This window comes from Anomaloglossus baeobatrachus, chromosome 2, assembly GCF_048569485.1.
Source record: "Anomaloglossus baeobatrachus isolate aAnoBae1 chromosome 2, aAnoBae1.hap1, whole genome shotgun sequence".
Lineage (NCBI taxonomy): Eukaryota > Metazoa > Chordata > Amphibia > Anura > Aromobatidae > Anomaloglossus > Anomaloglossus baeobatrachus.
The window spans coordinates 424,036,755-424,108,351 of NC_134354.1; the positions used below are offsets into that span (position 1 = coordinate 424,036,755).

Here is a 71,597-nt window from a genome sequence, read left to right on the forward strand (position 1 = left end):
CCGCCATACGGCTCGCAGAGTCCAGGACAGCATTAATAGCGTAAGACGCAAATGCCGACGTCTGTGTGGCTGCGTCAATTTGCGCTTGACCTGCTGAGATAGCTTGTAGCACCCATACGGCTGCAAATGCTGGTGTAAAAGAAGCGCTGATAGCTTCATAGATGGATTTCAACCAGAGCTCCATCTGCCTGTGAGTGGCATCTTTGATTGATAGACGCTATAAGATCGTTCACTATGGCGTCCCCGTCAGGCGTATCAAGATTGAGAGCGGCCTCAGGATCAGAATCCTGATCAGCTGTCTCCGCTTCATCATCCAGGGATTCCCCCCGCTGAGACCCTGACCAATATGAAGATGTCGAGGGAATTTCCCAGCGAGCTCGCTTAGACGGTCAGGGGCTGGGGTCTGTATCAGAGACCTCACTCTGGGATCTATGAGACACCCCGGGGAGACCTCTGGTCCAACTGAGGTGGGCCAGGGAGCAATGATTCAACAGTGCCCCTGTGCTGAGATACCGGTCTGGATTGCTCAGTGGATCCTGCCGGCAGAGGGGTCGTACATGCGGCGCAGGCAGCATAGTAAGCCTGTGGTTTGGCGCTCCTGCCTTTTATGGGCGCCATGCTGTTGACTTCCCTGAGCAACACAATATATATACAGAATCAACTGTGCACCATACAGTGTAAAGCATATCTTATAAACATATGATTTAAAATTACACTCCTGCACAAATGTGGCTAGCACCACAGATGCTGCATACCCCCCGCATAAAGCGGTTGTGAGGCCACCAGGGTCCCTGCCTGGGTCTGTCAGAATTTGTCCCCCTCTGCAGCATTCAAGGAGCTGACAGGAATGGCTGCCGGCTTCTGAGGAGAGGACAGTGAGGGGGGTGGAGTATGCAAAGCATGCTCCAGCCCTCAGTGCTGCTCATCCTGTGCAGCGTCCCGCCCTTCCCCTGCTTGTCAGGGCTGTGGGCGGGAGGAAGAAAGACTAGGCCGCAAAAGCCGGGGACTCGAGTAATAAACGCGGCCGCCGTAAAAGCGCGGCCGCGCGGAAGTCCCCGGCGCACTACAAGTCCCAGCCGCGCCTCAGTGTCAAAACATGGCGGCGGCGGTCAGCGCGGTAGTCTCCCTACATAAACACACTCAGCGATGCTGAGTGTGTAATGGCACGGCTGCCGGCGTCCTGAGAGAGGAGGAAGCCGTGGGCGTGACCCTTAGAAAGTGCGGGAACTGGTGCCTCACAGTGCAGTGAGGGGAGTGGAGTATGCAAAGCATGCTCCAGCCCTCAGTGCAGCTCATCTGTAAAGCGTCCCGCCCTTCCCCTGCCTGTCAGGGCTGTGGGCGGGAGGAGGAAACACTAGGCCGTACAAGCCGGGGACTCAAGTAATGAGCGCGGCTGCCATAAAAGCGCGGCCGCGCGGAAGTCCCCGGCGCACCTCAGTGTTAAAAACATGGCGGCGGCGGTAGTACGGTAGTCCCCCTACATAAACACACTCAGCGACGCTGAGTGTGTAATGGCACATTAACCCGGTCAGCGCCGCGGTCCCCGGTGCACTAGCACACCCAGCAAAGCTGGAGTGTTGCTGTGCGCGGTCCCCACAGGGACACAGAGTACCTTCAAGTAGCAGGGCCATGTCCCTGAACGATACCCGGCTCCTATCCAGCAGAGTCTTAGGAGCTGTGGATGGAGCACGGTCTCAGTGCCTGGAGACCGGTAAGATCCCACTTCACCCAGAGCCCTGAGGGGGATGGGGAAGGAAAACAGCATGTGGGCTCCAGCCTCCGTACCCGCAATGGATACCTCAACCTTAACAACACCGCCGACAAGAGTGGGGTGAGAAGGGAGCATGCTGGGGGCCCTATATGGGCCCACTTTTCTTCCATCCGACATGGTCAGCAGCTGCTGCTGACCCATCTATGGAGCTGTGCGTGCGTGTCTGACCTCCTTCGCACAAAGCAAAAAACTGAGGAGCCCGTGGGAGCACGGGGGGTGTATAGGCAGAAGGGGAGGGGCTTAACACTTTTAAGTGTAATACTTTGTGCGGCCTCCGGAGGCATAGCCTATACACCCAATTGTCTGGGTCTCCCAATAGAGCGACAAAGAAAGAAGGCTTTGAACCTCTCGCCAGAAGGCTTTGAACCTCTCGCCGTCCGGAACAGGTACCATCACCCCCACCGTTTGGAGGGAGTGGATTGCTGAGGAGAAGGCCTCGTGGTGTTTTGGAGCCTTTGGGGGGGTTTTGAGAGAAAAGACTGACCAGGGGATCGGGTCCAGAATTCAATGTAGTAACCGGAAGACACAAGGTATCACACCCATTTGTGGTCTGAGGCGGCAGCCCAGATCGAGGACGACGAGACTCCTCTGTCTTTGTCTAGACTGCCAGGACGAGGTGGACTCGGGGAGGGCTGAGAAGGTCGGGCCCTGCGTGTCTAGTAAAAAACATCCTGGGCTAGAGTTGGGGAAGGGAGGTACTCTCTTTTCCTCCTGTGGCGTCAGACAAAAAAAAGAGCCTGTCCAGGCGATCGGCAAACCATCGGTCTGGAAAAAAGAGTACTGTGAGAGGCTTCTAAGAGACAGAGTCCGCTCTCCATTATCGGAACCAGAGGGCCTTACGGATGGCTATGGTATTTGAGGCGGCAATAACTGCGCAGGTAGCAGCGCCGAGTGAGGCCTGCATGAGGTACTCTTGCCGCCGCAGCAATTTGAACTGTTACATCTGTGAGGGTCTGAGGGAAACTGGTAGTCCTGGTGCCTGTGCGACGCACACGGAAGGGGAGAGGGACCCACGGCCTCGAAGCAGAGCGATCGAGCTGCTCCCCTTGTCTGTCGGGTCCTTGAAGGAGGATTCATCAAGTAAAAGACAGGAGTGGTCCTTCAGGCAGGCGGAAGCCGGGTGAGGGTCCACCGAGGCCGGATCAGCCCAGCCCTTAGAGACAGCTAAGCGAAAGGGGTACCGGGACTCCATGAGTTTACGGATACCGAAGCGGCGTCAAAAAAATTTTTTTTTTTTTTGAGGTTTCTCCACCCTTTTAAAGGAGACCGCAGGGTCAGCAGTAGTGGATGGGAGATATTCCACATGCAGAGTTTTGGTAGATTGCTGCAATAAGGGAGTCCATCGTAGCTTGATCGCTCGGGGAGGTTGAAACCAAGGAATCATCCCGGTACAAACATCATTCCCCTTCCTCCTGATCCTCAGAGACCACGGAACATGTGGGAGAACCCCATCTGTGTACCCCAGAGGGGTACCGCAGCTGCGGGTGCACTGAGTCCTGGGGGCTCTCCCCCTCCCCCCGCCACAGGTGGAATGCTATGCAGGAGTCTGCAATCAGCCACGTGCATCCAGTCAGTGTGACCTTTGCTCCAATTCAGTGTGGAGAGTGACGCCTGCTGGCAGAACTTGTATCAACTCAGAGCCTGCCAGAGGGACCGAGGAAGTTTTCATCTGCTCTGGAAAAAATTGATCTCACCTCAACTCCTGTAGAGATGGCAGTCTGATGCCTGCTGCCTGGTCACACTGGTGCGGTGTATCAACTCAGAGCCTGCAAGAGGGACTGAGGAAGTTTTCATCTACTCTGAGCGCTGGAGAAATCGGAATGATCTCACCTCAGCTCCTGTGGAGATGGAGTCTGCTGCCTGGTCACAATTGGTGCAGAACGTGTATCAACTCAGAGCCTGCAAGAGGGGCTGAGGAAGTTTTCATCTGCTCTGGAAAATCAGTGCCATGAGACCTGTCATCCAGTGAGTAACAGCCCAGGATCCAGCGTTGCAGGAGGGGTACGGGGAGGCGACACTCCACGTTCCCGCCTGTTGATGGTTTTGGGAAAATCGGTCCCCAAAGGAAACAGTCACCCTCTAAAAACAAAATTCTTGCTGCAGTAGTCTGCAGAGATGTGCTTCCTATAGACACTAAGCTAAAACTAAAGTAGCCTGGCTGGGCCAGGGGGTGTATACTGCAGGGGAGGAGCTAACATCTTTGCATCTACTTAGTGTCCTCCTATGGATAAGCAGCATAACACCCATGGTCCTGTGTCTCCCAATGAGGAGTCAGAGAAAACAACGTACTTTTTTGTTGGGGTGATGTGGTCTTTCCATAGAAAATTATCTAATATATAAAGCTGAGTATGTGTGTATGTATGTACACTAAAGGAATCAGCACTGTCACATTTATAATCACGAAATTTTGCACAGACGCCCCATGTGACTCACGGAACGTCAGACTATGTTTTGACAGGAAAATTTAACCCCACGCTTTACAGTTACTCTCCAAAAAACATGTCTTCATTAAACTGAATGGAGGTGGGAGCTAGAGGCTATTAATGCAACTGTCAGTGATTGCTATAGGAACAAAAATGGTTAAGGCTGCTTTACACCAATCTATCGTGCGATAGATCGTCGGGGTCACGGTTTTTGTGACGCACATCCGGCATCGCTGGCGATGCCGGCCTGTGTGACACCTCCTAGCGACGCAGTATCGCTCACAAATAGTGAGTCGTGTACTGCTCGCTAGGTTCCATAATATCGTTTAATTTAGTTGTTCATCGTTTCCGTGGTAGCACACTTCGCTCCGTGACACCCCGGGAACGATGAACAGCAGCTCACCTGCGTCACGCGGCCGCCGCCGGCTATGTGAAGGAAGGAGGTGGGCGGGATGTTTACGTCGCGCTCATCTCCGCCCCTCCGCTTCCATTGGCCGGCGGCCGTGTGACGTCGCTGTGACGCCGAACGTCCCTCCCACTCCAGGAAGTGGACGTTCGCCGCCCACAGCGAGGTCGCACGAGAGGTAAGTATGTGTGACGGGGGTTACTGACTTTGTGCGAAACGGGCAGCGATTTGCCCATGACGCAAAAAGGACGGGGGCGGTTACGATCGATTGTCAAATCGCACAATCGGTCGTACCATGTAAAGCAGCCTTAAGTATAAGAAGCTTATGTGAGGTAATAAGATGTCAGTGGGGAGATGGATAGCGGCAGGCCGGCAAAGAGAGCGCGACAGGCCGGCAAAGAGAGCGCGACAGGCCGGCAAAGAGAGCGCGACAGGCCGGCAAAGAGAGCGCGACAGGCCGGCAAAGAGAGCGCGACAGGCCGGCAAAGAGAGCGCGACAGGCCGGCAAAGAGAGCGCGACAGGCCGGCAAAGAGACTGACATATAGAGAGAGACAGAGAGAAAGAAAGACAGTTACTATCCTGGGCAACGCCCCGGTACTTCAGCTAGTACATTATATAACTGACTGAATTGGGACTGAGATTGCGCCCGCCCTCCTTTTCCAAGGTCTTGGAACTCAAACTCCATACAATCTTTACACAAGATCAATGGGACAGAGGTTTCTTTGTGTCCCATAAATCCATTATTACAACGAAATCTCAAGAGACTAGTTTAAAGATTGTCTCTAGATGGTACCACGTTCCCGAAGTGGTCTAATCTTTGCTGGCGTTGTGACTCGGAGGGCACTATGTCCCATATTTGGTGGCTTTGCCTTATCCTGAGAGCCTTCTGGGAGGTGGTGCTCAAAGTGGTGAATACCTTCACTGATGTCTCAGTGCATGCCGGACCGGAAGCAGTGCTCCTGTTCATGTTTACCATGCCACGTTTATATAAAAAAAAAAAAAAAATAAAAAAAAATCTTTGCTGCGACATTTGCTTCAAGCAGCCAAGACAATAATTCCTCGTCACTGGAATTCTACCGACTCTCTCTCTCTCTCTAGAGTGGGTCACTGAGTCTTCCTTATCTCATCCTATGGAGACCTTGGGTCACAGAGTCCCATCAAGAGCAGGCTAATGTTGCCACCAAATGGTTCCATCAAGAGCCCTTCCTTTCCGCCTCCCTCTACCAGACTAGTCTGTAATGTGGCCTATGGCGTTATTTTCTCTTTGCCCACTATCTTCGATGCTTATCTCCTCTACTTCAGTAGTTCCCCATGTTAAAGATTCCTAACCACCCTGGCTCTCTACTCCTAGGGAGGGTTCCCTTTTCGCTCTTCATTTACTCTTTCTTGTTCCTTTGCTAATAACTGCTTCTTGTTTTACTTTGAAAAATTATTCAACTAGAAAATTATACATCATATAACAGATTTTCCATTGCTTTTCCAGCCCTCCAAGTCAAATTGCGAAAAAAGAAAAAAAAACAAAAAAAAAACCTACCCAAGAACCCTACAACTGCAGTCTGTAAAGTCATAATGTCTAGACACAGCACTACAATGCTACTTTATCATGGTGTTCCTCTATCATTGCCAAGTTTAGCCAAGACCAGGAGATTAGCAGGTATTCGGCAAATTTAAAAATTTGGGAGGAAAGTGAGGGGTGTGTCTTATAATCCGAATGTAGCTTACCAGGGAGTGGAGGAGAGGGGTAGCAGGAGCCAGAGGTAATGCTGCTGCGGCGGCTGTGCAGGGGCTGCGGGCAGTGAGGGCTTCAATTAATGGCGCCCGGAGTCGGCACGTGCACAGATGGAGCTCTCGGCTCAAGATCTCATCTGCGCATGAGTCGCCTTCGGCCCACTGATCTCCCAGCAGCAGGCTTAAGAAAAATGGCGCCCAGAGGCAGAGCGTGCGCAGATGAGATCTCGGCTTGTCATTGAGGCGAGAGCTCAATCTACGCACGCGCCGACTCCAAGCACCATTATTTGAAGCCCTCACTGCCCACAGCCCCAGAACAGCCACCACCAGTTTCTGGGACACCCACCGTAGCATTTCCCTGCTCCACCATCGCCCCCGTCTCCTGTGAACCCGCTCCACCACCGCTGCCACCCCCCTTCTGTAAGACACCACTGATTTCTAAGACTTGCCTCATTTTTTTCACCCTTCTTTTCTCTAAATTTGGGGTGTGTCTTATAGTCCGGTGAGTCTTATGAACCAAAAAATACGATAATCGTCTATGAATTAAAAGTTATCCAAGTGTAAAATGAGCAGACCAAAAAGGGTAGAAGGCTTTTATTGTGAATAAAAAAACAAATATGACAGAAATGCTGCTGACTTAGGTACACTGCTCTCTTCCCAGTGCATGCTGAGCCTTACACGGACACAATCTGAGCTCAGAGAATATGGATGCAAGGCCAGAAGCATAGCATCTGTCTGGAGTCGGGACAGACGACTGTGAAAATACCTACATAGGGGCACAGTACCAGCTGTAATGGGCCTGAGCTCTGCTCCTGAAAGGACGGAGTGTTTAAGGTACATTCACATCTCAATACTCAGCTGCTCCTCTGAGGTATATGGTGGCTTCCCGCTGCTACTAGATACGGACCTGTAACAGCAGAATATGAAATGTAACACTACAAGGATCGGAAAAAGCAGCAGCAATGATGGCAGAACCTGCCTTTCTTATTTTGCAGGGATTGTGGAATGAGTGTAGGAGCAGCAACCCCCACCCTGTACCTTAAACAGCTCCAATCACATCTGGCAGGACAGATAATACTTTTATCATAAACCAGCGCAGAGTGGGGGTGGGTGGGTAAGAGGACACGGGCTCAGGGAAGAAACACTGGAGGTCAGGCCGAGAGGCATTTCTCCTGCAGTGGAACCATTTGTGAGTTACACTTTTGGGATCACTTTCTCCAAGAAATCTTTCACTGCCATCATTTCCTAAAAGAAAAAAAAAATAGACAAAATTATAGGCTTACAAGACTCAAAGGCCTGAAAGAAGTTGTCCAATACCTGGATAACCTCTTTTTAAATGAATTTGGCCCCCTGGTACAATAAAAATTTAGATATGTCCTGTACAAGCGCCGCTCCAGTGATGTTATTGCTTTGTCGGTAGGAGGGTTCACGTAACATGGTTATGCCACGTGAGGCTCCCTCAGACATATATTGGACAAGCGGAAAACATGAGGGCACAGCAGCCCAATATCAGCCCCTTAGTGCTCAGCCACGTGAGCTCTACAGCCAATATCAAGCAAATCCACACAGACATGGAGCTGATATAATCACTGGAACCCCGAGAGTGAAGGTTGTTGTTTTGTTTTGTTTTTTTACTAGGGGGACTATATTAAAATTTGGATTGTCCTGGCAGAGGACAACGCCTTTAACAGAGAACCTGTCAGGTCCAATATGCCCCCAGAACCACGAGCAGTACAGGGGTGTACCAACATGCTATTCAATGCACCATCACCAGCGGTGCCGCCACCTGTGTTCTCTATGGCCGCACTTCTGAATGCCGGGCACTTCCGGTCATGCGCAGTATGAAGCCAGGTGTACGCGTTCCAGTCATGCCCAGTAGACCTCTCTGAAGCTGAAAGTGCCGGGGCATTCAGAAGATCGCTCACAGTGAACACTGGTGACTTTGCATTGAATAGCATGTTAGTACACCCCTGTGGGTGTACTATCATGCTAAGAAGGCGGCTAGTCGAGGGATATAACACCCTTGAGACTAGTGCCCTCGCTCATTAGCATAAGATAAAAGATCTTTAGAAATACTTTTTCTAAGGGGTGCTTCACACACAGCGAGCTCGCTGCCGAGATCGCTGCTGAGTCACGCTTTTTGTGACGCAGCAGTGACCTCATTAGCGATCTCGCTGTGTGTGACACTGAGCAGCGATCTGGCCCCTGCTGCGAGATCGCTGCTCGTTACACACAGCCCTGGTTCGTTTTCTTCAAAGCCGCTCTCCCGCTGTGACACACAGATCGCTGTGTGTGACAGCGAGAGAGCGACAAATGAAGCGAGCAGGGAGCAGGAGCCGGCGTCTGACAGCTGAGGTAAGCTTGTAACCAAGATAAACATCGGGTAACCAAGGTGGTTACCCGATATTTACCTTAGTTACCAGCCTCTGCAGCTCTCACGCTGCCTGTGCTGCCGGCTCCGGCTCTCTGCACATGTAGCTGCTGTACACATCGGGTTAATTAACCCGATGTGTACAGCAGCTAGGAGAGCAAGGAGCCAGCGCTAAGCAGTGTGCGCGGCTCCCTGCTCTCTGCACATGTAGCTGCATTACACATCGGGTTAATTAACCCGATGTGTACAGCAGCTAGGAGAGCAAGGAGCCAGCGCTAAGCAGTGTGCGCGGCTCCCTGCTCTCTGCACATGTAGCTGCATTACACATCGGGTTAATTAACCCGATGTGTACAGCAGCTAGGAGAGCAAGGAGCCAGCGCTAAGCAGTGTGCGCGGCTCCCTGCTCTCTGCACATGTAGCTGCATTACACATCGGGTTAATTAACCCGATGTGTACAGCAGCTAGGAGAGCAAGGAGCCAGCGCTCAGTGTGCGCGGCTCCCTGCTCTCTGCACACAGCGCTGGTAACTAATGTAAACATCGGGTAACCAAACCCGATGTTTACCTTAGTTACCAGTCTCTGCAGCTTCCAGTCGGCGGCTCCGTGCAAGCGCAGCGTCGCTTGCACGTCGCTGCTGGCTGGGGGCTGTTCAGTGGTCGCTGGTGAGATCTGCCTGTTTGACAGCTCACCAGCGACCATGTAGCGATGCAGCAGCGATCCTGACCAGGTCAGATCGCTGGTCGGATCGCTGCTGCATCGCTAAGTGTGAAGGTACCCTAAAGATCCCTTTATCTATGCTAGTGTATACAGAGACAATTAGGCAGGGATTAGCAATATACACCCAGAACTGCTCTTGGTTCTGGGTGCATATTGGACCTGACAGGTTCCCTTTAATCCATACAGACAATTTGCATACATGATGTACATTGAATTGATGTGTGTATTAGATCTCACGGAGAACTATTTTTATGGATTATATGTGGCTCCAGGTAAAAATCAGTGAGCAACAGTGGTACAATCTGTGTCCACAGCAGGGTATGGCTATTCAGGGTCTGTTTCATATGTCTATTATACAGTGTGTGGGAGGCTGTAGTGTGTGACATCATTAATTTGTGTCCATTACATAGATAGCCAAGAACTATGGAAGGTCTTGTTATACAGTTATGCAAAAAAGCTTTTTTTTTTAACAAAGTTAGAAAATGAGAAATATAAAGAAGGATTTTAGTTTCTCATATATATATATATATATATATATATATATATATATATATATATATATATATATATATATATATATATATATATATATATATATATATATATATATATATATATATATATATATATACAAAAAAAAATTGTGTGAACCATCACAACACGTACGATGCTCTTCCAACAACTATGAGATTGATGTCCTATCCTGAGGATAAGTCATCAATATCAGATTAATAGGGGTCAGACACCCAGCAACTCCATGGATCAGCTATGGCGGCTGGATATAATCAATATATTAATGGGGAACAACAGCAGACCTAGATGAACAGGAGCTGTGTGGCAGATCTTAGCATAGCCACTAAACAATTATAATGATGCCATTATGCTCAGTGCAGCTTACATCCAGTCATCGCTGAAAACAGCTGATCGATCAGATGTAAGACCCCCACCAATCTAATATTGATGATCTATCCTATTGAAGTTTTATCAGTATCATAGTGAGGAGCCCCTTTAATTTATGTAGCAGTGGTGCAAACTTGCTTGAACACAATAGATTACAACTGATTGCTGGCACAGCTAGTTAGCAACTCATTGCTGGTGGACCAACCTAACAAAAAAGAGAATTTTGTTACTTACCGTAAATTCTTTTTCTTATAGTTCCGTATTGGGAGACCCAGACCATGGGTGTTTAGCTTCTGCCTCCGGAGGACACACAAAGTACTACACTTAAAGTGTAGCTCCTCCCTCTGAGCTTATACACCCCCTGGTAGCCAGTCCTAGCCAGTTTAGTGCAAAAGCTGAAGGAGAATAGCCACCCACAAGTAGAACCGAGTAAGAACCGCAACAACCGGAGACTCTGTCCACGACAACAGCCGGTGATAACACACGGAACAAGAAAATTGCCAACAGGCAACAGGGAGGGAGCTGGGTCTCCCAATACGGAACTATAAGAAAAAGAATTTACGGTAAGTTACAAAATTCTCTTTTTCTTTATCGTTCCTTTGGGAGACCCAGACCATGGGACGTTCCAAAGCTGTCCCTGGGTGGGAATAAACAGAAAAAACTAAGAAGTAGGCGGAGCCTAACTTCACAAGTGGGCGACAGCCGCCTGAAGGATGCGTCTGCCCAAACTCGCATCTGCCGAAGCATGAGCATGCACTTGGTAGTGCTTCGAAAAGGTATGCAGGCTAGTCCAAGTGGCAGCCTGACAGACTTGTTGAGCCGTAGCCTGGTACCTAAAAGCCCAAGAGGCACCGACAGCTCTGGTCGAGTGTGCTTTGATCCCCGGCGAGGGAGGCACCCGAGTACTCTGGTAGGCGTTCGAAATGGTCGATCTAATCCAACGGGCCAAGGTCCGCTTAGAAGCAGAGAGACCCTTGCGCCGCCCTGTGGTTAGCACAAAAAGAGAGGTGCACCGCCTAAGCGCAGCGGTGCGAGACACATAAATCCGGAGAGCACGCACCAGATCTAGAGTATGCAGCGCTTTCTCAAAGCGATGAACAGGGGCCGGACAGAAGGAAGGCAAGGAAATATCCTGGTTAAGGTGGAAGGGAGAGACCACCTTAGGAAGAAAGTCCGGGGTCGGACGGAGAACTACCTTGTCTTGGTGAAAAACCAAAAAAGGTGACTCCGAGGAGAGCGCAGCCAAATTAGAGACTCTCCTGAGAGAAGTTATGGCAACTAGAAAGGCCACCTTTTGAGAAAGACGATACAAAGAAACCTCCCTAAGGGGCTCGAAAGGGGGTTTCTGCAATACCGTGAGGACCAAGTTAAGGTCCCAGGGATCCAAGGGCCGCCGATAAGGCGGAATGATGTGAGACGCACCTTGCATGAAGGTGCGGACCTGAGCCAGCCGGGCGAGACGCCGCTGGAACAGCACTGATAGAGCGGAGACTTGTCCCTTGAGAGAGTTGAGGGACAGTCCTAGCTGCAGACCGGACTGTAAAAAAGACAGAAGGGTCGGCAACGAGAATGGCCAAGGAGAATGGCCGGAAGAGCGACACCAGGACAGGAAAATTTTCCAAGTCCTGTGATAGATCTTGACGGAGGAAGACTTACGGGCCCGAGTCATAGTGGAGATGACTTCAGGAGGAATACCAGAAGCCGTCAAAATCCAGGACTCAAGAGCCACACCGTCAATTTGAGTGCCGCAGAATTCGGGCGGAAAAACGGACCTTGCGAGAGCAGGTCTGGACGGTCCGGAAGATGCCACGGCATCTCCACGGACAGTTGGAGCAGGTCCGGATACCAAGCTCGCCTGGGCCAGTCCGGTGCAATGAGGATGACTCGACGACCCTCCATTCTGATCTTGCGCAGGACTCTGGGCAAGAGAGCTAGAGGGGGAAACACGTAGGACAGACGAAACTGGGACCAGTCTTGAACCAGAGCGTTCGCGGTGAAGGCCTGAGGATCGTGGGAGCGAGCCACGTAAACCGGAACCTTGTTGTTGTGACGGGATGCCATTAGGTCCACGTCCGGAGTGCCCCACTTGCGGCAGATTGACTGAAACACTGCCGGGTGCAGGGACCACTCGCCACCGTCCACGGATTGACGGCTGAGATAATCTGCCTCCCAATTTTCTACGCCAGGGATGTGGACTGCGGATATGGTGGACTTGGAGTCCTCCGCCCATTGAAGAATGCGTTGGACCTCCAACATTGCCAGGCGGCTGCGTGTCCCGCCTTGGTGATTGATGTAGGCAACCGCTGTCGCGTTGTCTGACTGGACTCGAATGTGACTGCCCGCCAACAGGTGGTGAAAGGCTAGGAGAGCTAGAAGCACATATCTGGTTTCCAGCACATTGATTGAAAGGGCTGACTCGGACGAGTCCAAGTGCCCTGTGCTCTGTGGTGGAGATGTACCGCTCCCCAGCCGCATAGGCTGGCATCCGTGGTGAGAATCACCCAGGACGGAGTCAGGAAGGAGCGCCCTTGGGACAGGGAGAGGAGTCGAAGCCACCACTGAAGAGAGCTCCTGGTCCGTGGCGACAGAGCCACTAACTTCTGTAAGGAGGAAGGCCGCTTGTCCCAACAGCTGAGAATGTCCAGCTGCAGAGGACGCAGATAGAACTGGGCAAAGGGAACCGCCTCCATGGAGGCCACCATTTGACCCAGCACCTGCATCAGGCGCCTGAGGGAATAACGGCGGGGCCTCAGGAGAGAGCGCACCGCTAGCCGGAGAGACTGCTGTTTGATTAAGGGCAACTTCACAAGTGCCGGCAAAGTCTCGAACTGCATCCCTAGATACGTGAGGCTCTGGGTCGGAGTCAGAGTGGATTTGGGAAGATTGACAATCCACCCGAATTTGGCTAGGGTGGCGAGAGTGAGCGAAACACTCCGCTGACAGTCTGCGCTGGATGGACCCTTGACCAGAAGGTCGTCCAGATAAGGAAGCACTGCTAACCCCTGGAGGTGCAGGACCGCAATCACTGCCGCCATGACCTTGGTGAATACCCCGAGGGGCCGTGGCTAACCCGAAGGGGAGAGCCACGAATTGGAAATGATCCTCTCCTATCGCAAAACGTAACCAACGCTGATGTGACACTGCGATTGGCACATGTAGATAGGCATCTCTGATGTCGATGGACGCCAGGAAATGCCCTTGGGTCATAGAGGCAATGACTGATCGCAGAGACTCCATGCGAAAATGCCGCACCCGGACATGCTTGTTGAGAAGCTTGAGATCCAGGATGGGCCGGAAGGCACCGTCCTTTTTTGGAACTAGGAAGAGATTTGAGTAAAAATCTCTGAACCGTTCTTGAGCGGGAACTGGGACAATCACTCCGTTTGCCTGCAAGGACGCCACGGCCTGCGAGAAGGCGGCGGCCTTGGAGCAGGGGGGAGTTGAGAGAAAAAATCTGTTTGGCGGGCTGGAAGAGAATTCTATCCTGTAGCTGTGAGATATGATGTCTCTCACCCACTGATCGGAGACTTGAGACCAAGCGTCGCCAAAGTGGGAGAGCCTGCCACCGACTAAGGACGTGGCTGGAGCGGGCCGAGAGTCATGAGGAAGCTGCCTTAGTGGCAGAACCTCCTGCGGTCTTCTGCGGACGCGCTTTTGGGTGCCAGTTGGATTTCTGATCCTTGGCTGAGTTAGCGGACGAGGCGGAAGGCTTAGAGGATGACCAGTTGGAGGAACGAAAGGAACGAAACCTCGATTGATTCCTACCCTGGGCGGGTTTCCTGGTCTTGGTTTGTGGCATGGAAGTACTCTTCCCGCCAGTAGCTTCTTTAATGATTTCATCCAGCTGTTCACCAAACAGCCGTGAACCAGCAAAAGGGAGCCCAGCAAGAAACTTCTTGGAAGAAGCATCTGCCTTCCACTCTCGAAGCCACAAAATCCTGCGGATAACAAGAGAATTAGCTGAAGCCACCGCAGTGCGGTGAGCAGCCTCTAGCATGGCAGACATGGCATAAGATGAAAAAGCTGAAGCCTGAGAAGTTAAGGTAACCATCTCAGGCATAGATTCCTTGGTGAGGGAATGCATCTCCTCTAGAGAAGCAGAGATGGCTTTGAGAGCCCACACTGCTGCAAAAGTCGGGGAAAACGCGGCCCCCGCAGCTTCATTCACAGATTTGGCCAGAAGGTCAATCTGACGGTCAGTGGAATCCTTAAGTGAGGTGCCGTAAGCCACCGACAACGGTCCGGGCTGAGAGCCTAGACACCGGGGGGTCTACTTTTGGGGAGTGAGACCACTCCTTGACCACCTCAGGTGGAAAGGGAAAACGGTCATCAGAACCACGCTTTGAAAAGCGTTTGTCAGGACAGGCCCTGGGTTTGGTCACAGCAGTCTGAAAACTGGAGTGGTTAAAGAACACACTCTTCACTCTCTTAGGCGAGGTAAACTGGTGCTTTTCTGCCAGATAGGGTTGCTCCTCTGACACTGGCGGATTGAGATCCAGCACAGAATTAATAGAAGCAATCAAATCACTAAGATCTGAGTCACCCTCAGAGAAATCGAAGGGATACATAGCCTCCGAGCCCCCAGTGAGGGCATCCTCCTCATCTTGAGACAGAGCCGTGGGATGGGGAGGGGGAGGAAACCCTGCGCCTTCTCTTAGAAGGACGGGGTCTGGGTTCAGATGATGAATCCTTCGTGAGCTCCGATGGAGGGAGGTCAGAGAATAGGAATCCTCTGTCAAGAGTATTAGAGGCACCCTGTGAGGGGGGCTGATGCATATTCATCAAAGTCCTGGACAAAAGTCCCATGGACTCAGCAAATGACTGGGATATGGACCTAGAAAAGGACTCTACCCAGGCCCGGGGTTCAGTCACAGGTGCAGCAGCAGCCTGAGAGACCACTGGGTGTGAGACTCCAGGCTGTGGCACCGCCAAGTTGGAGCAACCATCACAGTGTGGATAAATGCTCGGCTCAGGCAGCAGGCGCTTACATGCAGTGCATGCAGAATAAAGCTTTGGAGCCTTGCTCCTTGTGTGAGACATGCTGCTGGAGTGGGGGCTTTGCAGAGAATGAACCCCAGGGAGAATATACAGAGGTTCACAACCGGAGACCGGCTGTGGCTTACCAGACCGCTGAGCGCGGTGTTGTGTGCCCTCCAGATCCCGAAGCCCGGTCCCCCAGTCGCAGCACCTCAGCAGAGATGCAGAATGCAGGATGTCCCAGAGCAGAGTGAACTCTGCCTGAGAAGAGGGCGTTCCTATAAAAGAGCGGGAACTGGAGGGCTATAGAGACCTGCAGGGAAGGAGGGACGCCCCAGCAGTGGGGAGTGTCCCTCTTCAGTGTAGAACGGCCGCCGGGAGGAGCCGAACCTGTCCCTCTGCATGAGTGACATGCGAGGGCAGGAAAATGAAACTAGGCCTCCGGCGAAGCCGGGGCCTAAATTTAAGCGGCGAGGCCGACAAGCAGGCACCATCGGCGCGGTTCTCAGGCAAAAGCTAGAGAACCCGCCGGAAAAGTTAAAACAATCACATACAGCATACTCTCCCCTTACAATAAAGAATCGGGACCCCCAACATAAACGTCTCAGGTACTTAGCTGCTGAGACGCAGGGCCATGTCCCTGGGGATGAGTGCTCCGGTCCAACAGAATCCTCAAGGGGCTGTGGATGGAGACCGGACTCCTGCCAGGCATGGAGACCGTGCTGGCTCCCACTTCAAGCCAGAGCCCAGAAGGGATGGTGAAGGAGCGCGGCATGTAAGGCTGCAGCCTTGTAAATCAACCTTAACAACACCGCCGACACAGTGGGGTGAGAAGGGACATGCCGGGAGTCCAGACATGGACCCGCTTTTCTTCAAACTCTTTCCAAAAGTCAAACAAATCAGATGAGAATGCATGTGTGGATGTATGCCTCCTGACACAAAGCAATAAACTGGCTAGGACTGGCTACCAGGGGGTGTATAAGCTCAGAGGGAGGAGCTACACTTTTAAGTGTAGTACTTTGTGTGTCCTCCGGAGGCAGAAGCTAAACACCCATGGTCTGGGTCTCCCAAAGGAACGATAAAGAAAATAATGATGTATAATTAACTTAATTCTATGAGCACAGGAATCCTCCAATAAGGCAGAATGGAACAGAATTGGTGATCACAGTGTAAGTAACCTTACGGCGGAACACACCCTTACCTCCTGATTGGTGCTGTGCATGACTCCAGGGTATGACTTGAACTGGACCTTTGTTGGGGTCACCACAGTTTTCAGCTTCTCTGAGGTGAGAGTGCCAAAGCGAACTGGAATCATAGGATCCGATTCCCCATGACACTGCAGGATGGAGATGTCCTTATTTACGCCACATGAAGCCTGCCATTAAGGGAAAAAAAACCAAAACAATATTTCTAAAGTAAGAGAAAACCATAACACAGTACCATTCCGGCTTTCTGGAGAATTCAGTCTCCCTCTTCCGCCCATTTTCTATTATGGAGTGATTTTCTGCTTATAAATCACTAGAAGATGAAACGCATTAATTCTGATCCTAATGTCAGTCTTTATAGTCTTAATATTTGATCAGAAAGAAGGGAATTTTGTTTACTTACCGTAAATTCCTTTTCTTCTAGCTCTAATTGGGAGACCCAGACAATTGGGTGTATAGGCTATGCCTCCGGAGGCCGCACAAAGTATTACACTTAAAAGTGTTAAGCCCCTCCCCTTCTGCCTATACACCCCCCGTGCTCCCACGGGCTCCTCAGTTTTGGTGCAAAAGCAAGAAGGAGGAAAAGATTATAAACTGGTGTAAAGTAGATTCAATCCGAAGGAATATCGGAGAACTGAAACCAAACAACATGAACAACATGTGTACACAAAAAAACAGGGGCGGGTGCTGGGTCTCCCAATTAGAGCTAGAAGAAAAGGAATTTACGGTAAGTAAACAAAATTCCCTTCTTCTTTGTCGCTCTATTGGGAGACCCAGACAATTGGGATGTCCAAAAGCAATCCCTGGGTGGGTAAAATAATACCTCGTAAGAGAGCCGTAAAACGGCCTCTTCCTACAGGTGGGCAACCGCCGCCTGAAGGACTCGTCTACCTAGGCTGGCATCCGCCGAAGCATAGGTATGCACCTGATAGTGTTTCGTGAAAGTGTGCAGGCTCCACCAGGTAGCCGCCTGACACACCTGCTGACCCGTAGCCTGGTGCCTCAAAGCCCAGGACGCGCCCCCGGCTCTGGTAGAATGGGCCTAGAGCCCTGAGGGAACCGGCAGCCCGGTAAGCTTCGAGAATTGGTTCCTTGATCCACCGGGCCAGGGTTGATTTGGAAGCCTGTGACCCTTTACGCTGGCCAGCGACAAGGACAAAGAGTGCATCCGAGCGGCGCAGGGGCGCCGTACGAGAAATGTAGAGCCTGAGTGCTCTCACCAGATCTAACCAGTGCAAATCCTTTTCACATTGGTGAACTGGATGATGACAAAAAGAGGGTAAGGAGATATCCTGATTGAGATGAAAGGGGGGTACCACCCTTGGGAGAAATTCCAGAACCGGACGCAGAACCACCTTGTCCTGGTGAACACCAGGAAAGGGGCTTTGCACGACAACATTGCTAGCTCAGACACTCTCCGAAGTGAAGTGACTGCTACTAGGAAAATCACTTTCTGCGAAAGGCGTGAGAAAGAAATATCCCTTATTGGATCGAATGGTGGTTTCTGAAGAACCATCAGCACCCCGTTCAGATCCCAGGGTTCTAACGGCCGCTTGTAAGGATGAACGATGTGACAACCCCCTGCAGGAACGTGCATACCTGTGGAAGTCTGGCTAGGCGCTACTGGAAAAAACACAGAGAGCGCTGAGACTTGTCCCTTAAGGGAGCAGAGCGACAAACCCTTTTCCAGTCCAGATTGAAGGAAGGACAGAAAAATGGGCAAGGCAAAAGGCCAGGGAGAAAAACCCCGAGCAGAGCACCACGACAGGAAATTTTTCCACGTCCTGTGGTAGATCTTGGCGGACGTTGGTTTCCTAACCTGTCTCATAGTGGCAATGACCTCTTGAGATAATCCTGAAGACGCTAGATCTAGGACTCAATGGCCACAGTGTCAGGTTGAGGGCCGCAGAATTCAAATGGAAAAACGGCCCTTGAGACAGCAAGTCTTGCCGACTGCGTGTTCCGCCTTGGTGGTTGATGTAAGCCACCACTGTGGAGTTGTCCGACTGAATTCGGATCTGCTTGCCTTCCAGCCACTGCTGGAACACTTTTAGGGCAAGATACACTGCCCTGATCTTCAGAACATTGATCTGAAGCGAGGACTCTTGCTGAGTCCACGTACCCTGAGCCCTGTGGTGGAGAAAGACTGCTCCCCACCCTGACAGACTCGCGGCCGTCGTGACCACCTCCCAGGATGGGGGTAGGAAGGATTTCCCATGCGATAATGAAGTGGGAAGAAAGCCACCCCCTAAGGGAAGCTTTGGTTGCCTGAGAGAGGGAGACGTTCCTGTCGAGGGACGTCGGTTTCCTGTCCTATTTGCGTAGGATGTCCCAATGAAGAGGACGCAGGTGAAACTGCGCGAAAGGAACTGCCTCCATTGCTGCCACCATCTTCCCCAGGAAGTGCATGAGGCCCTTCAAGGGGTGTGCTTGACCTTGAAGGAGAGATTGCACCCCTTTCTGTAGTGAACGCTTGTTGATCAGCGGAAGCTTCACTATCGCCGATAGGGTATGAAACTCCATGCCAAGATATGTCAGCGATTGGGCTGGTGTCAGATTTGACTTTGGAAAATTGATGATCCACCCGAAACTCTGGAGAGCCCCCAGAGAAGCGTCGGGGCTGTGTTGGCATGCCTCTTGAGAGGGTGCCTTGATCAGCAGATCGTCCAAGTAAGGGATCACCGAGTGACCCTGAGAGTGGAGGACCGCAACTACTGTAGCCCTGACCTTGGTGAAAACCCGTGGGGCTGTAGCCAGGCCGAACTGCAGTGCCACGAACTGCAGGTGTTCGTCTCCTATGGTGAAGCGCAAGAAGCGTTGGTGCTCTGGAGCCACCGGTACGTGGAGAAAAGCATCTTTGATATCGATCGATGCAAGGAAATCTTCTGGGGACATTGAGTCGATGACGGAGCGGAGGGTTTCCATCCGGAACCGTCTGGTCTATACGTGTTTGTTGAGCAGTTACGGGTCCAGGACAGGACGGAAAGACCCGTCCTTCTTTGTAACCACAAACAGGTTGGAGAAAAACCCGTGACCCTGTTGCTGAAGAGGAACAGGGACCACCACTCCTTCTGCCCTCAGGGTGCCCAGCGCCTGCAGAAGAGCCTCGGCTCGCTCGGGAGGCGGGGATAACCTGAAGAATCGAGTCGGGGGACGAGAGGCGAACTCTAACTTGTAACCGTGAGACAGAATGTCTCTCGCCCAACGGTCTTTTACCCTTGGCAGCCAGGAGTCGCAAAGGCGGGAAAGCCTGCCACCAACCGAGGATGCGGATTGAGGAGACCGAAAGCCATCAAGAAGCCGCTTTGGTAGCGGCACCTCCGGTGGTCTTTTTGACTTAGACCGCCATGAATCGGAGAGCCCTTGATCTATTCAGAGGCCTTTTGGACGAGGAGAATTGGGACCTGCCCGCGCCCCGAAAGAACCGAAACCTCGACTGCCCCATCCTCTGTTGGGGTATGTTCGGTTTGGGCTGGGGTAAAGATGTATCCTTTCCCTTGTATTGTTTGATGATTTCATCCAAACGTTCGCCAAACAGTCGGTCGCCAGAAATTGGAAAACTGGTTAAACGCTTTTTTGGAAGCAGAATCTGCCTTCCAGTTCCGTAGCTACAAGGCCCTGCAGAGTACCACCGAATTGGCGGAAGCAACCGCCATACGGCTCGCAGAGTCCAGGACAGCATTAATAGCGTAAGAGGCAAATGCCGACGTCTGTGTGGCTGCGTCAATTTGCGCTTGACCTGCTGAGATAGCTTGTAGCACCCATACAGCTGCAAATGCTGGTGTAAAAGAAGCGCTGATAGCTTCATAGATGGATTTCAACCAGAGCTCCATCTGCCTGTGAGTGGCATCTTTGATTGATAGACGCTATAAGATCGTTCACTATGGCGTCCCCGTCAGGCGTATCAAGATTGAGAGCGGCCTCAGGATCAGAATCCTGATCAGCTGTCTCCGCTTCATCATCCAGGGATTCCCCCCGCTGAGACCCTGACCAATATGAAGATGTCGAGGGAATTTCCCAGCGAGCTCGCTTAGACGGTCAGGGGCTGGGGTCTGTATCAGAGACCTCACTCTGGGATCTATGAGACACCCCGGGGAGACCTCTGGTCCAACTGAGGTGGGCCAGGGAGCAATGATTCAACAGTGCCCCTGTGCTGAGATACCGGTCTGGATTGCTCAGTGGATCCTGCCGGCAGAGGGGTCGTACATGCGGCGCAGGCAGCATAGTAAGCCTGTGGTTTGGCGCTCCTGCCTTTTATGGGCGCCATGCTGTTGACTTCCCTGAGCAACACAATATATATACAGAATCAACTGTGCACCATACAGTGTAAAGCATATCTTATAAACATATGATTTAAAATTACACTCCTGCACAAATGTGGCTAGCACCACAGATGCTGCATACCCCCCGCATAAAGCGGTTGTGAGACCACCAGGGTCCCTGCCTGGGTCTGTCAGAATTTGTCCCCCTCTGCAGCATTCAAGGAGCTGACAAGAATGGCTGCAGGCTTCTGAGGAGAGGACAGTGAGGGGGGTGGAGTATGCAAAGCATGCTCCAGCCCTCACTGCAGCTCGTCTGTAAAGCGTCCCGCCCTTCCCCTGCCTGTCAGGGCTGTGGGCGGGAGGAGGAAACACTAGGCCGTACAAGCCGGGGACTCAAGTAATGAGCGCGGCTGCCATAAAAGCGCGGCCGCGCGGAAGTCCCCGGCGCACTACAAGTCCCAGCCGCGCCTCAGTGTTAAAAACATGGCGGCGGCGGTAGTACGGTAGTCCCCCTACATAAACACACTCAGCGACGCTGAGTGTGTAATGGCACATTAACCCGGTCAGCGCCGCGGTCCCCGGTGCACTAGCACACCCAGCAATGCTGGAGTGTTGCTGTGCGCGGTCCCCACAGGGACACAGAGTACCTTCAAGTAGCAGGGCCATGTCCCTGAACGATACCCGGCTCCTATCCAACAGGCTCCCAGGAGTTGTGGATGAAGCACGGTCTCAGTGCCTGGAGACCGGTAAGATCCCACTTCACCCAGAGCCCTGAGGGGGATGGGGAAGGAAAACAGCATGTGGGCTCCAGCCTCCGTACCCGCAATGGATACCTCAACCTTAACTACACCGCCGACAAGAGTGGGGTGAGAAGGGAGCATGCTGGGGGCCCTATATGGGCCCACTTTTCTTCCATCCGACATGGTCAGCAGCTGCTGCTGACCCATCTATGGAGCTGTGCGTGCGTGTCTGACCTCCTTCGCACAAAGCAAAAAACTGAGGAGCCCGTGGGAGCACGGGGGGTGTATAGGCAGAAGGGGAGGGGCTTAACACTTTTAAGTGTAATACTTTGTGCGGCCTCCGGAGGCATAGCCTATACACCCAATTGTCTGGGTCTCCCAATAGAGCGACAAAGAAAATCTTCATTAGAGTTGAGCGAGTACCTAACTAATTGTACTCGCGATACTCATAACAAGTACTGTCTAATACTCGCGTATTCATTCCGAATAGCATGTGCAATGCAAGTCAATGGGGAAAACTCGCAATGTAACGAGTAACCAATATGCCATACTATTCATGCGAGTAGCAAATAGTGCGGAATTCGGGTTACTCATTACTTTGCGAGTTTTCCCCCATTGACTTGCATTGCACACACTATTCAGACTGAATACGCGAGCATTAGACAGTACTCCTTACGAGTATAGCGAGTACAAACAGTTAGGTACTCGCTCAACTCTAGTCTCCATAATAGGAAATCCATTTGTAACCTTACTTTTGATATTGCTATATAGAGATTACCAGGACTAACATCAGATTGGTGGGGTGTGATGCCAGCACCCCCACTGATCAGGGGTTATCAGCTCCGATGGGCAGATGTAAACAGTGTATGGAGCTGGAACAGCACAGTCGTGGGCCATTTCACAGGTGCATGGTGCTATGCTGTTCCATTTCTGTACACTTTTTACATCCAGCCTCCTCACAAGCAGCAGATAGGACCACTGATCTTTGGTCATGAATAAACGTCAAAAGGACTAGCCAAAATAATTTGAAGGGGAAGGCGCCATCAGTTCTAACTTACTAGATTCCCCTCCTGAAGCACTACACACATTGCATTAGTAGCCAACCACCACAACGAAGATTTATCCAGGAAATATAAGCAAGACAGATTTTTTTTTTTCCTTTTCTTAAACTGCTTGAATAAAACTTTTTTTTTTTTTTTAAATATTTGGGGCATAAATGCTTAAAGGGCAGTTGCCAGCAGAAAAATCAAACACTTCTCCCCAATTCTCCCATAGACAGGATTGCGGTGTCAAGTACTCCTGTGTTATTATGGGACTGACGCTGCCAAATTAAGCTGCTTTCACACTACGTCTTTTTAACATGCGTCCTGAACGTTTTTTTAACGCAGAAACGGATCCAGTGCAAATGCGTTTTCATTTCAATGCATTTGCAATGGACTCGCGTTAACATGCGTTCACCTGCGTTTGCGTGCGTTATAGTGAGGATCCAGCGACTTGCAGTTTTTTAACATCTTTCAAAAACGCTACTTGTAGCGTTTTTGAGCTGCGTCCAACTTCTGTAAATTGCTGGATCCTGACTAAACAGCACGCAAACGCATGTGAACGCTGGCGTGCTGATAGGCAGTATCCTGCTTGCTTTAATGAGCATGCCCAGAAACCAGCCTCCGTGATCAGTCTCTCTCCTCCCTCTGTCTCTCCCCCTCCCTCTCCTGTCTCACTCTCCCACCTGAGAGCTGCGGACACTCGTAACAAAGGTAAATATCGGGTAACCACTTCTCTTAGTTACCCGATGTTTACGTTGGTAACGTGTGCAGGGAGCCCGGCTCCTAGCAGCTGCAGACGCTTGTAACCAAAGTAAATATCGGGTATCCAAGCAAGTATACCCGATGTTTACCTTGGTTACGAGCCTCGCAGCTGTCAGATGCCGGCTCCCAGTCTGGCACGTTTAGTTCCCATCACTCCCGATCACATGACTCCAATGCCCGCCCCTAAACATCCAGTGACAGGATCCTGCAAAGTAACATGCGTTTGCATGCATTTTTTGCTGTAAAAGCAGGATCCGCTTTTGCAGCAAAAAAACGTTCAGGACGCATGTTAAAAAGACGTAGTGTGAAAGCAGCCTTACCCTGATAACCCATCTCCAGGGAAAATAAAGTGAAATTCAGCAGAACAGAGCCTTCTTTCCCACAACATAATCTGTTGGAGAACATTGAGAGTCAGAGGGACCCCCATAACACAAACAATAGGCCAATCTCATAAGCATTAGTTTGTTTATGGGACCTTTAAAAAGAAATACTGGCACACATAGTATACAGGATGCCTAGTCTATCACATAAGATGGGGATTCGGACAGATGATCTCTGCCCCAGGTGTGGGCGGGAGAATGTTATCTTACTGCATATGATGTGGTCCTGCAAAATCACCAAGGTATATTGGAGGGCAGTACTGGCCTTAAATCGAACAGGTATTTAGTATACGGCTGCAGCCAAATCCAGCTACATGTGTCCTGGGGCCTTCTGGATGAGGGTTTAGACTTGAGTTCGCTGGTGGTGCTGGGTATTTCGCGTCCCTTATATCAGGCCAGAAATCTGTTGGCCTACCACTGGCTGGATCAAGCTCCTCCAGTCATTGGGGAATATAGGAATAGATTTAATGCTATACTTCGGCTGGAGAGGGGTGTACATCTTAAACAAAATGCCTTAAAGAAATTATACAAGAGCTGGGGGACATTGTTGGATACCCAAGGCCTCCCCTCCTCGGTGCAGCTTCAGGACAGTGTTGGGAGACAAGGTCCTTGGTCTTATAACTGGTTAATATTTATCGGAGTGGGTTAGGAATGTGTATATAATGTAAAATATATGGGATGGATTGGTAAACTGTGTATAAGAATTAATGACACGGGTAAAATAATGCAACAGATTTAAAATCTGTATCTTGGAATTGTACTCTAGGTGTAGACCACAGGGGCACTGTTCATTGTTGGGTTCAGTTGATATATGTACATGTATGGGTTTTTTTTTTGTGGAAACGTATTTTATTATCCTTCTGTTTGATCTTGTTGGTTTAATAAAAATGAACCAGATTTAAAAAAAAAAAAAAAAAAGTAATCCTGGCCAAAATATTTACACTAAACAGGGATGGACAGCATGTTGTAGACTTTAGCCTTAATCAAAATACTTAAAGGAGTTCTCTAAGAAATATAATAAAATAAATACACATTTAAATTATCATTTTCTAAATACCTTTATTTTGCAAAATGGTACTCTTTATCTACTGCACTTGGTCAGGATTTCAAAAATGGCAACTGCCAGTACATGCAGTACAAAGTGTCAGGCATGAGACAGACCAATTAGAGCAGAACTGGACCGGAAGGGACCAGAAGGTAACTTGATGCCTAGACACTGTAAACGAGGTTTCTCTTTCTCTTCACTTTCACCTCAATAATACTTCACTTTCTACTTATTCCCCTGATCCCTTAACTCCGTAATGATCTGGTCATCTCTCCCTCCATCCTCCCCACCCATCTTACCCTCTCCTCAGATCTGTTCCTCCACATAAAATCCTGTGTCTCTAGACACACACAGTCTCATGGCCTCTCCTGCTCTCACCTACTAACACTCTTGCCGATTCTCCTCATTGCTGGATCCTGGCCCTCCTTACCATATTCCCACATTCACTTCTAACCTCCATCCACAATCTATCACAAATTTTTGCAACCTCTCTAAACTTATTTATTCAGCCCCCACTCCCCCAGTCGTTCTAACAGGAGCCCTATGGAACGCTCGCTCTGTCTGCAATAAACTTTCCTATATTCATGATATTTTCATCCCTAATAAACTTCCTCGGCATTACTGAAACTTCGCTCACCCCCTCTCACACAGCCTCTCCCGCTGCACTTTCTTATGGTGGTCTCCATCTCTCTCATAGCCACAGGCCCAGTAACAAGCATGGTGGAGGAGTTTATTTTCTCTTGTCCGAAAAATGCTTCTTCACCCCCACAACCGCTACCACACTCAGTTACTCTTCCCTCTTTTGAAGTGCATCCCGTCCACATTTACTCCCACTTCAACCTCCAACCGGATGTCATTCACTGCCCCCCTGGGCTGTCCGCCACCTTTCTTAACCACTTCACCACCTGGCTACTTCATTTCCTTTCCACTGACATCTCCACCATCATCATGGGAGACACTAACATCCTCCGTTGACACTTACCACTCATCGGTCTCTAAACTTCTAAACACACTTCCTCCTTCGGTCTCACTCTATAGCCCTCTGCAACTAATCACAAAGATGTCCACACGCTGGACCTCATCTTCACTCACCTCTGTTCCTATCTAACCTCTCAAACTCATCACATCCTAGTCACATTCTCTTACCTTTCTTCTCTAAGTACACAACCTCCCCTCCCCAAACTTTCATACCCACACAGAAATCTCAACCATCTTGATTTACACTCACTTTCACAGTCCCTTCTCCCTCTTGCAGACATTGCTTCTTTACACGATGCAGATTCTGCTGTCACTTTATACCACCACAATCTCTGCAGCTCTCGAATTGGCTGTCCCCCTTACGCATACCAAAACAAGAACGATCAACAGTTAACCTTGGTACACGATTGCTGAAGACGGGCTTCCAGGATTGCTGAGTGAAGATGGAAGCGGTCTCATTCCACAGAGCACTTTATCACATACAAAACAGTCCCTCACCACTTTCAAGTCTGCACTAACTGCTGCAAAACAAACCTACTTCTCATCCCTCCTATCCTCCCAATCTCACAATCCTAAACAGCTTTGAACTCTGTCTGTCCCCCGGCACCACCTTCCACTCCTCTCACTGAAGACTTTGCCTTTTTCTTCTTCAAGCAGAAGATTGACAATATCAGAGCAAGTTTAGGCCCACAATCCCCACAGCCCCTCCTGATAACTACTTAGCCCTCTTACTCAAAATCCAGCTTCTCCACCATGACAGAAGATAATCTTTCTTCTCTACTCTCAAGTTCACATCTCACCACCTGTCCACTTGACCGCCTTCTATTCCACCTCATCCCCAATCTCACCACAGTATTCATCTCAACTCTAACCCATCTCGAATAACTGGTGTATTCCCTTCATGCTTTAAACTCACCTCCATCACACCCATGCTCAACAAAACCCTCCCTTGACCCTTCCATTGTGTCGAACTGTCGGTCTATATCCCTTCTTTGCTATACCTCAAACCTACAGGAACAGCATGTCCATTTTGAACAGTCCTCACATCTCTCTTGCTGTTCCCTCTTTGACCGCTACAATACAGCTTCCGACTGCATCATTCCACTGAAAATGTCCTAATGACCTACTACCGCCAAAGCCAAGCGACACTACTCTGGCGTCCTCTGTCTTTGACACAGTGGACCATTCCCTTCTACTACAGATTTTCACATCTCTGGGCATCACAGACTTGGCCCTATCTTGGATCTCCTCATACTTAACTGACCAAAGTTTCAGCATCTCCCACCACATCCTCATCTTGCCCCCTATCTGTCAATGTCCCCCAAGGTTCAGTTCTTGGACCACTATTGTTCTCAATCTACACCTTCAGCCTGGGACAGCTCAAAGTCCCACAGCTTTCAGCATCACCTCTACGCTGATAGATCTACCTCTCTAGACCTGACATCACCTCCTTACTAACCAGAAGCCCACAAGGTTTGTCTGCTATTTCATCCTTTTTCTCTGCTTGATTTCTAAAACTGAACATGAACAAAACAGAATTCATTATCTTTCCTCCTCCCTATCCATCAAAGTCAATGGCTGCTCACTCTACCCAGTTCCATATGCTCACTGCCTAAGGGTAACACTTGACTCTGCTCTCTGCTTCAAGCCACACATCCAAGCCCTCTTCACTTCTTACCGCCCCCAACTCGAAAATATTTCCCTTATTCGTACATTCTTTTCCCAAGAAGCTGCAAAAAAACGCTAGTGCATGCCCTTATCTCCTGCCTGGACTATTGCAACCCCTTGCTCTGTGGCCTCCCTACTAACAGTTTTGCACCCCTACAATTTATTCTAAACTATGCTGCCCGACTAATCCACCTGTCCCCCTGCTACTACTCTTCTCTACCAATCCAGTCACTGGCTTCCCATTGCCCAACGACTCCAATTCAAAACCCTAACCATGCCCTACAAATCCATCTACAACCTGTCTCCTCCATACATCTGTGACCTAGTCTCCCGGGACTTACCTGCACGCAACCTTTGATCCTGACAAGATCATCTCTACTCCCCTTGCGTCTCCTCTTCCACAATCGCATCTAAGATTTCTCCCGTGCATTCCTCATACTGTGGAACCCTGTGCCACAACATATCCAATTCTCGACTATCTTGAAAAGCTTCAAAACGAACGTGGAGACCCACCTCTTCCGACAAGCCTACAACCTGCAGTAAAACTCTGTCCTCCATAGGGCTGCAAGAGCACCTCCACCCTCACGTACTGAATCTTCACCCATCTTTTGTAGACTGTGAGCCGTCGTGGGCAGGGTTCTCTTTTCTCCTGTACCTCTCTGTGCCTGGTTTTATTTATGATTATTGTACTTGTCTCTATTGTGTATACCCCATTTCACATGTCGCGCCATGGAATAAATGGCGCTATAACAGTAGTAATAATAATAATAATAATAATAATAATAACAACAAAAAAACCACAACAACAACCAGGCTGACTGAAATGGATGTTCATCCTCAGTCAGCTAAAGAATGGTGTTTATGTTCTGCTTTAGTCCAGCACCGCTCAGTATCCTGTAAGGTTGACTGAACAGAGGAATGTGCAGTTATGATGCCTGACCAGACACTGCTCTGACGTGACCTCTCTTGTTCTTCACGCTGTCCTTCCTAAAGCGTGTTCTCAACTCTATGACATGTTATGATTGATGGCGCTAGATAAAGAATACTTTTTTATTCTAAAATAAACGTTTTTAGAAAAATATTTAATACTTAAAATGTATTTATTTTATTAAATTTATTGGAGAACCCCTTTAAAGAGTCAATCTGTTTCCTCTGCTTTTGTCATTACATATAGAAACAAAAAAAAGCTACCAAATCAAACCACTAAGATACTAAAATATGGGTGAATCACATTTCTGGGAGTAGTGCCATGCACATAATTAATTATTTCAACTTTACATTCGCTCTTAAGGTTAAAAAAATAGCTTTACTTGCCTAAGCTTGCCATAACAGTGACCGCAGAGTTAACTTGTCAAAAACTGCACTGTATGGGATCTGTATTTGTCAGTGTATATACATACATGTGTACAAAACCATCATACTAGAGATTTCACCTTTTAGACCATTTTTTAAAAGGGAATTCTGTTAGCATAGAATGATTGTTCAAATCAAGTACAGGTGCATCATGGTTTCCAGGAGTTACCTTTTAGCTGTGACATTGGGTTAGCCTCTTTTCATTCATCTAAGAATCCAACTATTTCTTGATCCCGCATATAATAGCAGGGACTAGTGACCATCTTCTGATCCCCTCAAGTAACAGCGGACTTATTCCATATTTCATCTATTATTACTTACAGCAAAGATGGAACTGCAGCTGTACATTACCTAGGCCAAAAACTACTATTCCATCAGAATACAGCTAAGCCCCCACTAGGTGGTGGCATCACAGGTTCAGGAGGAGCAAATCACACACACACTTCCAAAACATGGAGAGGGCGATTGCTAGATGGTAAAACTGCACACCAATTGCTTGCATAGAGCACTGTTCACACTTGCAGATGCACAGTCACAACCCCGCAGCCTATTAGGTGACTCCCATACTATTAGATCAGGCGGACTGCCAAGCCGTACTCCATCTGTGCATCATACAGGGACAGGAACGCTAATATGCAAGGCCTAACAAAAAGGGGCCTGGCTGTATCCTGTACAAAAAAAATATAAGGTTTTTAGTTGGCGTTATGGCCATAAGACGGAAGCCTACAACCCTTGTCACGGGAACCTCATGCTTGTATGTCCCTACACTATATAATAAAAAAAAGCAACAAAAAAGAGGAATAAATATCATTACTTACAGCAAAGATGGAACTGCAGCTGTACATTACCTAGGCCGTGACGAGGGTTTTAGGCTTCCGTCTTATGGCCATAACACCAACTAAAAACCTTATATTTTTTGTACAGGATGCAGCCAGGCCCCTTTTTGTTAGGCCTTGCATATTAGAGTTCCTGTCCCTGTATGATGTACAGTTGAGTACAGCTTGGCAATCCGCCTGATCTAATAGTATGTGCATCGCCTAATAGGCTGCAGATTTGTGGCTGTGCATCTGCAAGTGTGAACAGAGCTCTATGCAAGCCATCAGTGTGTAGTTTTACCAACAAGCAATCGCCCCCTCCAATGTTTGGAAGTGTGTGTATGATTTGCTCCTCCTTCACCTGTGATGCCTCCACCTAGTGTATCCTGCTGGTGTAGTAGTTTTTGGAGTAGGTAATGTACAGCTGCAGTTCCATCTTTGCTGTAAGTAATGATATTTATTCTTCTTTTCTTATAACATATTTCATCTATTACATACACAAGCGAGTGTTTTCTCACGTTTCCACTATGGAGTGAACATAATAGATAGTACTTCTATGCCACTTTTCCCTTGCTTTCTTCATACTACAAAACAAAGCCCCTGATCTTCATATTGGTGCCACTTTTCCTTCAGATACACACAACTTCTTCCATTGATCTTATGGTATTATTCTAAATTATTCTATACAGATAAACTATCTGATGAAGGTCAGCCTGATGACCGAAAAATTGAATTAAACTGACCTATCAACTGAATTATCTACTGTGAACATTAAAAATTATTTTTCTAACAAAAATGGGAGTGCCTGGTTTAAATTACTTTCTTTATGTAGGGTAAAACTGACCTGGTAATATAATTTCCAAAGTCAGCTTGAGGTCGGAGATACCAAACATGCATTACTTCTTTTTATTAGTGACTGCTTATTTTTTTGCATCCTGAGCAGACATGTTTAATTATACTATTTTTTGGGTAGATGCGATGTTCAAATTGCCTGTTACAGCAGTATTGAGGCGAACCCCAATTTTTTTCTCGTTACGCCCTTTACCGATCACTCATTTATTGTCTATTTTGATAGATCAGACATTTTTGAAAGCTGCAATATTAATTTTTTTTAAAAAAAAAAAACACAACTTTTTAATTGATTTTACTAGACCCCTTAGGGGACTTTATGCCTGCACTCTCTGATCGCTTTTGCTGTTCAGAGCAATGCTTCAGCATCCCCCTGAACAGCAGAAATGCTGATCTCCTGTGAACGCCGGCATTAACAGGAACTTTGTCATGACAGCGACAGGGGTCATGAGCTGATCCCCGGCTGTTATGACAACCCATTGGTGCACTGTGATCACGTCAATGGGAGCAGGAAATGTTAGATCGAGCTATCTAGTTAACAGGCGCAGGTGGATCCCAGATTTACCCGTGCCCGCCTAGTGGTGCAATGATGCCCCGAGCAAATTGTACTTGGTTTGAACAGTCATTCTCTGCTAACAGACTCCCTGTAAAAGAGGTCAAGGCCTCAATCACACATCAGTATTTTTGCATGAGTGTATGTATGCCAAAGGCAGAACTTACAGACAAACTATAATAGAAATATTGACACCTGTTCTGTAGATACTCCTGGTTTTGGCATACAAATAATGAAGAAATACTCATCAAAATGACTGTTCATGCCAAAGCTAGGTGTGTCAAGCAGTTCACCAAGCCTTCCCACCTACATGTGCATATTAGCTACCTACTCCTCTAGCTCTTGCAAATCCAGAATGGTCAGATCCAGAGAAAGGAGTGTGGGAATAGATGCAAAACGAGTAGATGGGGAAGGGTCACCGATTTGTTTATCCAAGCCAAAGGTGAGCCAAGCTCCTACGCTAAATACTTTGTACTGACACACTCCATGCTCAGACATTTTACCCCGTACCACCGCAACTCTAGGTACTCCCCTGAGGGTAAAAAGGCAATTATGGTAATATCTGTTCTGAAAGATCTCCCAGATCATACAATCAAAAAAATGTGATGTTTATATAGTGTTTAGTATATAGCTACGGTGGAGTTTCCTTCAAATAGAAGATGAAAGAGGACTTCCTTCAAATATATAATCCCTTTCTTTTCACTAGAGCAGTGTTTCTCAACTCCAGTCCTCAAGACCCACCAACAGATCATGTTTTCAGGTTTTCCTCAGTATTAGGCCTTGTGCGCACTGGGAAATGAAATGTCCTTGAGAAAATTCCGCATGGTCTCAAAGATTACCGCACCCGCGGTAAAAAACCGCGGGAAACCGCACCCGAAAACCGCATGCGGTTTGACCGCGGTATTATTCGCGGTATTGCCGCGGTTTTGCCGCGTGCGGGTTGGGATGTGCTTTATTGCATTCAATGCAATAAAGCACATTGAAAAAAAAAAAAAAAAGTCATTTAATTCTGAGATAGTAGATAGATAGACAGAAGAATAGATAGAGGGATAGATAGAGGGATAGAGGACAGATCCCTGCATTTCCCACGGTCGGCAGTGAGTTCACATTACCGGCCGTGGGAAATGACCGGTAATTACCTCTGCTGTCTGTTGCTTTCATTCAGCGCTATGTCTGTGACAGTTGCGGCTGGATGTAAGCAGCGCAGGACCTGTGGATTACGCCGGAGCTTTGGTGCGGGAGGGGTTAATAAAATGGTGAACGAGGCTTGTTTGTTTTATTTAAAATAAAGGATTTTTCGGTGTCTGTTTTTTTCACTTTACTTACGGGTTGATCATGTCAGCTGTCACATAGACGCTGCCATGATCAAGCCTGGAGTTAATGGCGGTGGTCCCCCACCATCATTAACCCCTTGTATTACCTTGCTGCCACTGCTACACGGCGGCAAGAAGAGCCGGGGAAACGCCGGTATTGCCGCATAATGCATGCGACAGTCCCGGGGCAGCTGCGGCTGATATTCTCGGCTGCGGGAGGGGGAGTGAGGCGGGGGACATTAACCCTGCCCCTCTCCCTCCCCAGCCTGAGAATACCGGGCCGCCGCTGTGTGCTTACCTCGGCTGGAAGGTAAATATACAGCGGAGCCCACGTTCTTTGTTTTCTATATTTCCGTTTTCTTTCTATGTGTGTTCTATGTGTCTGTGTTCTATGTCTGTGATGTCTGTGTGTGTCTGTGTGTGTGCAAAACCGCAGACAAGCGATGTACATTACCTGAGGTAAACTGCGAAATACCGCAGGGAATAACGCAGGAAAACGCAGTGAACCGCACAGAATTTGCTGCCTGCGTTATTCCCTGCGGGATTTCATGATTAACATTGGAGTCAATGGAGTGAAATCCCACAGCGATGTGCGGAAAAGAAGTGACATGCACTTGTTTTTGCTGCGGGATTCCCGCAGCAAAACATGCAGCTGTCAAATTCCGCCCAGTGCGCACAGGATTTTTTTTCTCCATAGGATTTGCTGATGATTCACTGCAGAGATGTTATGAACATTTTCTGCAGCGAAACATGCAGCAAATCCGCGAAAAATCCGCGGCAAAATCCGGTAAGTGCGCACATAGCCTTAGACAGGAAATAATTCCATCAACTGTGTAACATTAAGGAAATCCTGAGAACCTGATGGAGGAAAACCTGAAAACATGATCTGTTGGTGGGTCTTGAGGACTACTGTTGAGAAACACTGCACTAGAGCTTTTCTATAAGGTTTACTCAAATTTCACCTGAGGGAAAGTCTTGTGCAGCGGCAGCCAGCAGCTAAGAGCCACAATTCCAGCAAGTTTGTGTTGACAGGTCAGGGCAGTATACAAGGACAGGGCACCTCCCTGGAAAAAAGAGAAAATTCAGAGATGGTGACCTCTTCCTCAATACAACTACAAAGGATCAAAATACAAAACCGCACAATAGATTAGTGTCAGCACTTTATGCAAACCTTCCTTAGCCTGTTTCTAGACATCACGCAGCTTGGTAGCTGTGACAAGTTTTATACTAGACATACACCATAAACCAAAACGAGAACATAGGAATTCACAATGAAAGCGAAAAGTGGGAGAGAAAGCAGTCAGCACAAGGTTACGAGTACTCAACACACATATGGAGCAGTCACATGGCATCTGTGAATCAGAGCAAAATACTAACAATGTGTATATATTAGTGATGGGCAGATCGTAACTACGCGTGCTTCAATAATGCTTACCGAATACCGAGTACTATTGCAGTATTCTTCAAGAAAAAAATGCTCGGGTTCCCCATTGACTTGCATTAGGTTCCTAATTCGTGACGAATACTGGAATAGTACTATGCGTTCATTCCGAATAATCCGAACGTGTGCGTCTTATGGTCCGAATGTGGCTGCGGGGAATGTGGGTCATCGGGGGCACGAGCAGGCTGTAGCAGCGCCTGCCGTGACCACGTGGACCCGCTCATTTAATATGCACGCCCATCATCCCGCCCATCATCTCTCAGCGCTGAAGCCACTGCTGACAGGTGGTCAGGGTGATGGGCGGGGGATAAACAGCCGGCCCGCATGATCACCCCTGGCAACTACGGCCTGAGTGATCATGTGCGGCTGTATTCACTGCTCCCCGCGCATCATAATCAGCGCGGGGAGCAGTGAATCAGTGTACAGTACTCACCATTCCCCTGCAGCATCGCTCGTCCTCCCGTCTGTGTCAGCGGCAGCACCGTTGAGTGGAGCCGTTCCCGTTACCCTGCTGCATCTCCTGTGTCTGTGCCGGCGGCTAGGTGGAGACTAGCGGCGCGCACAGCGATGACGTCATCGCTGTGCGCACGTGTCCAACCGCAGCCGCCGTCAGGCGCACCACTCCGGGGAAGGGGGGGGGGGGGAAGGACAGGGAACAGGCGCACCACTCCGGCTTGACAGGCACACCACTCCGGGGTGGGGGGGGGGACAGGCGCACCACTCCGGGGGGGGGGGGGGGGGGAGGGGTGGACAGGCGCACCACTCCGGGGGGGGGCGTCAGACAGGCGCACTACTCGGGGGGGGGGGGGGGGGTGTCAGACAGGCGCACTACTCGGGGGGGGGGGGGTGTCAGACAGGCGCACCACTCCGGGGGGGGGGTGTCAGACAGGCGCACCACTCCGGGGGGGGGGGGGGGGTGAAGTCAGGCGCACCAACTCGGGGGGGGGGGGGGGGGGGGGTTGGACGGGACACAGGCGCACCAACTCGGGGGGGGGAACAGGCGCACCACTCATCTTTATTACATCAAACTCAAACTTTGTGCAATCGATTATATTTGCCAAAACGGATACATAACAAATATTGTGCTATAGGTGACATTCACGTGTAATGTAGCAGAAGACCAATTTATGCATGCTAGGTAAGTACCTGTGAAAATCCTCCAAGGACAATCCTATTAGCTGGAATTCCGTTCTTCACCTCGTGTTCAATTATACTTTTAACTGAAAAAAAAAAACAAAGAAAAGTAAAGTAGAAAACAGAGACATGTCAATTGTTTTTGCCATTTGGGTTTTGCACTGCAAAGCTGAGTTTTTGACCAAAGTTCTGCAACAAAAAGGCTGCAGTTTGAACTGCATAGTGCGGACAAGAATCCCAAATTCCCATAGACTTTGCTTGAAAAGCTGAACACTACCATTTTGGCATTAAACGCTGCAGTTGAAAAAGCAGCAAAAAAGCAGGTAAAAAGCAAAGTGCGGTCGCACCCTTACTCAAATCTTGGTAAAAAGCATGGATGAAGGAAGACGTGGGCAGTGTTATGGAAGATGGCCATAAAACAACACTCAACGGTTCCAGATACAGTATGACATGGAACCACGTCCCTTATCGGTAGATCACATCCACATATCATAGTAATCAATGATACACATGACCAAAACATTTACAACAGAACAAACAATGAAGTAATAAAAAAAGTCATAAAAAGAGAAAGATCATTTTTACCACTGAGAGCTAACGGATTGATGCGTCTCACACATGTGGTTAAGCCCTTAACGACCATGGGCAGCAATATTACAAAAAAACCTAAAAAGTTCAAATCACCCCCCTTTCGCCCCATTTAAAATTAAAGGGTTAAAAAAATAAAAAATACACACACATTTGGTATCGCCGCGTTCAGAAACGCCTGATCAAAATCTAAAATCATATAATCTGATCAGTAAACGGCGTAGCAGCAAAAAAATTCCAAACGACAAAATTAAGTTTTTTTTGTCGCCACAACTTTTTCGCAAAATGCAATAACAGGCGATCAAAGTGTAGCATCTGCGCAAAAATGGTACAGTTAAAAAAAGTCAGCTCGAGACGCAAAAAATAAGCCGTGACTGAGCCATAGATCCCGAAAAATGAGCGCTACGGGTCACGGAATATGGCGTAAAACGTGCGCCACTTTTTTCGGACAAACTTCCGTATTTTTTAAAACCCTTATATAAAAGTAAACCTATACATGTTTGGTGTCTACGAACTCGCACTGACCTGAGGCATCACACCCACACAACAGTTTTACCATATAGTGAACACTGAGTAAAATATCTCAAAAACAATAGTGCCTTCGCACTTTTGCAATTTTTCTACAGTTTTCCAGTACACTATATGGTAAAACTTATGGTTTCATTTAAAAGTACAGCTCGTTCTGGAAAAATAAAAAAAAAAAAAAAAAAAAGTTACGTCTCAGAAGAAGAATGGCGAAAAAAAAAAATGGAGAGTGAAAAATCGGCCGGTCGTGAAGGGGTTAATCTAGGTGATTTAAAATGTTCCACAAATCTCACATATGAAAGGTCTAATTGTTTTGCCAATGCAGAAAAAAAAAACAAAAAACACAAGGGCAAAAAAATAACAAACCACAAATTTTGTCTTACAAGTAATACACTGGTAAACCCAATTGAATTTCGGACCTTTAAGCAGAGTGGTTATACTTCCAGAATGAACAAAAAGAGAGAAGACAGTAGACCCTGCGATCATACTTACCAGACGCCGACTGGGAGCAGTAGAACACATCAAGGACCTGCGGCAGAACGAACACACACACACACACACCTTCTGGGCAGCATAAGGACCTGCGAGGCTGTGCAGCGGAGTGGCAGGACCTGTGGGTGGAACGCATGGAGGACCAAGTGGTGGAACGTATCATAGAGACAAGAGAGCAGAGAGTCCCCTGCTGGCTGGAAGCAAGTGGTATCACCGTATGTGGTGAGTGTGTGCACGCACGATTGTATGTGCGATCTCGTGTGTGTATGCGGTCTAATGTGTGAGTGTGTCAGTCAGAAGTGTGTGTGGGTGTGTGTGTGTGGTCTAATGTGTCAATGTCAGTCAGAAGTGTGTGTTCTAATGTGTGAGTGTCAGCCAGAAGAGAGTGTGTATGCAGTCTAATGTGTGAGTGTCAGTCAGAAGAGAGAGCGAGTGTGAGAGCGCGTGTGCGCGTGTGTGTGTGTGTGTGTGTGTGTGTGTGTGTGTGTGTGTGTGTGTGTGTGTGTGTGTGTGTGTGTGTGCCAGAAGCTGGGTAGACAGCATGGAGCATACCCACTAGGAGGTAGACAGCATGGAGCATACCCACTAGGAGCGCCCACCAAAGATCGCAGGAAGACCTGGAGGCACGCAGATGCCCGAAGTCTGGTAAGTATGACAAAACTTTAACAAAAAATCTCAAAGTACAATAAAGACGGACTGAGTGTTGAATACAAATTACAAAAAAAAATAATTTGACAGGGTAGAGAGAGGGTCAGCCGACATGGAACGGGGGCGCCCAAAAAATTATGGTGTCATACCCTCCGTTGTCAGGCAGGAACAAGATCCCTCAGGGCATCATAGGGACCCCATAATAAATTCATTTTTTCCATTCCCCTCTACGGTCCCTGAACTTGTGTTCACTAGCACTGGGTGTCAATATATTATTTTAAACAATTTCAATAAAGAATTTTATTAGAGTCTGAGGTTTTTTCGTGATTTGGGTAAACTTTAACCCAACCACGTTTCCCCGAGAATAAGCTCTCTCCCAAAAATAAGACCTAGCGCTTTTTTGGGGCAAAAAAAATACAAGACAGTGTCTTATTTTTGGGTATAACTGAATGAATTCTTGTAACCATAGGGCCATATTTGAAATTAAATATAAATCTTTTTTCTTTTCTCATTTGAGTTCCTCTTTTTATTCAACAGTTCTAAGAAAAATAATCTTCCCCACCCATGGCCATCATCCATAATGCTGCCCGTGTCCTCCCGCAGCCATGCTTATACCAAGATTTGAATACAAGTATTTATCGGAGGGCGGTGCCATCTTCTTTCATTGTTTTATGCAAGAATGGAGTTATGCCACTGTCAACAGCTAGAGCAGCACCTAAATGGTTTACAGGAGTGGGCTGCATCTGTAAACCCATTGACAATGGACCCACAACACATTCATGGAACTTCCATAACAGCTAGGGCTACACAGACCTACAGGTCTGCCATTTAAATAAGCCCGATTAGGCATTCAATTACACAGGACTAATAGGATGCTTGTCCGTAAAGAGAAGCCTTTACCTCCAAAGCTTTTTTTCCCTCAAACAGCACCAGCATCTTTAGCTTGATTGATAGCTCACTGACTGATGTCTCAGGCAACAGGTAAAAATATCATACAGAAAGCTATGAACCAAGCTATAGTGGCTGGTGCTGTGGTGGGGAAACAACCTGGGGAGGAGGGCTCAGGAAGTGCTCCGTTTCACCCAAAGCATTTAAAGAGATGGTCTTTCAAAGGCCAAAGTAATTTTCATTTAACTCCCTATGGATTTAGTGCCATAATCTAAACTCATTTTTATCATGCTTGCACTTAAATTCCCAAGCCTTCCCTAACTACACTAAATGCTATTGGATTTTGTCCCCGACATCCTCTCTAAAGACGCTTTGTTTGAGAATCACAGTGCATGCAATGATAAACGAAGCGTCATCAGGGGACAAAGGCTACACTCCCTGCCGCAGCCTCTGTCCCCTTCTTGAAACAAACAGCAATTTTCTCAAAACGGTTACCGAGAGCCACATCAATCTTTTGTTGCAGATTACATTCGTCTAGGATTTTACTGACAAAATCACATCACAACCCAACAGCTTGTTACATTGTAGCCATACCCTAATGGTTGCTGCAAATCCAAAAATCACATAAACCCATCAACCAAATTTCCTCACAGAAATTTGCAAACATAGTTGGTTGTGCTACCTTTATGCTACTTGGTGTCAAAAGTTTCCACATAGCCATAGCCGGTTTAATTTACCTGAAAGGGGCTTCATTTATGGTTCTTGAAGAGGTTTGTTAGATAGTGATTTTTTTGGGTGGGTGATATGGGGGGCAGGGAAGGTCTTATTAGGTCTCTAAGTGGCATATTCACTTTGAAGGACCTCTGCAAATTCAGCAGAGGCCGCTCCACCTCTGAATCGGTGTCTGCTTAGCTCGTAACATACAGGATCGCTGCAACAGTCACAACACTGCAGCGGTCCTCTGACTTGTGAACGGAGCAGACATAGCTTTCTGGAGTTGGCACAAAATCTCTAGAGCGGCCTTCGCTGGATCTACGATGGTGCTGGAAAGCGAATATATGCAACTGTTCTTATTTTGAAATCAATAACAAAAAAAAAATATAAATATATAATTTCACTTTCTAGCAACCCCTTTAATACACAAATACTAATCATATAGCACTAGAACTATAAAAGATTTGTTCGCTTCTGCCAAGGGGTTATGGTTATATAAATTAGATTTAGTGTTTTAGATTATAAAAATAAATTATAAAAGCTTAAAAACAATTCTAAAATGAAAAAAATAAGTTTGTTTAAAAGAACTGAGAGTCCTCAGTAGTTGATACCTTTTAATGGCTAACTGAAAAGATGGTAATAATAGCAAGCTTTCCAGACTACTCCGGTCTCTTCTTCAGGCATGGTATAACACAAAATCTGAAGAGTCACATATTTATACACAACAGGACATAGAATAGTGCAGTGAAAAAAAAAAACCCAAAACAAAAAAAAAAAAAAAACCTAAACAAGTCCTGTGAAGCAGAACTATCACTATGGCAAGAGGGCAAACTGTTGTGGCCATAAATATTGTTGTGGTTCATAGATAAGCAGTGTGAAAGTTTTATTGTCCTCTGATTGGAGTGTCAAGAAATCATCATTAAACCTGCAGGCAAGGGGGGTGCAATAGTCATGATGAACAAATCAGACTACATGAAGGAAGCACGCAGACAACTGATGAACACACGCTACTATAAAAAATTGGAGTCTGACCCTACACAGGACTATTACAAGGAACTTAACAAGTTGGCCTCGTCTGTCTGAAATATCCATAAGAACTGATGAACTGATACCGGTGAGTCCAAGAATAGGCACATTCTACATGCTTCCCAAAATTCACAAATCTGGAAACCCAGGAAGAACCATCATTTCATGTGTGGGCACCCTAACTGAACAAGTCTCTGGATGGGTAGAGGGTATCCTTAAACCCTTGGTAAGGGATACAACCAGCTACATCCAGGACACTACTGACCTATTGAAAAAACTATCAGCAATATGTCCTCTACCAGAGGGAACCATCCTTGCCACCATGGATGTGGAATCCTTGTACTCGAATATTCCACACCAGGATGGATTAAATGCTTGCAAAGGTTTCCTGGAAATTACAGGAATTGATGCAGATTCTGTGGTAAAACTTACAAAATTCATCCTCACCCATAATTACTTTGCATTTGACAATAACATATCTACAGGAGACTGGGACTGCAATGGGAAGCAAAATGGCACCACAATAGGCAAATCTTTTCATGGCCAAGCTTGAGAGTGACTTTTTATCCTCCTCTTGTCCTATCACGCCTCTGGCCTACTACCGTTACATTGATGATATTTTAATCATCTGGACAGAGTCTGAGGAGCTGCTGAAGACCTTCCATGAAAATTTTGATCAGTTTCATCCCACCATCAACCTAACACTCAACTACTCCTGCACTGAAATCAACTTTTTGGACACCATCATTAAACTACGGAACAATGAAATAGAGACATCCCTGTACAAGAAGCCAATTGACCGTCCAACATACATGAAATGAGACAGTTTTGATCCAAAACACAAACTCTATAGTATACAGTCAGGCCATCAGGTACAATCGGATATGTTCCAACACTACAGATAGAGACAATCACCTTGAGGGCCTCAGAAAGACCTTTCTGAATCAAGGCTACCACCCAAGAACAATTGAAAACCAGATTACAAGAGCCACCAGAATATCAAGAAACCATCTCCTACATTATAAAATTAAAGAAGAAAACAACCGGGTCCCTCTTGTAATCACCTACAATCCACATCTGGAGGAGTTTAGAGGAGCTGCACGGAAACTACAACCATTACTGCAAAAAGATGCCCGGTTAAAATCTATTTTTCCCAGACTCCCCCCCCCCCCCCCCCCCACTTCTGTGTTTTAGGCAGCCCCCGAATCTAAGAAGCATCATTGTCAGAAGCTCCTTGTCCTCTCCAACAACAGAAACATTTCCCTGCAACCAGAAAAAATGCAAGACCTGTCCATTAATATTGACAACGGACAAGATGAAGATCACATCAGGACTACAAGATCCCAGGTACCTTCAGATGCACCACAACCAATGGGGTGTACTTAATTATATGTACCAAATGTCCAACTGGGGGTCTGTATGTAGGGGAGACAGGACAACAGCTCATGACAAGGATGTATTCTCACCGCCACACAATTAAGAGAAAAAAGGATGGATCTACCTGTGGCCAAACATTTTTGTAACTCAGACCACAGCATTATGGACATGAAATTGCTGGTATTGAAAGGAAACTTCAAGTTCCAAAGAGACAGAGTCTGGGAATACAAACTTATGATGACCTTTGACACATTCAGAGCAGGAATGAATGTGTCTCATGGATTCATGTCTTTTTACATCAGTTAAGAAATGTGCTCCTCAGAGCATCCGGGGGCATCACAGCCCGGACCAGACCTCAATCAGAGGACAATAAAACTTTCACACTGCTTATCTATGAACCACAACAATATTTATGGCCACAACAGTTTGCCCCCTTGCCATAGTGAGAGTTCTGCTTCACAGGACTTGTTTGTTTGTTTTTCACTGCACTATTCTATGTCCTGTTGTGTATAAATATGTGACTCTTCAGATTTTGTGTTATACCATGCCTGATGAAGAGACCTGCGTAGTCTGGAAAGCTTGCTATTACCATCTTTTCAGTTAGCCATTAAAAGGTATCAACCACTGAGGACTTCAGTTTTTTTAAACAAACTTTTTTTTTATCTCTACTGGCTAACACGGTACAAAGATATATTTTACCTGTATTAAAATGAAAAATGTATTTTCTAGCATTAAACGCTTAGATCATAGCGTATTGGCCTCTCCTGGTTGAGAAATACGCGAATGTTCAACCAAGCCAATCATGCATATGTATATGAGGTTGGTAGCGATAGCTGTTGGCAAACAAGCATTTGTGCGATAGCCATTAAAGGTCATCTTACTGCTATCTGAAGCCTTCTTAATGCCTGCCTCATCCTCAGGAGCATCTGGACTCAGGCCCATTAAGTCAAACCTGCCAGAAAAAAAAAAAAAAGGGTTTGTAAGAGGAAGCTTCAGTAATCAGCCAACTGGAAACAAAGCCATGCCGGACACAGACTTACCATGCTGGCATCACCATCTTCATGTTCAGTGTAACAGGAATGCGAGGCCTGCATGTAGTAAAGGTTATAGTCATCAGCCCTTATAGGTAACGCATACATCACCATTACATCCAGCAATTAATACTTACGCATGTGGACATATATATTTCACATGGGGCAGCTTAATTGCAGACAGTGCCTCGGCCCAGCCATGTCTGTAGGTAGAAAAGAGTGATTACAAGAACATGAGAACAGACCTATGACTGTAACCTATAACATGACCTCTCTGGGGGCTGCAGAGCGAGACTTATGTCTGAAATACAGCATGGACCTAGAAGACGGAGCCCGCTAGGCCATCATTCTGCTGCATTAATAATAGGAAGAGGCAGTGGCGGTACCGGGTAGGTCCTAGTTATGTGCACTCATTCAATCCTGCCCTAAAACCTCTTCACGACACATGACGTACTGGATACGTCATGGATCGTGTGAGGTTAAGGCGATCTGCGCACATGTCAGCTGATTTTAACAGCTGACATGTGTGCCTGCTAGGTGCGAGTGGAATCGCGTTTCACCTGTGCCTATTAACCCCTAACATCTCGCTGTCAAAATCTGACAGGGAGATGTAACAGTACGCCACCGTAAGCATAACTTACCAAGCGCCATCGGAAGTCACTTGACATAATCACGTGACGTCCGGTGATTGCCATGGTAGCACAGAGTCATGTGATGATTCCTGGAGCTATCATGAGTCCTTTTCTCTCACTGCCGGCAGACTGTCGTGTGTGAGAACAAAGCAGCTTTTCTCCAGCTCTCAGCTATGTAGCCGTGATATGGAGAAGCAATCAGACTGCTGATCATTATAGTCCACCAAGGGGGCTAGTATAATATAAATAATAAAAAAAGTTAAAAAGTTTTAAAAAGAAAAAAAAAAAACAAAAAACGAAAAGAAGGGAATTTTGTTTACTTACCGTAAATTCCTTTTCTTCTAGCTCCAATTGGGAGACCCAGACAATTGGGTGTATAGCTACTGCCTCCGGAGGCCACACAAAGTATTACACTAAAAAGTGTAAGGCCCCTCCCCTTCTGGCTATACACCCCCCCGTGGGATCACGGGCTCCTCAGTTTTAGTGCAAAAGCAAGAAGGAGGAAAGCCAATAACTGTTTTAAAGACAAATTCAATCCGAGGAACAACATCGGAGAACTGAACTCTTCAACATGAACAACATGTGCACCCGAAAAAACAAAATCCCTAAGAAAACAGGGCGGGTGCTGGGTCTCCCAATTGGAGCTAGAAGAAAAGGAATTTACGGTAAGTAAACAAAATTCCCTTCTTTGTCGCTCCTAATTGGGAGACCCAGACAATTGGGACGTCCAAAAGCAGTCCCTGGGTGGGTAAAAGAATACCGTGTGATAGGGCCGTCAAACAGCCCTTTCCTACAGGTGGGCCACCGCCGCCTGAAGGACTTGTCTACCTAGGCTGGCATCCGCCGAAGCGTAGGTATGCACCTGATAATGCTTGGTAAAAGTGTGCAGACTCGACCAGGTAGCCGCCTGGCACACCTGCTGAGCCGTAGCCTGGTGCCGTAATGCCCAGGACGCACCCACGGCTCTGGTAGAATGGGCCTTCAGTCCTGATGGAATCGGAAGCCCAGCAGAACGGTAGGTGTGAAGAATTGGTTCCTTGATCCACCGCGCCAGGGTGGATTTGGAAGCTTGCGACCCCTTACGCTGACCAGCGACAAGGATAAAGAGTGCATCCGAGCGGCGCAGGGACGCCGTGCGTGAAATGTAGATCCTGAGTGCTCTCACCAGATCCAATAAATGCAAACCTTTTTCAAATTGGTGAACTGGATGCGGACACAAAGACGGTAAAGTGATATCCTGGTTGAGATGAAAGGAGGATACCACCTTAGGAAGAAATTCTGGAATTGGACGCAGAACTACCTTGTCCTGGTGAAATACTAGGAAGGGAGATCTGCATGATAACGCCGCCAGCTCGGACACTCTCCGAAGAGACGTGACCGCCACTAGAAAGGCCACTTTCTGTGAAAGACGAGAAAGGGAAACATCCTTCAAAGGCTCGAAAGGCGGCTTCTGGAGAGCAATTAGGACCTTGTTCAGATCCCAGGGCTCCAACGGCCGCTTGTAAGGGGGGACGATATGACAAACCCCTTGCAGGAACGTGCGTACCTGAGGAAGTCGCGCTAGGCGCTTCTGAAAAAATACGGATAGCGCGGAGACTTGACCTTTAAGGGAGCCGAGCGACAAACCTTTTTCCAACCCAGACTGCAGGAAGGAAAGAAAAATAGGCAATGCAAATGGCCAGGGAGAAACTCCCTGAGCAGAGCACCAAGATAAGAATATCTTCCACGTCCTGTGGTAGATCTTGGCGGAGGATGGTTTCCTAGCCTGTCTCATGGTGGCAACCACTTCATGAGATAAACCTGAGGCCGCTAGGATCCAGGACTCAATGGCCACACAGTCAGGTTCAGGGCCGCAGAATTCAGATGGAAAAACGGCCCTTGAGACAGCAAGTCTGGACGGTCTGGCAGAGCCCACGGTTGGCCTACCGTGAGGTGCCACAGATCCGGGTACCACGACCTCCTTGGCCAGTCTGGAGCGACGAGGATGGCGCGGCGGCAGTCGGCCCTGATCTTGCGCAGCACCCTGGGCAACAACGCCAGAGGTGGGAACACATAAGGTAGCCTGAACTGCGACCAATCCTGAACTAGGGCGTCTGCCGCCAGAGCTCGGTAATCGTGGGATCGCGCCATGAAACCCGGGACCTTGTTGTTGTGCCGTGACGCCATCAGGTCGACGTCCGGCATCCCCCAGCGGCGACAGATCTCCTGAAACACGTCCGGGTGAAGGGACCATTCCCCTGCGTCCATGCCCTGGCGACTGAGAAAGTCTGCTTCCCAGTTTTCCACGCCTGGTATGTGAACTGCGGATATGGTGGATGCCGTGTCTTCCACCCACGTCAGAATCCGCCGGACTTCCTGGAAGGCCTGCCGACTGCGTGTTCCCCCTTGGTGGTTGATGTATGCCACCGCTGTGGAGTTGTCCGACTGAATTCGGATCTGCTTGCCTGCTAGCCACTGCTGGAAGGCTTGTAGGGCAAGATAGACTGCTCTGATTTCCAGAACATTGATTTGAAGGGTGGACTCTTTCCGAGTCCACGTACCGTGAGCCCTGTGGTGGAGAAACACTGCTCCCCACCCTGACCGGCTCGCGTCTGTCGTGACCACCGCCCAGGATGGGGGTAGGAACGACTTTCCTTTCGACAATGAGGTGGGAAGAAGCCACCACCGGAGAGAGTCCTTGGCTGTCTGAGAGAGGGAGACATCCCTGTCGAGGGATGTCGACTTCCCGTCCCATTGGCGGAGAATGTCCCATTGAAGTGGACGCAGATGAAACTGCGCGAAAGGAACTGCTTCCATTGCTGCTACCATCTTCCCTAGGAAGTGCATGAGGCGCCTCAAGGGGTGCGACTGGCCCTGAAGGAGAGATTGCACCCCTGTCTGTAGTGAACACTGTTTGTCCAGTGGAAGTTTCACTATCGCTGAGAGAGTATGAAACTCCATGCCAAGATATGTTAGTGATTGGGTCGGGGTTAGATTTGACTTTGAAAAGTTGATAATCCACCCGAAACCCTGGAGAGTCTTCAGTGCCACGTTCAGGCTGTGCTGGCATGCCTCTTGAGAGGGTGCCTTGATAAGTAGATCGTCCAAATACGGAATCACAGAGTGACCTTGCGAGTGCAGGAGTGCCACTACTGCTGCCATAACCTTGGTAAAGACCCGAGGGGCTGTCGCCAGCCCGAAAGGTAGAGCTACGAACTGCAGGTGTTCGCTTCCTACAACGAAGCGTAGAAAACGCTGATGCTCTGGCGCAATCGGCACGTGGAGATAAGCATCCTTGATGTCTATTGATGCTAGGAAATCTCCTTGAGAGATTGAGGCGATGACGGAGCGGAGGGATTCCATCCGGAACCGCCTGGTTTTCACGTGTTTGTTGAGCAGCTTTAGATCCAGGACGGGACGGAACGACCCGTCCTTCTTTGGCACCACAAACAAATTGGAGTAAAAACCGCGACCTCGTTCCTGAAGAGGAACGGGAGTCACCACTCCTTCCGACTTTAGGGCGGACACCGCTTGCAGAAGAGCATCTGCTCGGTCGGGAGGTGGAGAAGTTCTGAAGAAGCGAGTTGGAGGACGAGAACTGAACTCTATCCTGTACCCGTGAGACAGAATGTCTCTCACCCAACGGTCTTTGACCTGTGACAGCCAAATGTCGCCAAAGCGGGAGAGCCTGCCACCGACCGAGGATGCGGAGAGAGGAGGCTGAAAGTCATGAGGAAGCCGTCTTGGTAACGGTTCTTCCGGCTGTCTTTTTTGGTCGTGATTGAGTCCGCCAAGAATCTGAGCCCCTCTGATCCTTTTGAGTGCTTTTGGACGAGGAGAATTGGGACCTGCCTGAGCCTCGAAAGGACCGAAAACCAGACTGTCCCCTCCTCTGTTGGGGTTTGTTTTGTCTGGGTTGAGGTAAGGATGAATCCTTACCCTTGGAGTGTTTAATGATTTCATCCAAACGCTCACCAAACAGTCGGTCACGAGAAAAAGGCAAACTGGTTAAGCACTTCTTGGAAGCAGAATCTGCCTTCCATTCTCTCAACCACAAGGCTCTACGTAAAACCACGGAGTTGGCAGACGCCACTGCTGTACGGCTCGTAGAGTCTAGGACAGCATTAATCGCGTAAGACGCGAATGCAGACATTTGAGAGGTCAAGGGCGCCACCTGCGGAGCAGATGTACGTGTGACCGTGTCGACCTGTGTAAGCCCAGCTGAAATAGCTTGGAGTGCCCATACGGCTGCGAATGCTGGCGCCAACGACGCTCCAATAGCTTCATAGATGGATTTCAACCAGAGCTCCATCTGTCTGTCAGTGGCATCTTTAAGTGCCGCCCCATCTTCCACTGCAACTAAGGATCTAGCTGCAAGCCTGGAGATTGGAGGGTCCACCTTGGGACACTGGGTCCAGCCCTTGACCACGTCAGGGGGAAAAGGATATCGTGTATCTTTAAGCCGTTTGGAGAAACGCTTATCTGGATAAGCGTGGTGTTTCTGGATAGCGTCTCTAAAGTCAGAGTGGTCCAGAAAAGTGCTCAATTTACGCTTGGGATACCTGAAATGGAATTTCTCCTGCTGTGAGGCTGACTCCTCCGCAGGAGGAGCTGGTGGAGAAATATCTAACATTCTATTGATGGACGCTATAAGATCATTCACTATGGCGTCACCATCAGGTGTATCCAGATTTTTGAACGGTCCCAGGATCAGAATCCTGATCCGCCACATCCGCCTCATCACACAGAGAATCGTCCAGCTGGGACCCTGACCAGTGTGATGAAGTTGAGGGCCGCTCATAGCGAGCCCGCTTAGGCCGTCTGGGACTGTCGTCCGAGTCAGAGTCGTCACCCTGGGGTGCATGCGACACCTCCTGAGCTCGGGAGTGTTCCAGCTGAGGGGGACCAGGGAGCAATGATTCAACAGTGCCCATGGTCTGAGTTACTGGTCTAGACTGCAATGTTTCAAGAATTTTAGACATAGTCATAGACAATCTGTCAGCAAAAACTGCAAACTCCGTCCCTGTCACCTGGACAGCATTCACAGGTGGTTCTCCCTGGGTCACCTCTAGCAGCGGCCCCGGCTGAGCAAGTGCCACAGGGGCCGAGCACTGCACACAATGGGGGTCAGTGGAACCTGCCGGTAGAGCAGCCCCACATGCGGTACAAGCCGCATATAAAGTCTGTGCCTTGGCACGTTTGCTTTTTGCGGACGACATGCTGTTGTCTGCCTTAGTAACCTAGGAGGGTATATAGCAGAGAGTCACCAGCGACCGTACAGTGTAATGTATAGCATGCAAGCACAAAAATACAAAGTACACTTCGGCACAAGTGGGGGTGAGCCCTTGAGGGCTGCTTACCGCCCGCTGAAAAGCGGGTGTGAGGTCGCAGAATCCCGTGTCTGGGTCTCCCAGTCTCCCCTCTCCAGCTCAGCGTGCAGACAGGAATGGCTGCCGGCGTCCTGTGAGGAGGGGCGGACCGTGGGCGTGCCACAAACAAAGTGCGGGAAACTGGCGTCCCACTGTGCCCAGTGTGAGGGCTGGAGTATGTAAAGCAGACTCCAGCCCTCAGCGCTGATGGTCTGTACAGCGTCCCGCCCTCCCCCTGACTGGCAGGTCTGGGGGCGGGAACGAAACGAACTAGGCCGCAAAAGCCGGGGACTGTAGTAGTAAGCGCGGCCGTCATACATGCACGGCTAGCGCGGAAGTCCCCGGCGCACCACAAGTCCCAGCCGCGTCGCAGTGAAAACTGACCCCAGCGGCCGGCGCGGCCGTTCGTACTAAGTCTACTCACTCAGCAGCGCTGTAGTGAGGAATGGCACAAGCGCAGCAGCGCTGATGTCCCCGGCGCACTAACACGCCCAGCATGCTGCGGTGTGCGCGCGGTATGCCCGGGGACACAGAGTACCTTAACGAAGCAGGGCCCTGTCCCTGACGATACTCAGCTCCATATCCAGCCGATTCTCCGGGGGCTGTGGAAGGAGCACGGTCTCAGTGCCTGGAGACCGGTAAAGTCCCACTTCACCCAGAGCCCTAATGGGGATGGGGAAGGAATCAGCATGTGGGCTCCAGCCTCCGTACCCGCAATGGGTACCTCAACCTTAACAAACACCGCCGACAGAAAGTGGGGTGAGAAGGGAGCATGCTGGGGGCCCTAGTATGGGCCCTCTTTTCTTCCATCCGACATAGTCAGCAGCTGCTGCTGACTAAACAGTGGAGCTATGCGTGGATGTCTGACCTCCTTCGCACAAAGCATAAAACTGAGGAGCCCGTGATCCCACGGGGGGGGTGTATAGCCAGAAGGGGAGGGGCCTTACACTTTTTAGTGTAATACTTTGTGTGGCCTCCGGAGGCAGTAGCTATACACCCAATTGTCTGGGTCTCCCAATTAGGAGCGACAAAGAAAAGTTCAAATCACCCCCCATTCGGCCCATTGAAAATTAAAGGGTTAAAAAAATTAAAAAAATATACACACATTTGGTATCGCCACGTTCAGAAACGCTTGATCTATTAAAATATAAAATCAATCTGATTGGAATTTTTTGCCGCTACATCGTTTACCAAACACCAAAATTGTGTTTTTTGGTCGCCGCAAATTTTGAGCAAAATGCAATAACAGGCGATCAAAACATAGCATCTGCGCAAAAATGGTACTGTTTATGTCAGCTCGAGACACAAAAATAAGCTGTCACTGAGCCATAGATCCCGAAAATTGAGAAGGCTACGTGCCACTTTTTTTGGATAAGCTTGTGAATTTTTTTTAACCCCTTAGATAAAAGTAAACCTATACATGTTTGGTGTCTACAAACGTGTACCGATCTGAGGCATCACACCAACACATCAATTTTACCATACAATGAACATGGTGAATAAAATATGTTTTTTGCTGTTTTCCAGTACACTATATGGTAAAACTCATTTAAAAATACAGCTCATCCCACAAAAAACAAGCCCTTATATGGTAAGATTGACGGAAAGATAAAAAAGTTACACTCTCGGAAGAAGGATGGTGAAAAACAAAACAGAAAAACACCCGGGGGGGTGAAGGGGTTAAAGGACTTGTTTATTAAAGAGCATTAGGGCAGTTTAAAACATTGTGGGGCTAATATACCACTTAGGCCTTAAAGGGCTAGAGGGAGCAGCCATCTGCATAACAATGGGTTGTAGGACCTGGGGGCAGCCTGATGGGAGCAGGAGCACCCTTTGGCGTGTATTTATTATGGTACCCTATAGGTGCCTGGGTCTTCCCAAGGAGAACATATCACAATTTGGCATGTGCCTTTGCAGAAATATAAGTTTTACTTGTCCCGTCACACAGGATGATGTTGGAGTTATTAATCAGACCCAGATGGTGACCGGTCTTCACGGCTTGCAGTAAACGAACTTCTCACGGCCATGTCAATGTTGTGTTGCACTAACTAGTAGCGATTAGGTAAGTGTGGTGCTGCTTTAAAAGTGTAAGTGTAAGTGCTGCTTTAAAAAATACCCAGAGCCACTCCAAACAAAAAACAAACAAACTGCTTGTACTCTGTGCAGGGGAGTAGCTTGAAGACCATGGCTCCATAGGCAAAATTTCCAACGGGACCCCCATTGATCATGGACCTTTAATTGTATCTGTCTTCTTATACGAGCAAAAGCTTTTGGCCTCAATTCTACAGCCCCTGCACCCACTATATTTACACCCGTTTTGTGATCATCTAGAGAGCAAGGGGTCCCCAACCTTTCTTAACTCTAGAGCCACATTTAGTTGTGAGAGATGATCACAAGCCACATCGCAAGTCTGGAGTAGCGATAGCCTGACCCCCTCTCCCAAGTGGTGGCACACAGCCCGCACATTATGGGTAAGACAGTCAAAGCTTCCTGCAGAAATCACACTGAGATCATGTGCCTTCCTCCCTTATCGACAATCTCCTTACAGCTAGGAGCTCCCACCATGACCACAATCAGTGAGAAGGTAGTGTTTGATGCAATAATATCATTACATCCAGCTTCAAGCACCCCTCTAACTGGCAGGATCAGCTTTCCTCCTCCTCTCTGCAGGGCTACGTACAGAAGTCACCTTCAAGACACCAACGCATCATAGTTGTTAGCCAGACCTGATACTATGCACCAACCTGACAGCCAGCTGTGAGCCACGCACGGTCCCGTCAGCCACGCACGGTCCCGTCAGCCACGCACGGTCCCGTCAGCCACGCATGGTCCCGTCAGCCACGCATGGTCCCGTCAGCCACGCACGGTCCCGTCAGCCACGCACGGTCCCGTCAGCCACGCACGGTCCCGTCAGCCACGCATGGTCCCGTCAGCCACGCACGGTCCCGTCAGCCACAGGCTGGGGACCCCTGCTTTAGAGTATTGAGGCACCACTGTATGGAAGTGGATTCGGACTTTTCAGGGGCTATAAGAAGCAGCTCAAGGCTGCACTCAAGTGTCTGCATTTTGCAGTATGGACAGCAATTTACAGAACGGCTGTAGGTCTCCTGATCTGGACTTGGCCACATACACACCTATCAGCCGCTGATTTCAGGTGATTCAGGAATTATAGCCCATACAAAGACATGAGAATACAACTCAGATGTAGAAGGGTTCTCCAGAGCAGAGGACCCTGGGGGTAGAGGCCTAAATTATTACTATTCGTTTATTAAGGAAATCCACCAAAAAAAAATAGTCTGTGGTGTCATATCATACAGTGATCCATTCAAAGTGCCCTCCATACTAATGATGCCATGATGGACTCCCGGCAGTGCCAAAAGGAATTTTTGGCTGTACAAACTCTGCAGCTACTTCATTTTGGAAATGGGCGGTGGTACAGGCTCACGGTGACAGTGATAACGGGCGGTGGTACAGGCTCACGGTGACAGTGATAACGGGCGGTGGTACAGACTCATGGTGACGATCCGCAGTTTTACCATCACAGGTTTCTCCTCGACTTGTCAATCAGTCCCATGGACTGAACTGGGCAAAACAGCTAATGCTTGAGACCTGTTCCATTCAGTGGGGGACCCCATATTTGGTGGGGAGGGGGACGACCCCCTATTCCTGCAGACGGTAGGAAGGGGGGGACCCCCTATTCCTGCAGACGGTGGGAAGGGGGGGGGCGACGACCCCCTATTCCTGCAGACGGAGGGAAGGGGGGGGGTGACACGACCCCCTATTCCTGCAGATGGTGGGAAGGGGGGGACGACCCCCTATTCCTGCAGACGGTGGGAAGGGGGGGGGGGACGACCCCCTATTCCTGCAGACGGTGGGAAGGGGGGGGGGGGGACGACCCCCTATTCCTGCAGACGGTGGGAAGGGGGGGGGGGACGACCCCCTATTCCTGCAGACAGTGGGAGGGGGTTGGAGGACGGCTCCCTATTCCTGCAGACGGTGGGAAGGTGGGGAGGACGACCCCCTATTCCTGCAGACGGTGGGAAGGGGGGGACGAGCCCCTATTCCTGCAGACTGTGGGAAGGTGGGGGGGACGACCCCCTATTCCTGCAGACTGTGGGAAGGTGGGGGGGACGACCCCCTATTCCTGCAGACTGTGGGAAGGTGGGGGGGGGGAGACCCTATTCCAGCAAATGGTGGGGGCCCTGCAGTCCCACACTGATAGTGCTTGTGGTGGACCACCTTGCTATGGTGGCAGTCAGACCCAGCGAGTTTACTTGTGGCTATCCCACCCGGCCTGCAGAGTTGCAGCTGTCAGCAGGGAGGTCACAGCGATCACTTACCCAGAGTCCCCGAGGCCGTGGAGGAAGATCACCTGTGGACAGCAGAGACACAGATCAGACAACAGTCACCGCACACAGCAGCCTCCGCGGGCACTGACCGCCGCAGCGCAGGCTCCTGTACCACAATGTAGCGTGCTCACCGCTGCGGTCTCTCGCTCCCCTCCGGGTACGGTCACGGCATCGGTGAGTAGCGGCACTGACATGTTGTTTCCGCACATGCACCGGAGTGATGTCACACACCGCCCCGGTGACCTCTGACCTCCCGAGAAGAAACAATGAGCCGCAGCCGCTGAGCGGATCTAACCCCGGCGCATGTCACGTGATCGCGCCTCTCCCCGAACGTCACGGCATCACGCAGCAATCCATCACATGCCATTAGGCGGCCATCTTACTTGTGGCGGAAACCCAGAAGACAGAGTCTTCCTCCCATTTCACTCAAACTAAAATCAAATGTTACTTTTCGTGTTTGTGAAGCCACACAACATTCCACTGTACAGGAGCTGTGCAACTCTCTAACTAACTAAATGTGCAGACTCCATAAGAGGTGCCAACATGAGGAGGTGAATAATAAGCTAATCTGAAGCTGCATGTTTAGTCTCACAAAATAATACCACTTCAAAGTGCTGCAATAGGGCTTTTATGCTTAAAGGGTTATTTCCATCTCCAAGATCCTATGCCAATATGTAGTAGGCGTAATAATATTAGTAAATACCTCCAATTATAAATGTAGTATAGTTTTCCTGATATAGGCATGTCTCTTACCTCATCTGCAGGGCATTGCAGCTTAGGTATCCATTGTTACGACCACACATTGTGAAAGTTATTTAGTTGCTTATGGTCGTAACCATGTATACCAAAATTACAATGCCCTACATGTGAGATAGGAGACATAGCTATATCAGGAGAACTATACTACTGTTAGGTTGACCAATAGGTCACAACTGTTGCCAGCGATGACCAAATGCGGAGGGAGTCCCAGGCCCCCCCTCAGCTTCCCTCAGCCCTAATGAGATACAGACAGACGCTGATATCTACACATAAGGTAAGAAGGAGTGTGCGCACCGAAGAAGACTGCTAGTTTATTATCACATACAGGGTTTATCAACCTAATAGGGGCGTAGCTATGTCGTGTACAGAGACACAAGTTTCATTTCCCAACGAAGCATAAATGAGATTCGATTCTTGGCGTAAGCGTAACTTTCCATTTCTCAGTAAAAACACAACTCTCATTGTCTTAGACTAGGCGCAGGTCTTATCTCTGTCCTTGGGTCTCAGCGTCTAGAGTCCTTGAATCCACTCTCAGTGTCATAGCGCAGCTGGGCTTGTTTGTTCATCTTACAAAACAACATGAATGTCCATCTATTCAATTTTAAGTTAACTCTTTCCTCACACTACATTTCTAATTGGAGGTATGTGCTAATATTCTTATTATTACACCTACTACATATTAGGATAGGATCTTGGAGATGGGAATACCCTTTATGGTAAATTATATTGGTATTATGGGACTTTAAATAAGTTTTGTAAAGTAGCAAGAACATTCTAAAAAGGAGATCTATAAAGGACGGCACAGCACTCAGTACAAATCTTTTCTTAGGCTCACTTATATAGGATATCCCCCCCCCCAAAGAAATTAGGGTCCCAAATAGATGATGTGCACATCCCAAAATTGAACCTAGACCAGACACCGGCAGATATCTCTCAGCTCGGCCTAGTGCTTCCGTGTTCTCTAGGACACGAACACTGCCAGACTGCTCTTGCGGCATTTTATCTCAGGGAGAACAATAGGATTGGCAGTCTGAAATTGACCATAATGTCAGGGGAGTCAGGAGACCCCCATACACATTAGACTGATGGGTGATCCTGCTGTCATCAGCAGATTCAGCTGCCATCAATCTCGTGTTACAGGCGCCTTAAAGGGCTTCACCAGGGGCACTGTTTCTGTGTGATCACATAAAATTGAACTGGGTGAGTTTAGGAAGGTGGCATAGCTGGCGTGCCACAACATGTTCCTCTTTCCCGTAATTCAATGTTATGAGGTATGTTGTTACCCACAATCTGAATCAGTATGTGGATGCTTGATGATAGGACATCCCGGTGTCACTCATAGTAAACCGGTCTCATGATTTGGCCAGAAATCAGATTTGCCTTTTCTTCCAGGAGATCTCACCTTTTCTGAGTTGGTATCTTTTAAGCAAAAAAGGCCAGACTCTTCTACGGTATATACAAACCCCAGGCCAGATCCCCTGAACAAGTACAGAATCATAAATACAGACTCTAAAAAATAAGTACCCCAATTAGATCTAAGGCTATGTGTGCACGTTGCATTTTTTCCCGCGTTAACGCTGCGTTTTGAACTGCAGCGTTTCAGTGCCAAATTGCATGCGTTCTGCTTCCCCAGCAAAGTCTATGAGAAGTCCGAAAATTCAATGCGTACACTGCGTTTTTAAACGCAGCGTTTTGGATGCCAAAAATCACTGCGGAAAAAAAAGCAGCATGTCACTTCTCCTTTGTGCGTTGTAGCTGCCTTTTCCACCCATTGAAATCAATGATGTGGGTCAAAACGCAACCAAAATGCACTTGGACTGCATTTTTGTTGCGTTCCACATGCTTTTTTGACAAGCAAAACGCAGGTCTTTTCAGTCTCTCTCTGTCGATGTCGGTCAATCTCTGTCTGTGGATGTCGGTCAATCTCCCTCTGTCTGTCGGTCGGTCTCTTTCTCTGTCAGTTGGTCGCTCTGTCTGTCTCTCTCTCTCTGTCCGTCGGTCTCTCTGTCTGTCCCTCTCTCTGTTCGTCGGTCGGTCTCTCCCCCTCTCATACTCGCTGATCCACGATCACCAGCGTAGCGCTGCACGAATGTCACAAAGCTCCGGCGGCTTGTCCTCTTTTGAAAATGCCGACCGCTCATTATTCAATCTCGTATTCCCTGCTTTCCCCGCCCAGCAGCGCCTATGATTGGTTGCAGTCAGACACGCCCCCACGCTAAGTGACAGCTGTCTCACTGCAACCAATCACAGCCGCCGGTGGGCGGGTCCATATCGTGCAGTAAAATAAATAAATAATTAAAAAGAAATGACGTGCAGTCCCCCCCAATTTTGATACCAGCCAGGGTAAAGCCACACGGCTGAAGGTCAGTATTCTCAGGATGGGGAGCTCCACGTTATGGGGAGCCCCCCAGCCTAACAATATCAGCCAGCAGCCGCCCGGAATTACCTCATCCATTAGATGCGACAGTCCTGGGACTCTACCCGGCTCATCCCGAATTGCCTTGTGCGGTGGCAAACGGGGTAATAAGGAGTTAATGGCAGCAGCCCATAGCTGCCACTAAGTCCTAGGTTAATCATGGCTGGCGTCTCCCCAAGATACCTTCCATGATTAACCTGAAAGTTAAAGAAAATAAACACACATATCCAAAAAATCCTTTATTTGTAATGAAAGACAAAAAACACCCTCTTTCACCACTTTATTAACCCCTCAAAAACACCTCCAGGTCTGACGTAATCCACGCAAGATCCCACGACGCTTTCAGCTCTGCTACATCAGAAGCTGACAGGAGCGGCAGTAGAACACCACCTCTCCTGTGAGCTCCATGCAGCAACTGAAGTGAGTGGTGGGATCAGCTGTGCTGTCACTGAGGTTACTCGCGGCCACCGCTCTCAGGTGGAGGACTGTAGCTTTGGCCGCAAGTAACTTGAGTGAAAGCACAGCTGATCGCGCGGCTCACTGCAGTCACTCAGGGGATTTGCGATCACAGGTGAGTCCTTCACGTGTGACCGCAAATGAGAGATGCGCGATGTCAGTGAAATCGGGTGAAGCTCTGACGTCACTGCTGCGGACTCCTGTGTCCTGGCACTGACCTCAGAGGTTCATCTGAGTTCATGACAGCACACAGAGACAGAACCGTGGGATGACAATGAAGTCGGGTGCAGTTCATCTGAGTTCATTCTCATCGCCTGACTCTGACTGTGTATGCTGTCAGCGGGCATGTAGCAGAGCTGGGGGGCCGCACTGACAAAAATGCATCCAAAACCCATGCAAAATGCATCCAAAATACATGCGTTTTGGATGCATTCTTTTTGTCAACAGGCAGCGTCACGTCTGCCAGAGGGTGCATTCATTTCTGCACTGGCCAGGACGCAACGTGCGCATGAGCCCTAAAGAGGTTGTCAACTACTTTTACATTAATAGCCTATGCTTAAATGAAACGTTTTGGCAGGAGACCGAGGAGGACCGCACTGCTGTCACAAAGACATAACAAAGCTAGACTGCAGTTTGCCAAATGTACATGAGTAAGCCAAAATCCTTCTGGGAAAGCATCTTGTGGACAAATAAGACCAAGATAGAGCTTTCTGGTAAAGCAAATTATTCAACTGTTTACCAAAAACGGAATGAGGCCTAGAAAGAAAAGAACACAATACTTACAGTCAAATATGGTGGAGGTTCAAAGATGTTTTGTGACTCTTTTGCAGGATGTGGCACTGGTGCCTTTACTGTGTGCAAGGCATCTTGAAATCTGAAGATTACCAAAGGATTTTAGGTGGCAATGTAGTGCCCAGTGTCAGAAAACTGGGTCTGTGTGGTTGATCATGGGTCTTCCAGCAGGACAGTGACCCTAAAGATACTTCAAGAAGCCCCCAGAAATTTATGGAAACAAAGCGCTGGAGAGTTCTGAAGTGGGAGCAATAAGTCCAGATCTAAATCCCATTGAACACCTGTGGAGAGATCTTAAAATTGCTGTTGGGAGAAGGCGCCTTCAAATATGAGAGACGTGGAGCAGTTTGCAAAAGAAGAGTCCAAAATTCCAGTTGAGAGGTGTAAAACGCTTATGGGTTATAGGAAGCAATTGATTACAGTTATTTATTTGAAAGGATGCGCAACCAAATATTAAGTTGAGGGTGCCAACCATTTTGTCTGCCCTATTTTTGGGGTTGTGTGTGAAATTATATTAAATTTGCTGCGGCTGTATATATTTTGCTATATGAAGGCTGAACCAGGAATGAAGGATAATCATGAGGCTGTAACAAACATAATCCGTGTTTTGTATCCTTGCCACTGGATTAATGTAATGCCCTATATTCAGATCTGCCAAACAAGGAATTGAAGTAACTGCAGATGGTGCAGCCAGATTGTGTAGTAAAGTGCAGCCATATTACACATGATACAGGAGCCCCACTGGTTAGCTAATCCCTAAAACACATACTAAGGTTCTTTTAGGGGTACTTCACACACAGCGAGATCGCTACTGAGATCGCTGCTGAGTCACGTTTTTTGCGACCTCATTAGCGATCTCGCTGTGTGTGACACTGAGCAGCGATCTGGCCCCTGCTGTGAGATCGCTGCTCGTTACACACAGCCCTGTTTCGTTTTTTTATTGTTGCTCTCCCGCTGATAAGCACACATCGCTGTGACAGCGAGAGAGCAACAATCCTGAATGTGCAGGGAGCAGGAGCTGGCGTCTGACAGCCTGCGGTAAGCTGTAACTAAGGTAAACATCGGGTAACCAAGGTGGTTACCTGATATTTACCTTCGTTACCAGCCTCCGCAGCTCTCACGCTGCCAGTGCCGGCTCCTGCTCCCTGCACACGCTAAGCTAAGCGGTGTGCGATGGTAACTAAGGTAAACATCGGGTTACCATACCCGATGTTTACCTTAGTTACCAGTGTCCGCAGCTTCCAGACGCCGGCTCCGTGCAAGCGCAGCGTCGCTTGCACGTCGCCGGTGGCTGGTTACTGGTCGCTGGTGACATCTGCCTGTTTGACAGCTCACCAGCAACCATGTAGCGATGCAGCAGCGATCCTGACCAGGTCAGATCGCTGGTCGGATCGCTGCTGCGTCGCTAAAGTGTGGCGGTACCCTTAGGCTAAGCAATAGTTTACAGGGTAGACCTGGGAGTAATTTCGTGAGAGATTTTCTTTTGCTTTATTCAGAAATAATGTAATCTACATTGATCAACATTTGAATGTTTTTTTTGTAAGGGGTACACCATGCCACTAGAACAGTGTTTTACAAAAGATCCAACGTTTATTAACATAAAACCTTTATTTTGCCCAAAACGTGATGATCATAATTAGAGAACAGCAATGTCTGTAGCACAGAGAAAGATTGTATCTACATTTCTTTGTCGCTCCTAATTGGGAGACCCAGACAATTGGGTGTATAGCTACTGCCTCCGGAGGCCACACAAAGTACTACACTTAAAAGTGTAAGGCCCCTCCCCTTCTGGCTATACACCTCCCCGTGGGATCACGGGCTCCTCAGTTTTATGCTTTGTGCGAAGGAGGCCAGACATCCACGCATAGCTCCACTGTTTAGTCAGCAGCAGCTGCTGACTATGTCGGATGGAAGAAAAGAGGGCCCATACTAGGGCCCCCAGCATGCTCCCTTCTCACCCCACTTTCTGTCGGCGGTGTTTGTTAAGGTTGAGGTACCCATTGCGGGTACGGAGGCTGGAGCCCACATGCTGATTCCTTCCCCATCCCCATTAGGGCTCTGGGTGAAGTGGGACTTTACCGGTCTCCGGGCACTGAGGCCGTGCTCCATCCACAGCCCCTGGAGGATCTGCTGGATACGGAGTGGAGTTTTCTCAGGGACAGGACCCTGCTCCATCAAGGTACTCCGTGTCCCCGTGCTTATCGCACGCACACTGCAGCATTGCTGGGTGTGTTAGTGCGCCGGGGTAAACAGCGCTGCTGGGCTGGTGCCGTTACTCACTACAGCTCTGCTGAGTGAGGTGACTTTGTACGATCGGCCGATCCGGCCGCTGGGGTCAGTGTTTACTGGTCGCGGCTGGGATTTGTGGTGCGCCGGGGACTTCCGCGCTGGCCGTGCATATATGACGGCCGCGCTAGATTACTACAGTCCCCGGCTTTTGCGGCCTAGTTCGTATCGTTCCCGCCCCCGGACCTGCCAGTCAGGAGGAGGGCGGGACGCTGTACAGTCCAGCAGCGTTAAGAGCTGGAGTCTGTTTTTACATACTCCAGCCCTCACACTAGGCACAGGGGGACGCAGCTTCCCGCTCTTTTGTTTGGGACGCCCACGGTCCGCCCCTCTTCACAGGACGCCGGCAGCCATTCCTGCCTGCACGCTGAACTGCGGAGGGGAGGCTGGGAGACCCAGACAAGGGATTCTACGATCTCACACCCGCTTTTCAGCGGGCGGTAAGCAGCCCTCAAGGGCTCTCCCCCACTTGTGCCATAGTGTACTTTTGTATTTTGTGCTGGCAATACTTTGCACTGTACAGTCGCTGGTGGTTTTCTGCTATATACCCTCCTTAGATTTCTCAAGGAGATAACAGCATGTCGTCCGCAAAAAGCAAAAGTGCCAAGGCACGGACTTTATATGCTGCTTGTACCGCATGTGGGGCTACTCTACCGGCAGGTTCCACTGACCCCCATTGTGTGCAGTGCTCGGCCCCTGTGGCAATTGCTCAGCCGGGGCCGCTGCTAGAGGTGACCCAGGGAGAACCACCTGTAAATGCTGTCCAGGTGACAGGGACGGAGTTTGCAGCTTTTGCTGACAAATTGTCTATGACTATGTCTAAAATTCTTGAAACATTGCAGTCTAGACCAGTAACTCAGACCATGGGCACTGTTGATCCATTGCCCCCTGGTCCCCCTCAGCTGGACCACTTCCTAGCTCCGGGGGTGTCATATGCACCCCAGGGTGACGGCTCTGACTCGGACGACAGTCCCAGACAACCTAAGCGGGCTCGCAATGAGCGACCCTCAACTTCATCACACTAGTCAGGCTCCCAGCGGGACGACTCTCTGTGTGATGAGGCGGATGTAACTGATCAGGAGTCTGATGCTGGGGCCGCTCTCAATCTAGATACCCCGGATGGTGACGCCATAGTGAATGATCTTATAGCGTCCATCAATAGGATGTTAGACATTTCTCCACCAGCTCCTCTTGCGGAGGAGGCAGCTTCACAGCAGGAGAAATTCCATTTCAGGTATCCCAAGCGTAAATTAAGCACGTTTCTGGACCACTCTGACTTTAGAGACGCAATCCAGAAACACCACGCTTATCCAGATAAGCGTTTTTCCAAACGGCTTAAAGATACACGCTATCCTTTTCCCCCTGACGTGGTCAAGGGCTGGACACAGTGTCCCAAGGTGGACCCTCCAATCTCCAGGCTTGCAGCCAGATCTCTAGTTGCAGTGGAAGATGGGGCGGCACTTAAAGATGCCACTGACAGACAGATGGAGCTCTGGTTAAAATCCATCTATGAAGCTATTGGAGCGTCGTTGGCGCCAGCATTCGCAGCCGTATGGGCACTCCAAGCTATTTCAGCTGGGCTTACACAGGTCGACACGGTCACACGTACATCTGCTCCGCAGGTGGCACCCTTGACCTCTCAAATGTCTGCATTCGCGTCTTACGCGATTAATGCTGTCCTAGACTCTACGAGCCGTACGGCGGTGGCATCAGCCAACTCTGTGGTTTTACGCAGAGCCCTGTGGTTGAGAGAATGGAAGGCAGATTCTTCTTCCAAGAAGTGCTTAACCAGTTTGCCTTTTTCTCGTGACCGATTGTTTGGTGAGCGTTTGGATGAAATCATTAAACACTCCAAGGGTAAGGATTCATCCTTACCTCAGCCCAGACAAAACAAACCTCAACAGAGGAGGGGACAGTCTGGTTTTCGGTCCTTTCGAGGCTCAGGCAGGTCCCAATTCTACTCGTCCAAAAGGACTCAGAAGGATCAGAGGGGCTCAGATTCTTGGCGGACTCAATCACGCCCAAAAAAGCCAGCCGGAAGAACCGTTACCAAGACGGCTTCCTCATGACTCTCAGCCTCCTCTCTCCGCATCCTCGGTCGGTGGCAGGCTCTCCCGCTTTGGCGACATTTGGTTGTCACAGGTCAAAGACCGTTGGGTGAGAGACATTCTGTCTCACGGGTACAGGATAGAGTTCTGCTCTCGTCCTCCAACTCGCTTCTTCAGAACTTCCCCACCGCCCGACCGAGCCGATGCTCTGCTGCAAGCGGTGTCCGCTCTAAAGGCGGAAGGAGTGGTGACTTCTGTTCCTCTTCAGGAACAAGGTCACGGTTTTTACTCCAATTTGTTTGTGGTGCCAAAGAAAGACGGGTCGTTCCGTCCCGTCCTGGATCTAAAGCTGCTCAACAAACACGTAAAAACCAGGAGGTTCAGGATGGAATCTCTCCGCTCCGTTATCGCCTCAATGTCTCAAGGAGATTTCCTAGCATCAATAGACATCAAGGATGCTTATCTCCACGTGCCAATTGCGCCAGAGCATCAGCGTTTTCTACGCTTCGTTATAGGAAGCGAACACCTGCAGTTCGTAGCTCTTCCTTTCGGGCTGGCGACAGCCCCTCGGGTCTTCACCAAGGTCATGGCAGCAGTAGTAGCAGTCCTGCACTCGCAAGGACACTCCGTGATCCCGTATTTGGACGATCTACTTATCAAGGCACCCTCTCAAGAGGCATGCCAACACAGCCTGAACGTGGCACTGAAGACTCTCCAGAGTTTCGGGTGGATTATCAACTTTTCAAAGTCAAATCTAACCCCGACCCAATCACTAACATATCTTGGCATGGAGTTTCATACTCTCTCAGCGATAGTGAAACCTCCACTGGACAAACAGTGCTCGCTACAGATAGGGGTGCAATCTCTCCTTCAGGGCCAGTCGCACCCCTTGAGGCGCCTCATGCACTTCCTAGGGAAGATGGTAGCAGCAATGGAAGCAGTTCCTTTTGCGCAGTTTCATCTGCGTCCACTACAATGGGACATTCTCCGCCAATGGGACGGGAAGTCGACGTCCCTCGACAGGGAGGTCTCCCTCTCTCAGGCAGCCAAGGAATCTCTCCGGTGGTGGCTTCTTCCCACCTCATTGTCAAAAGGAAAGTCGTTCCTACCCCCATCCTGGGCGGTGGTCACGACAGATGCGAGTCTATCAGGGTGGGGAGCAGTGTTTCTCCACCACAGGGCTCAGGGTACGTGGACTCGGAAAGAGTCCACCCTTCAGATCAATGTTCTGGAGATCAGAGCAGTCTATCTTGCCCTACAAGCCTTCCAACAGTGGCTGGAAGGCAAGCAGATCCGAATTCAGTCGGACAACTCCACAGCGGTGGCATACATCAACCACCAAGGGGGAACACGCAGTCGGCAAGCCTTCCAGGAAGTCCGGCGGATTCTGACGTGGGTGGAAGACACGGCATCCACCATATCCGCCATTCACATCCCAGGCGTAGAAAACTGGGAAGCAGACTTTCTCAGTCGCCAGGGCATGGACGCAGGGGAATGGTCCCTTCACCCGGACGTGTTTCAGGAGATCTGTCGCCGCTGGGGGATGCCGGACGTCGACCTGATGGCGTCACGGCACAACAACAAGGTCCCGGTTTTCATGGCACGGTCTCACGATCACCGAGCTCTGGCGGCAGACGCCTTAGTTCAAGATTGGTCGCAGTTCCGACTACCGTATGTGTTCCCACCTCTGGCATTGTTGCCCAGAGTGCTCCGCAAACTCAGGTCCGACTGCCGCCGCGCCATTCTCGTCGCTCCAGACTGGCCAAGGAGGTCGTGGTACCCGGATCTGTGGCACCTCACGGTAGGCCATCCGTGGGCACTACCAGACCGTCCAGACTTGCTGTCTCAAGGGCCGTTTTTCCATCTGAATTCTGCGGCCCTGAACCTGACTGTGTGGCCATTGAGTCCTGGATCCTAGCGGCCTCAGGTTTATCTCATGAAGTGGTTGCCACCATGAGACAGGCTAGGAAACCATCCTCCGCCAAGATCTACCACAGGACGTGGAGGATATTCCTATCTTGGTGCTCGGCTCAGGGAGTTTCTCCCTGGCCTTTTGCATTGCCTACTTTTCTTTCCTTCCTGCAGTCTGGGTTGGAAAAAGGTTTGTCGCTTGGCTCCCTTAAGGGTCAAGTCTCCGCGCTATCCGTATTTTTTCAGAAACGCCTGGCGCGACTTCCTCAGGTACGCACGTTCCTGCAAGGGGTTTGTCATATCGTCCCCCCTTACAAGCTGCCATTGGAGCCCTGGGACCTGAACAAGGTTCTAATTGCTCTCCAAAAGCCGCCTTTCGAGCCTATGAAGGAGGTTTCCCTTTCTCGTCTTTCACAGAAAGTGGCCTTTCTAGTGGCGGTCACGTCTCTTCGGAGAGTGTCCGAGCTGGCGGCGTTATCATGCAGATCTCCATTCCTGGTGTTTCACCAGGACAAGGTAGTTCTGCGTCCAATTCCAGAATTTCTTCCCAAGGTGGTATCTTCCTTTCATCTCAATCAAGATATCACTTTACCGTCTTTGTGTCCGCATCCAGTTCACCAATTTGAAAAAGGTTTGCATTTATTGGATCTGGTGAGAGCACTCAGGATCTACATTTCCCGCACGGCGCCCCTGCGCCGCTCGGATGCACTCTTTGTCCTTGTCGCTGGTCAGCGTAAAGGGTCGCAAGCTTCCAAATCCACCCTTGCGCGTTGGATCAAGGAACCAATTCTTCACACCTACCGTTCTGCTGGGCTTCCGATTCCATCAGGACTGAAAGCCCATTCTACCAGAGCCGTGGGTGCGTCCTGGGCATTACGGCACCAGGCTACGGCTCAGCAGGTGTGCCAGGCGGCTACCTGGTCGAGTCTGCACACTTTTACCAAGCATTATCAGGTGCATACCTACGCTTCGGCGGATGCCGGCCTAGGTAGACAAGTCCTTCAGGCGGCGGTGGCTCACCTGTAGGAAAGGGCTGTTTGACGGCCCTATCACGAGGTATTCTTTTACCCACCCAGGGACTGCTTTTGGACGTCCCAATTGTCTGGGTCTCCCAATTAGGAGCGACAAAGAAGAAGGGAATTTTGTTTACTTACCGTAAATTCCTTTTCTTCTAGCTCCAATTGGGAGACCCAGCACCCGCCCTGTTTTTCTTAGGAAATTTGTTTTTTTTCGGGTGCACATGTTGTTCATGTTGAACAGTTCAGTTCTCCGAGGTTGTTTCTCGGGTTGAATTTGTATTTAAAACAGTTATTGGCTTTCCTCCTTCTTGCTTTTGCACTAAAACTGAGGAGCCCGTGATCCCACGGGGGGGTGTATAGCCAGAAGGGGAGGGGCCTTACACTTTTAAGTGTAGTACTTTGTGTGGCCTCCGGAGGCAGTAGCTATACACCCAATTGTCTGGGTCTCCCAATTGGAGCTAGAAGAAAAGGAATTTACGGTAAGTAAACAAAATTCCCTTCTTTTTGAAAGTAACAAGAGTCACCAATCAGTAGGACGTGTACAGGCCTTTGCTTTGAATGACTTCAGCACATGTGCAGCTACAGGACATCACTAGTCTCTAACACTGCTCTGGTGTGATTTTGGTCCACTCTTCTTCCAGTGTCTTCCACAGTTCTTTGACTGTTGTGGGTTTCTTGGCGATAACTTTGTTACCAATGATTTTACAGAGATTTTCTATTGAGTTTAGATCAGGACTCTGGGCTGGCCATTTCATTGTTTCAATGTTTTCTGCTTTAGGCCCTTGCTCATACAACCATGATAAAAATGCACTTTTTTCATGGTCCGTGTTGAAGGTGCATATGGCCATCCGTGTGCTGTGATTTTGGCACACTTGTGTTCTCTGTGTGCTATCCTTGATAGCACATGGAGATCAGGAACTTTTTACTCACCTGTCCCCGGCGCTGTTGCGTCTGGGTCCACGATGCAGTGAATATTCATGAGCATAATGAGCGGGCCCCCAAGCAAGTGACAGCAATGCCAAATATAGCAGCGCTGGAGACAGGTGAGTATAGAAAATCATTTTATTTCTTTGTTTCTATATTGTTTCTTTGTTTTATTTCTATATTTGTTTTCTTTGGTACGTGTCACACTGATGTCACACAGATCACATCAGTGTGTGGTCCATGTGACGTCAGTGTTGCTGGAGAAAAATTGACCTGTCTCTGTGCGGAAAGTCTGTGAAAACCCATGGAATGTGTGCGCAGACCCATTGATTTTAATGGGTCTGTGTATGGCCGTGTCTCCGGTACGTATGAAAATGGATGTCACATGTATCAGAATCACAAATGTGTGAAGGGGGCCTTACCCATTTTGCTGTGTGACAGAGGGATTGTCCTGCATGAAAATAGCTAGCCGATTGAGTGATGAATGCAAGTAAAGACCCAGGTGTTGTTGAAGAAGGTTCTGATACACATTTGTATTCACTCTGTAGGTGTATGAGAGGTCCAACTCTGCTGCAGAAAACATTCCCCAAAACCATGACACTTCCTTCACCACCTCTTCCTGACTTCTTAACACACTTTGGGTTGTCTCTCCCCAGTTTAGTGACAAATATGTTTCCTATCAGACCCATATAAATTAAACTTGCTTTCACCACTAAAATGAACTGTGGACCACTTCTCCTCTGTCCATACAACATGCTCCTCACCAAAGGTGAGTTTAGCCTTTTGATTATTTCTGCTAATGAGAGATTTGATCACTGCAGAGTGGGTTTTCAGTCCAAATTCTCTTAACACTAGAACTACTGAGGTAGTCATTTTGACTACTTTGCACCATGTATTTCTATATAGGTGTCACGAGTCCAGTAGTTCTAGTGTTAAACATTGTGCCACTATATGACGAGACAGATCCTTACCCTGTTAAGCTCTGAACTGCCGAGCATTCCATCTGCAGTGTTGAAATGATTACCCATGGAGAGTCTCCACATTATCATGTCCTCTCTTGCATTTGTCTTTCGAGGGCAACCAGTTTTCTTGGGGGACTTGAAAGAGTTTGTGATTTTGTAAAGATGTAATATTCTAGAAATCACAAACTTGAAACAACCAACTGTTCTTGGTCAATGGCTGATAGGGTCACTCCTTTGGTCTTTATCTGGACGGCCTGCTGCCGGAGGGTTTCAGTCATTTTGGAACAGCACACCATTTTTACAAAGTCAGTGCAAACTAGAAAGTTAGGCTGCTTGTTAAATAGTGTTTGCCAGATAATTAAGGAAATTAGCAAAAGGTGCCAGATAAATAGCAATAACTTGCAGGTATCTGAAAGTGTTCTCTAATTTAGATCAGTGTTCTTTTTCATTTATTTCATTTTCATTTTTCTGATGTGCTTATGAAAAATGCAATGTATGAACTAAGCTTAAAATACTGCTAGTTTACACATGTTAGGATATAATCACATAGGACAACACAATAACCTTAACATTTAGGAAATTGTACGCTGTGCTCTAATTTTGATCTCCAGTGTAAAATGCGGTAGATTTACTAAGCTACATGTACCAGAACAGATTGTACTAAATTTATTGTGTTTTGAAATGCATGGTCTGAAATGTGATCAACTTGGTACAACCTAGAGAACCAAAGCAAGACAACTACTAGATGGTATAAACTTAGGCTAGACAGTCTGAAGCTACATTATCATTCAGAATGAGCCACGTTGATACATTTTGATATTGTTTAGGCTAAGGCTGGGATGGATTTTATCCAATGGAGAAAAACAGACTGATCTGTCAGGCTGTGAAAATTGGACCACACTCAGATGGCATCCAAGTGCAGTCTGATTTTTTTTGTCATGGACTTATACACTTGAATGGCTGAGTTAGACCCGATTTACAGAGGCAAATCATGGATACTGAAATTTTTCCCCTCTGGACCCAAAAGAAATAAATCAGACGTATGCATTACCTCAATGAATGACTTTGGTCTGAGTGTGATTAGCTGTGTTGTCAAATTGCACTAGGACCGAAAATATGGTCCAGATGAGTGCCAAGGGTCCAATTAAATTAGACTGGAGTTGTACGCACCAGTCTTAATGAGGGGGTGTTTTGGTATATCATCTCAGTGGGGTGCACCGTGCTAGAAATGCTGCTCCAGTAGCAAAGGTTGATCTTCATTAGTGACGAGTGAGCATGCCCGGTACTTGCAAAGCTCAGCTGAGTATTGCAGGTGCTCAGATGTTTTGTCCATTGACCACCGTTGCTCTACTGCATGATACGTGCAGGCTCTACAAGGAGACCAATTCAGTGTTTGAATGGCTCTCAATGGATTAAAACAACATCTAGATGCAGTGTCAAAGTTAATCGCTCATGTGGCAGCACACATCGCTATGTGTGACACCGCAGGAGCGAGGTCCGTCTCCTTACCTGCCGCCGACCCCAATGCAGAAGGAAGGAGGTGGGCGGGTTACGTCCTGCTCATCTCCGCCCCTCCGCTTTGATTGGCTGGACGCTTAGTGACGTTGCGGTGATGCCGAACGAACGTCCCTCCCCCTTGAAGGAGGGATTGTTCGGCAGTCACAACGACGACTAGGTAAGTGCGTGTGACGCTGCCGTAGCGATAATGTTCGCTACGGCAGCGATCACAAACAATCGCATGCGCGACGGGGGTGGGTACTTACACGCTCTATATCGCTAGAAATTGCTAGTGATATCGCTACCGTGTAAAGCCCCCTTTAGAGTCCCTTGGCTCCTAATATATCCAGCACTTAGTCGTTCAGGTTTCCCAAAGTCAAATTACAACAGATGAGGAGGCATACAAATTGAAAAGCATCAAATTGTATGTTGGATGCCCCCACCCCTCAACTTTAACACCCCCCAAACATGCACATTATTGCATATGTATGTCATGCACCATAATGTGTGTCTTTTATTGATAGCAAACTGCCAGAGCCAGTAATCTGTGCACCCGTTGCCTAAAGTAATAAAATGAGCGGTGTTTCTTAGGAGCATTAACCAGAATCATTTTTACAGTGAATAGAAGCGCTGGAGGAAAGGAAGCCAAACACCCAGAAATGTTTGCCCTTTCGTGTGCCCCTATAAAGTTAATAGGGGACAGGACAGTGAGGACAGTAATATCACTGAAGGATTAGATCAGAGGCTTTTCTTTGCGTTGTGTAACCCTATTGACACATTTGCATAGGAGCTTTATTTATTCCCTTAACCAGGCCAAATTTTAGAAATCTGACCATTGTTACTTTATAATGCAATCTGGAACACTTCAATGCATGTCAGTGATTCGGAGATTTTTTTTTTCGTAACACGTGCTTCATGAGTGGTAAATATAGTACAGTAGTGTGCATTTGTGGTGGGGGGGGGGGGGGGGGAGAGAAGTTTGGCAAAAATGTTGTAATTTCCAAATATTGAATTTTTAATCTCCAACTCATATTGCTCTCTCTGCCAGACTGAATTGCCTCTTGTCTTATACTCCTGAAATACACCTGGGCCCAGAACCACCATCTCTTCTTCAAACCACACCAACCACCGGCTTTTTGGGGCAGGGATCCCCATCTCCTGAGCTTGTCTGTCAGACATCTGGGAGAACATGGACTGGCTCACAACCCATCAGTAGATCAACTAAGGCCTCTCTACTCAGTCCCTGGTAGTTCAGGCCCAGATCTCTGGCTTTCTCCTGTAGGCTAGATCTGGTCCAATTTCTGAACTCACCGAGTGGTTCTCCATTAGGTTGCAATTTGTTGATCCCACTAGTTATCACGGGGTCCTTCTCCAATATCACACAATTAACAGAGCAGGAGATTAGTGACAATCCAAAGAACATTTATTCCAAGCAAAATCAGAAAATCAATAAAAATAATCATCTACCCCACAGAGGGTAAAATAGTCCAGGAACACTGATATAGTCCAGATCTCTCTGGAGAACCTCAGCTTCTCCCCCCAGAGGAAGAATCTTCCTGCTTCTTTCTTGTAGTTCTCAGACAGACTAAATAATCCTCCAGGTAAGCAGAGTTTGGATGGATTCAAAGGCCACCTTTCCCACACCTAGTGACAGAAGCACTGTAGGGGGTTATAAACCTGCAGACAGGACAAATTATTCATATAGTGGACAGAGCACCATGCCTAAAATACAAACCTACACAAAGTGATACACAACCCACCATCACAGTCTCCATCTGCCTCATTACAGTGAGTGGTTCTATCGAATATTTTGCTGGAATCACGGGGGGGTGGGGGTGGGGGGGGGCAATTTATACAGAAAATCTAATTTAAGAGCTCAGCAGAGGAGTGCAGGATAAGAAGTTCAGCTGAACTTGTTCCAATTTTTGGGATGCAAGATGTGAAGATAGACAGCAGTATGCAAAGAGTCTGTTTATATATTTTTTTTCGCACGATTCACTGCAGTATTTGTGATGACATTTTGCGTTCAGTACGATTACAGATTTATATCTTTAATGCTATGCTTCTGTCACAGTCAAAATGCTTTTTGTTACATACCGTATTTTTCAGACTATAAGATGAACCGGACCATAAGACGCACCCTGGTTTTAGAGGAGGAAAATAAAATTTTAAGCAAAAAATGTGGTCATGACACACTTATGGGGTGAGGATCTGCTGCTGACACTGTTATGGGGGTAATGTCCCCAAATTCTCTACTAAGGTGCTGCATCCTGGTAATGATCCTCCTGCCTTGTATATACAGTATATGTCCCTCATCCTGCTATATACCGTCACCCTGTCATATGGCCCCATCATGGCATATACCCCCATCCATCCTGGTGTATGGCTGCATCCTGTGGCACAAAAAAAAAAAAAAAAAAAAATATAAAACGTTCATACTCCTTACCTCACTCCCTGCAGCATCGCTCGTCCTCCCGTCTGTCAGTGGCAGCGCCGCTGAGTGGAGCCGTCCCCTTGCAGCATCACAATCATCTCCTGTGTGTGCCGGCGGCTGCGTGTGGACACGCATGCACAGCGATGACATCCTCGCAGTGCGCGCCGCTAGTCTCCACCCAGCCGCCGGCACAGACACAGGAGATGATTGCGATGTAGCAGGGTAACGGGGACGGCTCCACTCAGAGGCGCTGCTGCTGACAGACGGGAGGACGAGTGATGCTGCAGGGAAACGGTGAGTACTGTACACTGATTCACTGCTCCCCGCGCTGATGATGATGTGCGGGGGGCAGTGAATACAGCTGCACATTATCACTCCAGGCCGTAGTTGCCAGGGGTGATCATGCAGGCCGGCTGTTTATATCCCCCGCCCACCTGTCAGTGCCTTCTTCAGCGCTGAGGGATGATGGGCGTGCATATCTAATGAGTGGGTCCACGTGGTCACGGCAGGCTGCTACAGCCTGCTCATGCCCCCGATGACCCGCTCCACTGCAGCACCCACATTCCCCGCAGCCACATTCAGACCATAAGACACACACCCCACTTTCCCCCAACATTTGGGGGGGAAAAAAAAAAAAAGTGCGTCTTATGGTCCAAAAAATATGGTAATAGTTTGTCACAATATTCTGAGAGCTGCAACCTTAATTTTTTGGTGAAGAGGCTGTATAAGGGCTAATTTTTTGCATAACGAGTTGGAGATTTTTTGAGTACTATTTTGAGGAACATAATATGATTGCTTTTTATTCAGAGGAAGAATAAATAAAAACCAGCAATTCACTTAGTTCACTGTGCAATAAAAGTGATACAGATTTATTCTTTGGGTTGGTATGGTTACAGCAATACCAAAATTAAATTTTTTTTTTTAGGCTTTGCTACTTTTACACACTAAATTTATATTTAACAAATTAATTCGTTTTTTGCATCGCCATACTCTTGAGTTGTAAATATTTTTGCGGGACGGTTTCATATTCTCAGATTTCCCCCCTCGTCCACACATGACTTAAAATCGCTTTATTAACTTTTGTGAGTTAGTATAACAAAAAAAATAAACTAAAAAAAAAAAAAAAAAGGAGTTTTTTCTCCTTTCTTCATGTTTTCATCACATGCAATAAGTAACATTATCACAGATCAGGTTGTTCCCAAAGTGGCAATACCAATGTGTATGTTTCATTTTAACAAGTTTAGTGGAAATGTTTTTTATTTTTTTCGTTATAAATTTCTTACTCAATCCCACTGTGCACCATGATTTTTCCTCTCACTTTGATCACTGATACCATGTGCTGTACTTGTATACCCATAGGGTGACCAATCTATCAGTGTGCTTTTAATCCCAGTTTAACCACAGATAACGCTGTCGCAATTAAACTCCGTATTTTTTTTTTTTAAATAAAAAATCCTGCAGGTGTCAGCTGTCATGTACAGCTGGCACCCGTGGGATTTTCACAAATGAGGCGGTGCTGTTTACTTATTTCTAAGCACCATTAAAAAGCGGTGCTTAAGAATAAGGCCACTGAATGACTGCTGTTAGGCTGGACTCCCTAGCGTATGGCATCTGATGCCAGAGCATCAGATGCCATACGC

At 48.5% G+C, this 71,597-nt stretch overlaps 1 protein-coding gene across 1 annotated transcript; it reads right to left on the reverse strand.

The window, feature by feature from the left end:
- Nucleotides 1-6,908: 6,908 nt before the first annotated feature.
- LYPLA2 (lysophospholipase 2) lies at nt 6,909-52,792 on the reverse strand. The gene is made up of 9 exons (XM_075334153.1): nt 52,585-52,792; nt 52,445-52,476; nt 42,262-42,327; nt 42,134-42,181; nt 41,975-42,045; nt 34,848-34,921; nt 33,223-33,324; nt 16,496-16,669; nt 6,909-7,574 (listed from the first exon to the last, which is right to left on the reverse strand). Exons 1-9 carry the CDS (start codon nt 52,660-52,662, stop codon nt 7,524-7,526), a joined length of 696 nt encoding a protein of 231 aa, XP_075190268.1. The 5' UTR covers nt 52,663-52,792; the 3' UTR covers nt 6,909-7,523.
- Between the last annotated feature and the right edge of the window lie 18,805 nt (nt 52,793-71,597).

What these genes read in the sequence shown, in the direction of transcription:
- LYPLA2 (XM_075334153.1), bottom strand. Translation starts at nt 52,662, where the DNA reads ATGTGCGGAAACAACATGTCAGTGCCGCTACTCACCGATGCCGTGACC. An exon ending in TCCTTGGAGGATTTTCACAG is followed by an intron (nt 33,325 to 34,847) that starts GTACTTACCTAG and finishes TCTTTTTTCCAG; the next exon opens with GGAGGTGCCCTGTCCTTGTA. An exon ending in TGCACAAGACTTTCCCTCAG is followed by an intron (nt 16,670 to 33,222) that starts GTGAAATTTGAG and finishes CCTTAATGGCAG; the next exon opens with GCTTCATGTGGCGTAAATAA.